The sequence below is a fragment of the Cibotium barometz genome, chromosome 28 (genome assembly GCF_041138505.1).
Source record: "Cibotium barometz isolate CiBa-2024 chromosome 28, ASM4113850v1, whole genome shotgun sequence".
In the NCBI taxonomy this organism is placed as follows: domain Eukaryota; kingdom Viridiplantae; phylum Streptophyta; class Polypodiopsida; order Cyatheales; family Cibotiaceae; genus Cibotium; species Cibotium barometz.
In genome coordinates this window covers 23,089,673-23,161,761 of record NC_141073.1, presented here as the reverse complement: position 1 = coordinate 23,161,761, position 72,089 = coordinate 23,089,673, and the positions used below count along the sequence as shown (strand labels likewise).

Genomic DNA, 72,089 nt, shown 5'->3' with positions numbered 1-72,089 from the left:
ACATTCACATTCACATCCATACATCCACATCTACATGCATACATCCATTTTTACATGCACATCCCATATCCACATTCATACATACACATCTATATCCACATCCACATCCACATTCACATCCATACATCCACATTTACATGCTTACCTCCATTTTCACATCCTCATTTATACATCCACATCCCATATCCACATTCATACATACACATCCATATCCACATCCATACATCCACATCCACATGCATACATCCCCACTATCACGTCCTCATTCATACATCCACATCCACATACATACATACATCCATATCCACATTCCCATTCACATCTATACGTCCACATCTACATCCACATACATACATACATACATCCACATCCACATTTCACATTCACATCTATACATTCACATCTACATCCACATTCACATACATCCACATCCACATTCTCATTCACATCTATACATCCACATCTACATCCACATACATACATACATCCACATCCACATTCCACATTCACATCTATACATCCATAACTACATCCACATTCACATACATCCACATCCACATTCCCATTCACATCTATACATCCACATCTACATCCACATTCACATCTATGCATACACATCTTCATGCATACATCCATTTTCACATTTATACATCCACACTCCCATCTCTACATCCACATATCCACATACATACATCCATTTCCACATTTCCATTCATATAGCCCCATATGCCTTCACATCTAATCTTTTACATCACATCCATTCTCGCCCTATCACAACCCATATACATCTTATCCTATCACATACACTTCTTACCTCATCCCATACACATCTTATCACATCTTAATTCATCTTATCACCTCCTAACTTATTTCATAAGCATCTTATCACCTCTTATCACATCTTATACACCTCTTATCACATCTTATTATATCTCATATCTATTTATAGAATACAAGAGAATTCTTATATTTGATATAAGATTTCTTTACACATTTATTTATGCATAAATTCTATTTAAGGAGATTAATACTTTTGAAGTAAAAATCAATCTTCTATGCATCTTCCTATGCATAAATTCATTTTAAATGAAAATGATAATTTGAATTAAATTTCAATCTTTTATGCATTTTCCTATGCATAAATTCAATTTAGATGAGAATGACACTTTTAAATTTAAAATCAATATTTTATGCATCTTCTTATGCATAAATTCAATTTGGTAGGAATTACACTTTTAGAATAAAAGAATTTCTCTTATGCATCTAAGTTATGCATAAAATCCATTTATGATAAAAATCACACTTTTAGTATAAAAAGAATATCTTTTATGCATACCTCTATGCATGAAATCCAATATGATAAAAGTAACACTTTTACAATAATCAACTTTTATGCATACCTCTATGCATGAAATTCAAATATGATAAAAGTAACACTTTTATAATAAAATAATCAACTTTTATGCATACCTCTATGCATGAAATCCAAATATGATAAAAGTAACACTTTTATAATAAAATAATCAACTTTTATGCATACCTCTATGCATGAAATCCAAATACGATAAAAGTAACACTTTTATAATAAAATAATCAACTTTTATGCATACCTCTATGCATGAAATCCAATTATAATAAAAGTAACACTTTTACAATAAAATAATCATCTTTTATGCATACCTCTATGCATGAAATCCAATTATGCTAAAAAAATAACACTTTTGTAATAAAATAATCATCTTTTATGCATACCTCTATGCATGAAATTCAATTATGCTAAAAGTAACACTTTTGTAATAAAATAATCATCTTTTATGCATACCTCTATGCATGAAATTCAAATATGATAAAAGTAACACTTTCACATTAAAATAATAATCTTTTATGCATACCTCTATGCATGAAATCTAATTATGATAAAAGTAACACTTTTATGTTAAAATAATAATCTTTTATGCATACCTTTATGCATGAAAATCAATTATGTATAATATAAAAATCAATTTCTCTATGATTACAATGAATATCTTTCAATTAATCTAGGATGATAATTCCTAGAATATGGTAGGAAGTCCTCTTTTCATGCTTTGAATGAAATTATTTTATGCGTAATTTTTATAAAAAATTTACCATAGCTCTGCTGTTATGACTGATAAATCTCAAATTTTCTAAGAGATAAAGCTTATCATTAAGAAAATAAATAGAATGATCTCTAATTGGATCATTAATCCATAATGGATTGAATCATCAATATTCATGAAATACATAAACTAAAAGCATAGAAAAAAGCCCTTAATTTGGCCTCAAAGCATAGATTAATCTTGGATTAAGGAAAAGCTTTATGAAAAGCTTCATTTGGATTGAGAATGGGTCATGAGTATGACCATTTATTGAGTGAGAGAGAGAAATTACATAAAAACCATTAGAATTAAGCATAAATGGAAATTTATGTAGTTCTTAACTATCATTAATCAATTAACTTCAATAGCATTCATCAAATTATGTAACTCTTCACTACCATTCATCAATTAACTTCAATAGCATTCAAAAACCATTCCAATTAAGCTTCTCAACCTTGAGAGGGGTTGACAAGAGAGAAACATTGAGAAATTATAGAAAATGATCAAAATTCACTAATTACCTTACAAATTTCTTGATTCTTTGTTCACGGTAGAGGCCCCCAACCAATCAATTGGTTAAGTATGTTGATGGAGCCACCAATGGGGATTGAAGAAAGAGGGAAGCTCCAATTTCTTCAATTTGGAGAGAATTTTAGAGAATAGTAGAAATTAGCATTATTTCAGTATAACTCTAGTATAGTAAAATTCTTCTATTTTTTTCAAAGGACTCATGTTCTATTTATAGGAGAGGGAAGCTCTAACCAAAGCTAACTGAATTCTAGAATTTTCCAAATTCAGTTTGGTTGAATTTGGACTAGATTTGCACCTAGTTTGGTTACTTTTTTATTCGGTTTGGTTCCATTTTGATTTGGTTTGGTTCAAGAGAGAGGAGAGATAAAAATATCACATTATTTTTGAGTTTAAAACTCATTCAAGCATGTGAAATATGCACCTCCTTTAATGGACTCCCCCTCCTTACATATGTGTCAAAATGGAATCATTATACCCAAAATATCTCATATTTTTAATATTGCTCATAGTTTTTTACTAATAAACCTTGTACATTTTCAACTCTTCATCTTATGTGATCATTTACTCATTTTTGGATACCCAAAATATCTCATATTTTTGATATTGCTCATAGTTTCTTACTATAATAAACCTTGTACATAGTCAACTCTTCATCTTCTGTGAGCATTTACTTATTTTTGGGTATCTTCTTTTACAAATTGGATTTATCTCCTCCCTACACATGGATTGATGCTATTGGCCCATAGGAACCTTAATTGGACCATAATCCAAAAATTTCTGAAAATCTAGACCCTTAGGCTAAGGTCCTTCATATCCATTTCCAATTAATTCTAATTGCACATTGGAAAGTTCTTTTTGAATTTCTATTTTAGGGGAACTTATTTTAATAAGATGAGTTATTTTTCTATCCAAAAATATTCATAATCTGAATATTCTCTCTCTAGAATATTTTCTCTCTCTATGTTAAAACAGGCAGAGACAAGATCTCTTATATTTATGAAGAGAGAATTGATTACAGGGAAATATGCTGGACATTTTAAGAGGTTGGGGAGGAATCTTACAGGGCTGATGGGAAATCTTTGAGCAAAGAGGAGGGGATGAAGGGAGGAAAAAGGGGGGTGGGGTAGGGGCAGGGGCAGGGCGGGGGGAGGGGGGCGGGGGGCAGGGGCGGCAGGCCGCAATAGGGGGGAGAAAGTGGTGCTAGAGAGTGATTAAAACTATCCATTTTGTGATTAAAACTATACACATATTGATAGAAACATCTATCATACAATTAAAAAATAGCGTATCCATTTTGGCTTGATTGTCCATCATTTTGTGTGCTTATGTATAATTGTAAATGTTTAAATTATGATTATAGCTACACATGTACCATTAAAACAATAGTCTGACATATGATTATAAACATATATACACTTTTTAGATCAGTTGTCTGACATACTTTTATAATTGTGTACGCATACAGGTTGGACTTGTATGACATGCCAATGAAAATGTCACGATTATTGAACTTGATTAAATGACTATCTTTCTCTTTTGTATAACGAGACTAGCAAAGGTGAAATTGAAATTTGAAGAAGTAGAGATCTTGGTTGCTTTGAAGAAACTAAAAATTAAGTGGATGAGGAGTTATTCCCCACTTTCCCCACCAAGAAAAAAGTACTTTTTATCAAAAAGGAACTCTATTGATTAGAGGCCCCTCTGAGTTGACTCATTTGGGTATTTTTTATATGCACTTGTGAAGTGGAAGAGTCTTAGTGGGCAGAAATGCACTAGATGTTATGCATTTAGATGTATGGGGTCCTACGAAGACCATATCTATCATAAAAATAGATTGAGATTTTATTTAAAAAGCCAAGAAATACCCCAAAAATTTCTAGAAAGTGAATAGGACGTGCTCGAACTTGATTTAAGCTTAAAATTAATAATTGACCTCATTAACCACCATGATTAATATATACCCGTCACCCATCCAACTGTTAAATTAGGCTTCTATTCGGTGTCTGCGAGATCAAGTTGATTAGCCTATGCAAACATTAGAAGTTGATAAGCCTATGCAAGCATTAGAAGTGATTAGCCTTGCCAAAACTTGTGGACTCCTTATTAACCACCATGATCATGGGGCCTCAACTGTAAATAACAAGCCATGTATCATTGTGAGGTCATCTGGCCCTTATTCTATCCAGGTGGGGAAACTTTTTTAGTCTAGCATCCAAAATCTATGTAACTATCATACTTTTAAAGATAAAAAAATAGGTGCAAATGCAGTCAGTTTGAGTGTAGGTTTGATATAAGGCAAGTCCATGTCACCAGCAGTGCGGTAGAGCAATTGGTGAAGCGTGTGTGTGTATGGGGTAAGGTCTCGTGATCAAGTCTTACTTCCAGCTCTCATCCATAATAAGGACACTGCTTGGTACAAATAAAAATCTCGCATCACCAAAAAAAAAAGTCCATGTACCCGTCATGCTATGTGTGAAGCCCCATCAGGATTTCTGCATGGGAGAGACCCTTTCTACAAAAACTAAGTCTCATATATGTGATCTGGCCTTGTTTAACATGTCTACTACATATAGATTGGTCCCAAATTTGGTACCACATCGAATTGCATGTAGATTCATAGTTGTAAAAATACATGTGGTCGTTTGACATCCCAACCTCTTTTCTAGAGCAGTTTTGTAAATTTTATTGCTAGGTACACTTTTTTCTAAGGCCAAGAAATCCATGCTTGCCTTTAGAAAAACACGTGGTTTGGGCACTCATCCATCTAGGGTAGACCCTGACGACTTGACTTATCAAAATTTGCCACCCGACCATCTAGGGTAGTAGACCCCGGCTAGACTTATCAGAATTGGCCAAGAGTTGAAAGGCATCAAGTACCAATGGAATATTTTTACTAACTTTCCAGATTTGAAAATAGGTTGATAGATCGAGATTTTACTAGGTGTGGAAACCTAGACACCCTGTAGCTTTGCTTATTTTTGTGGAGGTCGTAACTTGAGTTATGTAGCTTGGATAAGGACGTTTAAATAGTCAAAACTCATCTACGAAAAAAAAACTCTCATTATAGCATGGTTTGAAGTAATTCTAACAATCACACCAAAAGTTATTGCACTTCAGGTCAATTTATTGATTGTTTTCAATTTTCAAAATCCCAATTGCTAGGCATCCTTTGTCAGGAGGGTACTTTGGCTTGCTACCATTGTTTGATTGGCATAAGATTTGATATGCTTGAATTACATACTACTGACAACATGCATGCATAGCCTTGTATGGAGCTGAGATCATACGATTGTCCATTTTACCACGTGTGTAAAGCAAAAAGCTACCCTAACAATAATGGGGTGAAGAATGCATCCCAGCAGTGGGGACAACCCTAACTTGCAACTTTTGATTAATAATTTACAAAATTGGGCACTCCAGCAAAAGTTATTACACTTTAGATACTAGTGATAATGCATTAAACTACCAGAAGCAATTTTCATGGAATTATCAAGTCTAGAGTATCTAGTGCTTTTCTTTTCACTTTGCTTGTTTTTGTACTTTTATTCATGTTGGGAAGTAAATGAACACCAGTGTTGCGAATCCACACTTCTAGAGAGAACCAACTCACTTGGTAAGACTGGGTTTTTGAATCTTGGCAAGTTGAGATTTCTACAAATTGGATTACCAGAGGTCACCTAACACCTTAAGGTTTTGGGGTCTGGATGGCTAGACCAATTTGTGGAACACCTTAGTTAAGCGCGCTTGCACAGGACCACAACTGGGATGGGTGGCCTCCTAGGAAGTGGGAGGCATGTTTCCAACATGGTATCAGAGTCCAGGTTGTGATGTTGGACGCTAAGACCTCAACCAAAGTGTGGCTTGAGGGGGGGTGTTGGAGATGCAATCCACAATTCTAGAGAGAACCAACTCACGTAGTGAGACTGGGTTTGAATCTTGGCAAGTTGAGGTTTCTACAAATTGGATTACCAAAGGTCACCTAACACCTTAAGGTTTTGGGGTCTGGATGGCTAGACCAATTTGTGGAACACCTCAGTCAAGCGCGCTTGTGCAAGAACACAACTGGGATGGGTGACCTCCTGGGAAGTGGGAGGATCCATGTTTCCAACATGGTATTAGAGCCCATGTTGTGATGTTGGAAGCTAATACCTCAACCGAGGTGTGGCTTGAGGGGGGGTGTTGGAGATGCAATCCACACTTCTAGAGAGAACTCATGGTGATATTGGGTTTGAATCTTGGCAAGTTGAGGTTTCTACAAATTGGATTACCGGAGGTCACCTAACACCTTAAGGTTTTAGGGCCTAGATAGCTAGACTAATTTGTGGAACTCCTCAGTTAAGCGCGCTTGCACAGGAACACAACTGTGAAAAGATGCAGGGGAGAAGAGAGCTTGAGCTCTTGCAAGCACACACACACTCACAAAACCCTAAGAGAGAACACACAAGGTGAGAGGCTGAAAATCTTCTTCTTCTTCACACAACACTCAACACACCATATACAAAGATAAGAGTACACACTATATGAAAAGGTATTCAACCAAATACAATGGCTATCACATAGCCTGTCATCCCACTGGCCGCATATCACCCATGATCTCACCAACCATGCCAGTGGTGTAAGTGTGGGGCCTATCCCCCAGGCGGGTCATCAGTGTCCACCGCCTCACTAGATGAGCTCGATATCTCAACACTCCCCCTTGAGCTCAACTCTATCTCATGTACACCAAGCAAAGCCCTGAATCTGTGGAGCTTCTCTGTACCCAATGCTTTGGTGAAGATGTCAGCTACCTAATCCTATGTGCTGACATAAACAAAGTCAACGTCTCCTGCCACCCAAGACCTTCTCTCTGACAAAATGGTAGTGGACCTCTATATGCTTCATGCGAGCATGAAAAACTAGGTTCCAGGCCAACTGTATACTGCTAATGTTGTTACAAAAAATGACAACTTGTCTATCCACCACTGATAGACCCAAATCTGCAAGTAGCTTTCTCAACCAAGCTACCTCACTGCTGCCATAGCAACACCTCTGTACTCGACCAGGCTGCTTTTTGCTGCTCCAAGTTACAGTAGCACTAAGCCACTAGTAGATCTCCTGTCTGAGATACTACCATCCCAATCAGCATCTGTGTACCCATGTACAGATATCTCTGTCCCAGTTTCATAAAATAGTCCACAATGCAAAGAAGACCTCACATACCTCAGTATGCGTCTCAATGCATCCAAATGCGGTTTTCAAGGAACCTGCATAAACTGACTTACCAACCCAACAGCATAGCTCAAATCTGGCTTGGTGATCGTCATGTAGATCAAGCTTCCTACTATGCTCCTATACATAGTAGGATCCTCCAAAATCTCTCCTGAATCTGCACTCAACTTGCCATTTTGATCCAATGGCACTGAGATAGGCTTACAGTCTGTCATTACCTTACTTGGACAACATGTCCATAAAATCAATTTTAATGAGAATAACACTTTTGAAATAAAAATAAATCCTTTATGCATCTTTCTATGCATCAATGTAAACATTCTACCCATTGTGTTGCCTTTTACAACCAGCCTGCACTTATCTTTAAAGTCTTCTACATAACATCCATCAAGGTTAAATCGGACCTACAAACCCTGCTCAATCATCTGGCCAACTGAAACCAGATTCTTTGTAATGTTCAGAACATGAAGTACGTCTGCTTCACTTTACCATCCTGCATATAGACAATTGCACATCTCTAACATGGACAATCGGATAAGCAGTGTCATCCCTTGTTTCAACAAAACCTGGTCTTTCAAAACTCTTGATTTCCTTGAACCACTCACCACCCATGACTTGTCATGTGGTTTGAAACACCTGAATCAACATACCATACATCATCCTTACATGCTACTACATCATTTCCAGACACAATATTAACTACATGTTACATAACAAACCTCTCAGTATCCTCATTATTTTTGCTAGAGGATGCATAGTTGTTTTGCTGCATTTTTCCATTTCGTATGTTACTCTGCTTCTTATAGCAATCTGTCTACACATGTCCAAGATTACCACAATAAAAATAGCCTCGTGTATCATTATGTTGCCTTTACTAAATACCACGACCTCTTTGACTCCCCTTGCCTCTAAAGTGGCCTCTTCCACCTGTGTGTTGTTGTTGTGAATCCTAGGACTGTTGCTGTTGCTGACCATAATTTTCATTACCTGTTCGGCCACCACCTTGGCCATGTCCATGACCTCTACCTCGTCCTCTACCTGCACGTGTAGAAGGCCTGCTACTCTGAAATATTTTTGTTTTGTAAAGATTGTTGATCTTCACCCAAATTCTTCTCTTCAATAATCAGCATTGACACTAAATCTGTGAAGTTGAGAATGTTCTCTGGAGTCTGAATAGACATCTTGAACGCCTTGTATTGTGGCCCGAGACCACGTAGGATCATCAACAGAAACACCAATTGATGCAAGGGATTCCACAATGCCCTTGATCTTCAAGATATAACCATTCACATACATATTTTTCTTCTCCACATTATGAAACTCATTCTTCAACTGAATCTTTCATGCCTTGGTGTTGGTTTCATACAACTTCACCAAGGTATCCCATGCCTCCTTAGGTGACTTGGCATCCTGTATATGCCCAATCATGGTATCTTGTATACTAATAGAAAGCCAATACATGACTTTCCTTGCTTCTCGATTCCAATCCTTAAATTATTTTACATCTGCAGAAGCAGTTCGATTAATCTCCAGTATCTCCGGTGCCTCCTCATGTTCACCTTCAATGTAGTCCCAGTAACCTTTTCCCATTAGTAAATTTATCAATCTAAACGTCCAAGCATGGAAGTTGTTCTTGTCAAGCTTCTCTGCAACAAAATGGTTTATTCCATCATTGGACATCTTTTCTGCAACACAAATTTACCAAAAACAGCACTCTTGTTTGACCTGCACAAACTATTGTATTTTTTGCAAACGGGACTATCCTGCACCCAAACTGTCACAAACAGCACTCTTGTTTGACCTGCACAAACTATTGTATTTTCTACAAACGAGACTATACTGCACCCAAACCAGTGACCTCAATTTGCATACATACACCCAATGGCAACTTTGAGATCTCTTTTCAGTACTACACACACTGTCTGCATAACCAATCTCCCTTCCTACAGTTCCAAAAACAGAGTTCTACACAAAGAATCAAAACTTACTCTCGCAGTGCCTCCCCCCCGGTGTGAACACCTACGAACTAAAAAACGAAGGTCCAGATGCACCCGAAATGCATTTTCGGCCTGAAAATTATCGTCCAACAGACAAAATAGTTGCATGTAGCTCTACTCCCATGAAGAAATCTCCTCAATCGAAGTTCGTTTACCGATGCCTCCCGAAGAGCTCCTAACAAGGGAGTAGTAGCCAACACAAAGGGGAAAGAGTAGATGAAGCTCTTACCCTCGTACCGCTTCCTTTGCTTCTCTTGCTTGCTTCTCATCCCTTAGCACATGAACCAGGCTTTGATACCATGAAAAGATGTAGGGGAGAAGAGAGCTTGAGCTCTTGTAAGCGCACACACACTCATACAAACCCTAGAAGAGAACACACAAGGTGAAAGGCTAAAAATTCTTCTTCTTCTTTCACACAACAAAAGAGGCCTACAAAGAAGATAAAGTGGCTAACACTTATAATAGAGTATATACAAGCGGTCCATAATGTGAACACGCTAACTAGAGTGGGTAGGCGTGGACTAGTTGGTGTAGTCCAGCTGTAGAATCTCTAATGAAGATATATCGGTGTCAGCTATACCAAACTCGCCCCACCAATGATATAAATGTCGAATGGTCATGCAGGCGCCTCGTGAGTGTCATCTCATGTTGAGCTTGATATCTCAACATCACCCTCTCCATTGAACTTGTGCGTGGGCTTCGCGATTTGTGCAACCTTTCTAGAGCTACTCAATTTGTATCTCTCATGATTGGTCCTATACTTTGAGCCACTACTCTCCCTAATGTTTGCACAAAGGCTGTTGGATCAATTGGATGTGTTGTTGCTACTGGAAGTATTGGTAAATTAGGGTGTTTCATGTAAGCATAATGGCATGAATCCCAAAGAAGCAACATGAGTTCAATAGGTGGGGGTCGTATAGGAATTCCCATAGGTACCAATGACATATGAGCTAAGGGTGCCACTGGTCTAATCATTTATGAGGATGTCCCCCTTGCTCTAGGTTGTGTTGGCAAAGTAGAGGAATATGTGCAAGGAATCAAGGATGTTGGGTGAAGGTTCCTCCTTCTATGTCCCTAGTATGAATGTGTTAACTAGGCCTAGAGCCATTGTTGTAGGGACGACTGCGACTGTGGTTGCCATAGTCGTGATGACCGAGAGCATGAAAAATGGACAATGTTGCGTGGTTGATCACAAGTGGTGCCATTATGAGTAATGTAGTACCCAATACCACACAGAGTCTTGAATTGTGCTAACAACATCTTGAGTGGGTACCTCTCTATGGTCTCGAGATGTAAAGCTCGTGCTAGTAGACTCTTGGAGTCCTATGTAACCTTGAGGAATAATAGCAGTAGTCGAGGCTTGGACCATCGTGTAGCTAGGTGTCACCACATATGTGGAATCAATAGGGCTTATTGATGGTGTCTCCATATCACTCAAGGTAGGGCCTCAGGCATTGCTTGTCCCAACCTGTGTGCTAGAGGAAGCCATGTGGGCATGGTGATTCCCTATCTAAGCTTCTCTTGCTCTACAATAGCTTGAATATTCCACGACCATCTGAAGTCGCTCTTCCTCGTCTGTGGAAGTAAAGATGGCTTGCTTGATTTCCTCTCAACTAACAGTATAAATAAGGCTCGTAGCCAAGTCTGTCAAGGTTTCCTAGGTGGCATTGAACTCCCAGCTCTCAGTTTGCAGTAATGAGTCTAAGAATCTTACATCTAGATCTAGCTTTGATATAAATTTATGTGGTATGGCGCTCTCTAGGCTATCAGTCACTTGAGAAATCGATGAGGCTTGGGTGGTTTGCCCAATTGGTGCGGTTTGGGCCGCTAATCGTTGTTGGCCTTGGCATAAGGTCTCTTCCTCTTTCGCCCTAGCAACTTGGATTAGGGCTTCTACCTCTTACACCTCCTATTCTATCCTGCCATCTAGGCAGTAAGTTTTGGGCAAGATTTTTGGTCTATAGGCATTTTGCTAACCTCAACTCCCTCATCCCCAAATTGATATTTCGCTTGGTTAGGTGCAGAGGTTGCAGTCAAAGCCAAACCCCTAAAGTAAGTAGTCATGCGGCCTATCAAGCTAGTGGTAGCGAGATCTAGCATTTAATGTTTTAAGTGGGGATTTCTCCCCCATGGTCCGATATCCCTTCTATCAATTCTAGATCAGAGGAAGTGTCACTACTTGTTGAGAGTCTTAGGCTCTGTACCACACTGAATCTCATTCCTAAAGAGGGTCCTGAGATAAAGGTGTGTTGATAAGAGCCTACTTGGGTTAACATGGTTTCCTCAAAATCTGTCTCTAAAACGTGCCCAGATCGCAACTACATATTATTGCATGCTGTTTTATGGCTAGGGGGATGTTTCAATTTTCTTTTCTTTTTTTTGCACTAGAGAAACTTGTCCAAAATGGGTTTTAGAAAGTTCTAAACACTTTGGGAAGAGTTATGCATGCATTTTTTTCGGGCCACATATAGTTAAGATGAGTCCCTAAACTATAGGAAATTGTAATTTTTGGGTCTTATATCAAGTGCACCAAAATGACCGCAAACTTATGCGTGTGCTTTTCAAAACAATTCTACCTTTTTTGCCTGTTAACCTTTTCCCTTTTACCTTCTCTTTTATCACTTTTTTTTTCTTTTTACCAATTTTCGATTTGTGGTTTACGATTTTCAGTTTATGGTTTATGGTTTTCAATTCACAACTACCCAAAAAAAGGTGGGTCATGGTTTTTGGAGTTTTCCTAGATTCCATTCCCTTTTTGACTTGGGGCCTAAAGCCTGCACGCATTAAATGCGGCTAGCCAAAAGACGTACAACTTGTAGCCCAAATTATGCGTGGATTAAGTTAGGTTAATCTAAGTAATTTACACTAATGCAAAAAATGCAAAAAACTTTCAAAACACAAAAATAATTCTGGTTTGCAAATCCTATAATTCTGGTTTGCAAATCCTACCCCAAATCTATAAATGTTCACTTAAACTATGCCCATGGCTCATAAATAACCCCTTGCTTATACAATGCTTACTTTCATAATACAAACATGAAATACATTCACAAGAAAGTAAATTTATAGTTCACTATAAACTATGCCCAAGGCTCATAAATAACCCCTTGCTTATACAATGCTTACTTTCATAATACAAACATGAAATACATTCACAAGAAATCCATTCTAACTTATCACATGCCCTTGGAACAAAAATGCCATAAGTTTTTCATTGGATCATTCCCAAACGCCCATCCAAATTGTAAATTTGGACACTGTTGCTTTATAGAATGATCATGCATGCTTTTGATGTCTCTATCTATACTATTTAACATAACTATTGTGAAACTTGGGTTAATAAGAAAACATAAAACCATCAAAGCAAAGAGCTTATAACATGATGTTACAAGCTCATTAATGTAGGATTTATGTATAAGATCAAGCATAACTTTAAAAAAAAAGTATCGCTAAATTTGATTGTCTCAAAGAAATGAATGAAAAGCTTAGAGTATTGATCTACTCTAAAAATGTTAATGCCACCACATTTTGTGATCACTATCTACTCACATACACTAATCAATCACATATCGAAGAGTTACTATAAATAAAAAATTAAAAATTTTAAAAAAAAAGTAACTTCGTGCGTAGTCTCTCAAGCTACAACCAAGTTTTGATCAATCAATCTAATAGATCAACACAAGATAGCACTAGTTATAGAATCAAAAGTATACACTTATCATGTCATTTAACCAATGCCTCCACTTTTCAACAATATATATATATATAAGATAGTATATGAAAGATATCCACTTTCATGACATCTCGACAAAACGACTAAAATGTCCATTCTTTTGTATATATATATATATATATATATATTATATTATATTATATTAATAACTTACCAACAATTATGTACAAGACTAGAGTACATCACACCCTAAACTCCCACCATACCACTATTTGACAGCTTGGAAATCCACTAAAATGTCAATTCAAAGTCGAGCATAGAGTCATTTTGTAACAACTTCTCTTCAAGAATAGCATTTTCATTTATGAGAGCAAAATCAACTTGGGATGCCACGAAAAACGAAAAAATATCTTCTAATATAGTATATGCCAAATCATATAAAGTACCTCAAAAAATTATCAATTGTAAACCGTATATGCCAAATTTTTCTCTGCTAAATATCTTTGAATGAAGACAAAAAATGAATGCCAATGTACATATGAAAATGTTAAGAAAGCGTTAGCAAGCACTTCTTTCGATCCCCAATTAAACTCTAATCTTCTATATACACATTGACTAGAAAACATTTGCTATTAGAAGCTTGCTTGCTAACACAACCAAGAAAACATAGTATAGACTTCCTTGTAACCTTTATTAAATACACTTATTAAGAATAGAATTAACCCATGGAATACAATGTGTAGTAAAAACATTATCTCCTAACTAGCAAACTTAGTTTCGTTAGTGACCATATACTTGGTGAACAAGTAAGACAAAACACTAGAAGGTTGTTTGTTTCTTTCATTCCTTTGAACTTGGGTGTTTTCATCACAATGAAAAAGAATTGCTACAAGTACATCCCTACCGTCTTTCCATAATTCCAAACGGTGAACTTCCTCCAAGAGTAAAAGATTAACTTCTCTTTTTTTTTAATTTGTGCAACTAATTCCTAGTTGATGAGAGGACTCCTAAGGGCCCCACATGCCCTTTTACAAGATTTTCTTCTCAATGCTCCCTTGTGACATATTTATCATCATGAGAAAATGAAGCAATGTCATCATCAATTATATCACTAAATGGTCTTTCACAAACCCACCTCATCAAAAAGAACAAAGCTACGTTGCTTTATCAAGAGGACTACCCTCCTTTCAATCGATAATGGAATTACTTTAAAGGATTAAGCTTATTCCCAAGGATAGATATATTGCTGTTCTAGGATAAGCACATTTTACCATTTTCAACGACCTCTTCATAACCGACACTACAACTAGTAAGGTTTTCCACGCTAACCTATGGTGTTCAACTATCTTTGGCTTGACATGACCCAAAAGAGGGATTATATATTCTAACTTCAATAGCTATGAGCTAATGTATTGAGTTTTAAATAATTATGAGTAACCTTAATGCGAATAAATCATGGGATAGACGACAAAGGTTAAGACTTTAGGAGGTTGACTTGTGGCGCTTCTAGAAATATCTTAGCTTCCTCAACGGTGGGAATAAAATGCAAAGGAGAAATTATGTCGCCTTTTTTGAGGCTTTGGCCTCTGATGCGAGAGAGATTCACCAGTCTACAAGAGAGCACGACGATCAACAGTTGTTAGTCTAATACAAGAGAGCTTTTTTTTTCAATTCATTTGTCTTTATTTGACTACTATATTATTGTGTCTTCTATTAACACGAGGTACATTCTTTGAAGATAAAGCTTCCCTGTTGGAATGGCTGGGGTTTACTTTCCTATGTCACTACCAATCTGATAAGCCACCAAAGAACTGAAGACAGAGAGACAAGCCAAAAGGAGACGAATCAAAAGCAAAAGAGCTTACCACATTAAAAGAAACAAGAACAAAGACTGCTCCAAAGCTAACCACCATAGTCAGAAAGCCAAAAAGCATTTCAGGGGGGCTCTTTATTTTCCACATTACCCTCACAAAAGATCCCCATTCTATCCCCAGAATGTAGCCCAAATGGCAAAGTGGTGAATTGGTAAAGCGTTGAATCTGTAGGCAGGCGCCCAAATTCAAGCCTCCAGTAAGGTGCCCTCCATAACAACAAAACAAAGGATGTAATTCATGCTATGAATGAAAAGGAAATCCATACAATACCACAGACTCTGAAAGAGAGCCTTATGATGAACGATTTTAATTTAGTTTACTATTGAGCTGCCATGGGCAGGAGCCAGTCATCGAATCCAAGAGGATTATGGAACTTTGCCCTCGTGCGCTTCTGCAAAGGAAGCCCATTTGCTGCAGCCCCTGGCCCATAATCCTGAAAGACAATTACCATGATCAGAATGCTCTTGAGGACAGTACAAATCATATCCTGAACTGTGTGTCTGTGTGACTCATAGCAAAGAAGCCAGCTCAACCCCATAAATGCAATCAAAAGAGCTTCCAGGGAAGGATGCTATGTGTAGGGAAAGTAATCCAGCCTGACATCCAGGATGCTACTCTTCTACTAGTCTAGACAATACGGTGCTAAAAAACAAAATAAAAATAGCCATACCTGGAGACAAAGCCCATGCTTTAGATCACAGATAGGGTAGTCAGGTGGGCAGCAGGACTCATTGTCAGAACAGCAAACTGCAGACTGGTAGTCACAGCAGCCCCAGATCAGGCAGAAATCAACAAACTCGAAGATGCAGCAGCAGGTCTGATAAGGAGGACATGTGAAGAATGCATCACACGTCTCTTCAGGAGCAGGTGGAGGGAAAAAAGGTGGAGGTGGAGGCGGTGGAGGAGGTGGAGAAACAACTGGAGGTGGCTCCCCTCCTGGCTGTGGAGATGGGGTGGGGCCTGGACTGACATCTGGAGTCGGTGTCACTGACAGTTTAACGGGATATGATGGCTCACTGTTGATTCCACAAATACCCTCTCGGTCTCCTGTGTTGCGGATCATGTATATGTAGCCTTCGGACCCCCAATCTGTTCCCCATGAGTTTCTGACTATCCAATAGTCCAGCCCATCTGATGAACCCCAACCCACAATGACTACTGCATGGTCCAAATCATCTGGCTCTCCGGGGCATGTTCCATCAAAAACACCCTGAACAGACAGCAGAGACCAATCATTAAATCATGAGGGGCATGTTCCATCAAAAACACTCTGAACCAACAGCAGAGACCTATCATTAAATCATGAGTATACTTCACATGTTCCACCATAACGGTTTCAACTCAACAGTGGCAAATCAATGCCTAGGACATGGGAGGTAATATTATATGATTTGTTGCTTGTCATAAAGCTGTTTAAACCTAAGTTTCCTTAATAATCCAAATGATGGAATTGGATAGCATGAAAATCGCTGCAAATTGGGCACAACTTACCCCTGCATACAATTGGAAATCGTATGCTCCTCCATTGATGGCCACAATTACAGGCTGTTGAGAAGCAGCACACAGAAGGGCATCCTCATCGTAGGAACTGACATCCACATAGCTGTCAATGCTTACTGCCTTCTTGTTCACCTGGAAAGAAAAGGGACATGTCACGAGGATGGAGCTGCTGCAATAGATGCAAATTTTCCTAATTTAATTTCTTTGATTTCCCCAAAAATGAGTGCAAGGTGAAGAAGGAGATACAATATGTGAAACAATCCACAGATTATGGGTAGCAATGGCATACCAGATCGTAATCGCAAGACCCTGTCAGACCGTTGGAGCTGGTGTAAGGGTAATCAGATTCCGTGTCCACCCCACCGTTACCGAGAATCCACTCCATTGCAAGGTCCATATCTCCACCATCACAACCGTAGTTGGATCTATCACAACTGACTAATTCTTGCTCTGAAAGGCTCACAAGGTCTCCAGTTTCTATGGCATTGATTGACTCCACTGCTGAAATAGTAGCAAAGGCCCAACAACTCCCTGCAGAAATATTTCCACGGTTATTTTTCAAGGTGCAGAGCACACTCTGGCCAGCAGTTACCTGTAAGCAGCGCATTCTTAGATCAACAGATCCCTTCATGGATATGCAAAAGCTACATATTCTTGGTCGCACAAATTCAAACATTGAGTTATGCTCACCATATGGAAAAACAGAAATTGAATGAATTGCAGAAGACTCAAAATGAATTGAGAGTCAACTTAGAGCTCTTCAATCTAACACCACTCTTTCCACTTCCCTAGAATAGGTTATGGTCATGTAGGCAGAGATACAATATGGTACCATCAAAAGCAAGGATTAAAAGCCATAACAATCACTTTGCACCATCAATCTTACAAGTAAATGAAAGATAGAACCAATATCCGTATACAGGGTCAACAGATGCATCAGTGATATAATCTCTACAGGTTGACAGAGAAAATCAATGCATGCAGTCATGGAAGGTTACCATTGAGGGCTGAGGCATTGACAAGTCGTTAGGAAAAACAAAGAAAAAGGCACTTACCACAACTGCCTTGGTCCTTGATTGGCAGAACAACACCTTGCTCTCTCCAATCATAAGAAGAGACAAGCTGGCTCGAGCTGCAACTCTTCGCTGCTTGTTTCCCAAACTCTCTCCATAAATTTGATCTCAGGGGGCTTGAGCCACTAAGCCGCAGACCCAAAAACTTGGAAGCTTTGAACTCTTGGTTTGTGAGATCTGCAAATCGTGTCAACCCTAACCTGTAAGATGACCCTTTCTGGTTGTGCTGATGGATGTGGTGCAGGTTTTGCTTGAAGATGTCAAACCTTCTGTGTTTCTCCTCGTGTGCAGATGATGGGTAATGCTTGCCATGTCTGTGGTTCCATCGATCGAAAAGGGCAAGCAGGCGCGACTCTGAGTGGAGATCTTCAGGAGAATACTCTACAATGGATCGAGGGTTGGCCAAAGATATACGTGCTGTACAGCAGAGCAGTGCAAGGAGTAAAAAGCAGGAGGCCATGGGGCCTGTCATGGGGGAGGGAGAGCTATGCAGGGATAAGACAAGACTGTGTATATGCTAAACCTGCAGATTGAAATGGGCGAGAAAGCGGAGAAAGAAACACCGTGAGTCTGACGCATCACGGTCTCTGTCACCGCGGGAAGCCTTCAACGATCGATCAGAGAAGCTAATTTGAGAGGAGATGCTGCGTAGGGTTCAGCTACGGATGCGGTGCGAGGAGGAAGGCCGGATATGGTGAAAACAGCTTGAATGATGGTAAAAGACTGAGCAGTCGAACCCTAATTACGTGAGAAGCCCTAGCACGTTTCACTGGTAAACCTGGTTAGGGTTTCACTGCTTGTGCGATTCTAGTTAGGGTTTCAGAGCGTCTGTTAAGTACACCACCTGCGTAGTTGCATTAAATGCACACAAGACCAACGTCGCCTCGCGGGCCTCGTGGGAGAATTCAAAAAATCAAAAAAAAAACTTATTTTTTCCCGGTAAATTCTCGCCAGTGGAGGCTTGCCACGTGTTGAATATTTAAACGTGGTATGAGATCTTTTTTAATAATTTCCTATTGCACATGCTAAAATGTAGGTAACTTTAATAGTCCCACGTTCTTCCCCTCTCCCTCCCACGTTCATCACCTTGGGGGGTACCTTTGGAAAATCATAAAGATCAACCCTTAAAATTATGGCAATGCTTAGGTTTATCATGGATTTAGACTTGAAAATCACTAGGAACCATATAACGGATTTATAACGAAGATGTAGAAATTCCATCCCTTAAAATTAAAGACATCAAATTCTAGCCGGGATTTCTTAATTCCTAAGGCCTTCACACATTACCTCCGCACATCAAGCTTCACTAATTGGCACAGACATTTGGCCCCACACACACATGTGCATTCGGTTCCTCTCTCTCTTCCTAAGGCCTTCACACATTACCTCCGCACATCAAGCTTCACTAATTGGCACAGACATTTGGCCCCACACATGTGCATTCGGTTGCACACATGTATCTCGAGGTTTCACAATTGGGCCTGCAATCTTGAGGAGACATGGGATGAGTGGATGCTTAGTCAAGAGATCCCCAATTGAAAGATGATTGGCACTTGTTTGGCTGGATGTTTAGTTACTTAAGGTTTGAACCACCTTGCATTCTCTTGAATCCATGTCCATGAAGAGCTCGTGAGTTGAGCCTTTAATGTGAATATAGCCTTATCCTCATGCACCATGCACAAAAGGACACTCCCTAGTGATGCCCTACAGTTGGAAAGAGCACCTTCACGGTCATTATTAGGGTCATATTTTATTGATGCATACTCCTTGAGAAAATTAATTATGATAATGTAATACCTTCTATATTTTGTATAGAGACCTTTTTATTCTTTGTATAAATTATAAGGATCTCTTTTTTCAATAACTTTTTGTACCTTGATGTATTAATTAAAGGGAGGCATGAGAGTGATCTCCATGGCATTCATTCAAGAGTGCTCTTTTCCATTGAATGACAAATATCTAACTTGCATTCTAGGCCAATTGAGTTTGAACACATAATCACCAAGTGACTTGATAATTTAGCATTCTTTTAAAGTATCCCTTTGGTTACTTATGCAAGGCCTTAAGAACATTTTCTTACTATGGAATGAAAAACATAAATTCAAGAAGGCATTTTTAAAAGTACAAAAAATGATAATTTTCAATGGGAGAAGTTTCTTTTACATTTCATGCAGGGGAAGGTTTATAAATGTTGAAGAAGCCCACTATTAAACTGCATTTACTTTTAATACTTATATATTCTAAGTGGTAAAATAAAGTTGTGTGTTTCAAGGATATTAACAAGGAGAAGAGCATGTATACTAAAGTACATAAACTGATTTCTTCAAAAGGGGCTATCTTTCACCTTTAAAAAAGAGCACCATGAGTCCTAACTCCTTGCATTCATATTATGATTATTGATATGATAAAAATACCTACTTAACAAGTAGGAGAATAATATGATTGTTTGCAAAGATGAAGTTTATAGCCTATGGATTTTAAATGCCTAGATTGAATGTGTATAAATGTACCAATTAGATGTGTATGCTATTATGTTTCAAGAAGTGTACTTATGTTGTGATAAAATATTTGAGAACGAGTTTAAATGCTTATATATCTAAAGGTGACAAGAAGCATTGTAATAATTAAAATTTATAAGTATAATTGTAAATTCTCTTTTTAAAAAAGTACCCATATATATATATATATATATATATATATATGGCCATGATTTTTAATGAAATTTTTAATTAAATGATAATGATTAAATTTAGTAATTAATCTAACAAGTAAGGTGTACCAAGTGAATTGTTATGTTCATAGTTATAACAAAGGATTAAAAGATCAAGGCCACTAGTGGTGGTCTTATAAGGCATGTTGGTTCACGAGGAGTTGGATGGCATGGGATAAAGGGGATCCCAAGGATGTTTAGGTATGGTGGAAAAGTTATCACGATCACGTTGGTTCACCAGGTGTTGGATAGGCTAGGCATCAAGGATCTGAAGGATGGTTAGGTACTAGTTTGAAACCCTTAAAGAATAAGGTGCATTTACACCCATGGGATAGGGATGATTCATTTTGCCATTACTTTCACTTGAAACTTTTTTCCTTTGGAAACCTTATCTTCACCCCCTCTTTCTAGATGTGAGGTAGTGACTACAAGAAGTTGTCCACTACATTTGGTATGAAAGAGAAATGTCACCTCTCTTTTCTAGACAGGAGCTTTAATCCCCATTTTTCTCCGAGCATGACTTCTTCACAATTATTCTCTTGATAGGTGGTTATCTAATCCTTGTCAATAATCTTATGATCATAGCCTTATGGAATTCATTCTCCTTAACAATAAAAGTGGAAAGCATTGCCTGAATTGAGCTCTCTTAGGTTGGAGACCTCTTCATGAAATTATGAATTCTCAAACTTTATGATTTTGTACAATATAAGTCAAGTTATCTACATTCTAATCAACTTTACATGTGTTAATCATAACCTCTATGGGAATGCCCTTTTTTTAGTTGGGATATTTTATTTGGATGTGCCTTTTATTTATATCATTTACCAGGATTAATGTGTTTAATCAAGCTATGTACGCACTAGTATGACATAGTCAGGATTAATGTGTTTAATCAACTATGTGCACTGGCTAATATTATTTTGGATGTAGGCAATGAATGAGTGGTGAATTGTGTGTTAATCACAAGTGGAACATGTGTTGGATCACTATGATATCTTTTGGAAGTCATGTGAATACCTTTTATGGTTTCATATTTAGGCATTAATATTTTCATAAGGCTAAGACCTCATACCTTTGTACATACCAAATAGTATTTATTTTATACTTTGGTAGGCCCAAGACTTTATATTAATGCTTGCTATATTTTTGTAGAGTTGCTCATAAACTCAAAAGCACTTATGCTTTGTTTTTGGAATTATCTTTTTGGAAAGCAAGCACTTTTTCTAATATATATAAATATGGGTGAGTGGTACAAGGGCTACACTCATCCCAGGAGAATTATCTTTTTAGAAAGCAAGCACTTTTTCTAATATATATAAATATGGGTGAGTGGTACAAGGGCTACACTCATCCCAGGGGAAATTCAACCCACTCTTGTGTCGATGGTGACCTTTACTCTATTCCCCATCTCTCTCTTATTTATTTTATTTATTTATTAAGGTGTATGCTTTTAATTTGTGCAAGTATACGTTATGTTCTAATTTTTGTGTTGAGAAATTAAAGTTTTCTTCTCGAAGTGTCTTAAGGTTCTAACAGTGATGTCAAAGCTTTGGGAACCACTCAAGGAGAAGGATTTTTGAAGAAAATTTCAAAAATCAAGGTTTACGCAAAAATCAAGGCCAAACGTTTAATTTTTGAGAATTGTTAAAACTTCAACAAATCAAAGGAGAAATATCATAGGAAAAAGAAAGGCCTACAGCAAGGATACAAGAGCTTAAACAAAGAGAGGAACTCACTAAAAATCCAAAGAGTAAAGACAAGAAGGACATAAAAACCTTTGGCAAAGATGGCATGGTTTATGGGAATTTTATGGGCCATTGGATGAAGAATAAGATCAAGGGCTAGAGTTCAATATCACCTTTTTCAAAAACCACATATGTTCAAACCAAAACCACCCATCTTCTTGAAAAACCACCTTCCTCAATTTTCTACCTCTCAAAGATCAAGCCGTATAGATGTAATCAATAGACAAGAGCTTTAATTCCCTAATCTCTAAATTGCTAAACCCATCACACTCAGAAATTCCATATCCAAGGGTTACAAATCTCGCATGAAATTTTGGAAAAAAAATAACATATATTTTTTTACTCTCCTGCACGCTGCCGATTTCTCTCTAAAATCTTATGCTTCTTATTTGTTCCGGCCGCCGCCAATTGTTCTTTCTCTCTCTTCTACTTCACGCAACTGTCGATCGTCTCCGTTCTCTCTCTTCTCTCCTTGCGTAAATCAGTTGTCACCCATTGCTTCTTTTGGTTGTGCGTTGGGTGCTGTCATTAAGAAGCGTTGAATCAGATTTTAACATTAGACGTACCATCAAAGAAACTTTTCATGAACAAGAGAAGCAAAAGGAAAGAAAATCAATCGTAAACCATATTTCAAAAATTTGATAGTAAAAAGGATGTAAAAAAAGTGTTGTCATGGAATAGTTAACTCGATGATGATTTTTTGGGGAAAGAATTTTATGAGAAAGATAAGGTCAAGTGTGCTGCAAATCATTTGGTTGAAACTACATCACTATGGTGAAATGCAATCAAGTAAGGACTTGAAAGATCAAGGACTTGGAAAGAATTTCAAAAGCTCATCAAAAAGAATTTTGAAAGATCAAGGACTTGGAAAGAATTTTGAAAGCTCATCAAAAAGAATTTCTTGACCCCTCAATATAAAGCAAGAGCACGTCAACAATGGGATACACTTCGTTAACTTGACAAAGAAACTGTACAACTATATGTGGACAAATTTTGGCAAGTTCTCATTCAACTCCAAGCTATTGAGAACGAGTGAGAACAAAGGAGAAAAAACGTAAATTCATTGTTGGATTAAAGCCTACTCTTGGAGTGGAGATCAATATGTTCCAAACTCATTCTCTCTCTATGGCAATCTCTTTGGCTTACAATTAAGAGCAAAAGAATGGAGTACCAAAAAGGATAACAAACCACCATATGATTCTCGGCTAACAAATTTAGAAAGTTTGTTCCTTTTCGTAAGTTTGATAGGTACACTAATGATACCAAGGGTGTTGCTTCAAACAACAATAACAATTGTGGTGCCAACAACAACAAGAACAATAAGAATGATGATGCAAAGAGGAAATAAGATATTTTACCTCAAATGGTGACATATTACAATTGTTGTCAAAAAGGACAAATTGCACCCGATTGTCGAAGAAGAAGAAGAAGTCAACAACCGCACATGTCAAGATGATTGATGGTGAAGAAGATGCAGAGGACAACGATTTCTCTCCCAAGCAAGAGGGTAATTCCGAAAACAAAGATCTCTCAGATGATCCAGGTATGCGTAAACCTATTGAAAAGTAAGTTTCACCTCATATGCTTTTAAAAACAAAAGGATAAATTGAGGGCAAGGAAGTAAATATATTTCATGATGATGGTAGTACTCATGACTTTATTTTTGAAAAGCTTATGCATGCTCTTAAATTGAATGCTACTCCTTCAAAGTATAAACTCAAAATTGTTTTCCAAGGAACAAAGTGTAATTGCACAAAGGAAGTGAAAGATATTATTTTGTCCATTACATATAGTCAACCCCACACTTTTGTAGTTGCACCTTTGCATTCATATGATGTTATTCAGGAATGCCATGGAGACATGAGCATAACCATCACATTGATTATGATTCTCATGTCATATCTTTTATATTCAATGGTGAGAATGCATGCTTAAAAGGATTACGGGAATCTAGTGAATGTGCACTCCTTAACCATACCCAAGCTAAGCGAGCCATGAGAAAAAAGGAAAAGACTTATTTAGTCATGTCTAATGAGGTTTCTGTCTCTAAACCAATTTCCAAGGACACCTTGCACTTACCATTCATTTCACAATTTTTGGATTGTTTTATGAATGAGTTACCTCCTGGATTACCTAAGTCTAGACCAAAAGACCATAGGATAGACATTATCCCTGGTAGTATTCCTCCTTATAGGGCTCCTTATAGAGTAAATTTTATAGAGCAAAAAGATATCCAATCTCAAATTGATGACCTAATTGATAAGAATCTTATTAGGGCTAGTAGTTCACCATATGGAGCACCTCTTCTTCTCGTTGAAGAATGGAACATTTCACATGTGTATTGACTACCGAGCGTCAAATAAGAATACTGTCAAGAATAGATATCCTATTCCACATGTGGATGATCTCTTAGATAAGCTGAGAGGACCCAAAGTATCAAGATTGACCTTAAGTCAAGCTATCATCAGGTTAGAATGGCTGAAGAAGATGTTTTATAAGACTGTTTTTTGCACGCAAACGGTTATAAGTTTTTAGTAATACCTTTTGGGCTTACTAATGCACCGGCGGCGGCTACATTTAGTCACATGATGAACCGTTTATTCCTGAAGCACCAAAATTTTACAGTTGTTTTCTTTGATGACATCTTGGTTTTTAGCAAAGACAAAGATGAGCATAAGAAACATCTTGGTTTTTAGTATTCAATCTTTTGAAAGAAAATAAACTCTATGTCAACCCAGACAAGAGTGAAATCTTTCAAAAAGAGATTGAATACCATAGACACATTGTGTCTGTAGAAGGAATTTGTGTCGATCCTAAAAAGATAGAGACTATTAGATCATGGCCTAGACCAAAGGATAATCATGAGTTGAGATCTTTTCTTGGTTTATGTTCCTACTATATAAGATTTATGATTTTTTTTCTTACAAACCACATCACTTGATTGAATTATTGAAAAAGACTTAAGTTTTTCTTTAGACTGACATGCATGGAAAATCTTTTAATGCACTTACGCACGCACTTACCCATGCACCTGTATAACACTACCTGATTTTCTTAGACCATTCTTTGTGGTAGTAACTGATGCTAGTGGGCATGGTATTGATGCTATGCTTATGCAAGATAATCACCTAATTACTTTTGAAATTAGAAAAAACCATCTGAACTCAAGTATAGTACTTATGATAAAGAATTTATTTTTGTTGTTTATGCATTAAAAATTTAGAAACATTATCTTACGGGCTTTGAGTTTATCATTAAAACTGATCAACAAAGTATTAAACATTTCCACTTGCATAGGTTTCCCTGATTTTTGATTTAGGACTAATTTACATAGATATCCTGGGGAAATAAAAGAACGAGTACTGCCTGAATCAATTAAAAGCTTGAATTGCTTACCCTGGTACTCTGCTGGAGTCTGGAGAACTGAGAATTGATGGTTATTCCCTTGATGCTCTATTGCTGCATAGATTTGTCCTTTCTCTTTCTCCACTTCTTCAACAATAGTGACAGCTCTTGCTGCATAGATTTGTCCTTTCTCTTCCTCCACTTCTTCAACAATAGTGACAGCTCTTGTTGTTGCAGTCTAAGGCAAAACTTGCTCTTTGGTTATTCCAATTTTGGGAGGGAGTTCAGAGATTGCTTTGCATGGAGGCTGCAGGCTGAGCTAGCACTATTCTGGGGTTACCCTGATTTTGGCATGGGGGACCCTGATTGGATTGATACGAAGGAGTCTGTCTTTGAATTCTGGGACCCTAGCTTCCTTGGCCCACAGAAGGAGATGGGCAATGCTTGAGCTATGCCCAAATCCCTGACATGCAAAGCATTTGTTCTCACTTCAAGCTCTTCCCTTTGCATTCTTGAGAATGTACTTTGAGGGGGAAAGGTCTTCCTTCATTCCTGAAGCTTCCTGTCTCCACATTCTGGTTGGGACCTTGGTGTCTCTTTGGAGGCGAAAAGTTGGAAGAACTCCCCAGTGTCTAAAATCTTTTGAAGGATGAGGGAGCTGGCTTTGGCGAGACTTTCACAATGAAGGCTTTGGCAAAGTCTTTCGCCATCCTGACAGCTTCTGCCATGGACATTGGCTTGGCATTCTTGACCAGTGTGTCTAAGGGTTCGTTCATTCCTCGAATGAACCTCGCCATGAGTTGCTCTTCATCACTCAAGAGGTGGTGAATACTTGAGTAGAAGAGCGAATGCCTCGTGATATTCTTCGATGGTTTTGCTCCCCTGTTTTAGTTCTAAAAATTCATTCATTTTGGTTTCTAAAAACCCGGGGGGACAAAATCTCTTCCTCAAATAGGTTTTAAGGTCATTCCAGGACTGAGTATTTCTGTCCAGATGGTTGGTGTCACAATGGTTCCTCCATGCCACCCTGGCTGTTTCCATAATTTTTAGGTAGCAAGAGCCATTTTGCTCCGCTCATTGTAGCCTGTGACGTCAAAATATTCTTCCATAGCTTCCACCCATTTCTCCACAACCTCGCCCAGGTTCTCCCCTTCTCCTTTGAAGGGTCCTGGTTGAGTTCTGTGAAGAGCCTTACGGATGTCGGGGTCAAGCTCTTCATCTTCAGAGAGAGGGTCTGGTTGACGGCCACAGTTTCCTCGTCTCATGATTCTGCCAAAAATGATATATTTTTAAATTTTTATTTTGATATCGTCACGAGATCCTAAGACTTAAGAGGTTCGAAAAACAATTTAGAGAGAGGAGATGGGATTGTTGGATCGATGAGCTAGGAGGCAAGGACACTTGGATATTGTGCCCATGGTGGATAAGGGAGAGTTTCCTAGAGAGGATGAGCAGTTTTAGAGTAAGTTTCATTGTGTAGGGTAGCACGTTTGTATGAACTAAGAAGTTCATTTTTAGGGAGTTTAAAGTTGCTATGTAGGTTGGATGGCAGGAGGAGCGAAGAAGGGCAAGAAGCCTCTAACCGAGTAGCAATTAGCCACCGAGGAGAAGAAGGGCAAGAAATCAGCGACCCAAGTAAAAGGGCAAGAAGCTAAATGAACACGCACCTCCATCATCCATGACCGTGACAATAACACCCAAAAATAGGTCACAAAGCCAGAGTGAGAAGGGGTTGATGATGATGAACATGATGAGGATAGTGGCCCTAAGGATGATAAGCATGAGTCCCACACAAAGAGTGATGAGTAGATGAGCCCTAGTGGTGAAGCATGAGTCCCAGACGCAAAGGGTGATGAGCAGATGAGCCCGAGTGGTGAGATTGAAGAGCATGGGTTGGAGAGTCCAAAAGAAGATGACATAGACCTATTGGGATTTAGTAAGTGAACTTAATATGTTTGTATTTTATCATAAGTTTATTATTTGAACAACAGGAATAACATGTGATTGGTCTTGTCAAAATGAAGACTTCAATTCACAATTGGTGGACCCTCTCCACTTAGGTCTCAACTCCAACATTGATCACCTCCATCTCACATTTTTTGGAAAGCGAAGACATATGTATGATCTTTTACCCATGCCAGCCACTTTCTCCATTCGTTGTGGTTATATAATTAGCAATCCACTTATATGTTGAAAAGATGTAGGGGAGAAGAGAGCTTGAGCTCTTGCAAGCACACACACACTCACAAAACCCTAAAAGAGAACACACAAAGTGAGAGGCTGAAAATCTTCTTCTTCTTCACACAACACCCTAAAAGAGAACACACAAGGTGAGAGACTGAAAATCTTCTTCTTCTTCACACAACACTCAACACACCATATACAAAGATAAGAGTACACCATATGAAAAGGTACTCAACCAAATACATACTAGGGTTCTCTATAGTGTGAACCCAACTAAAATGAGCTGGCGCTATAACTATGCCAGTCTCTAGAATGGCTGTCACACAGCCTGTCATCCCACTGGTCGCATATCACCCATGATCTCACCAACCATGCCAGTGGTGTAAGTGTGGGGCCTATCCCCCAGGCGGGTCATCAGTGTCCACCGCCTCACTAGATGAGCAACTGTGGGGCCTATCCCCTAGGCGGGTCATCATTGTCCACCGCCTTACTAGATGAGCTCGATATCTCAACACTCCCCCTCCTCGAGCTCAACTCCATCTCATGTACACCAAGCGAAGCGACCTGATCTTGTGTGCTGACATAAACAAGGTCAACGTCTCCTGCCAAAACCTTCTCTCTGACAAAATGGTAGTGGACCTCTATATGCTTTGTGCGAGCATGAAAAACTGGGTTCATGGCCAATTGTATACTGCTAATGTTGTCACAGAAGATGACAACTTGTCTATCCACTGATACACCCAAATCTGCAACAAGTAGCTTTCTCAACCAAGCTACCTCACATGGTGCCATAGCAGCACCTCTGTACTCGATAGAGCAACCGTAGGCTTCTTCTTGCTGCTCCAAGCCACAATAGCACTCCCCAAAGAAAACATGAAGCCACTAGTAGATCTTCTATCTGAGATACTGCCAGCCCAATGAGCATCTATGTACCCATGTACACATATCTCTGTCCCAGTTTCATAAAATAGTCCACAATGCAAAGTAGACCTCACATACCTCAGTATGCATCTCAATGCATCCAAATGCGGCTTCCGAGGAACCTGCATAAACAGACTCACCAACGCAACAGCATAGCTCAAATCTGGCCTGGTGATCGTCATGTAGATCAAGCTTCCTACTATGCGTCTATACATAGTAGGATCCTCCAAAATCTCTCATGAATCTGCACTCAACTTGCCATTCTAATCCAATGGCACTGAGATAGGCTTATAGCCTGTCATACCATACTTGGACAACATGTCCAAGCCATACTGTCTCTGCAGTAATCCAATACCATGTGGGGACCCAATCACCTCAATGCCCAAGAAATATCTGAGCTCCCCCAGATCCTTCATCTCAAACTTCTGTCTAAGCAAGATCTTTATATCAAAGATCTCTGCATCATGGTCCCCCGTAATGATCAGGTCATCTACATAGATGACAACAAGCACAACCCCTCTATCATTGTGTCTCACATACAGCGAGAAATATGCATTGGCTACATGAAAGCCAATACTGACAAGATATTCAGAAATCTTGTCAGACCATGCTCTTGGTGCTTGTTTTAAGCCATACAAGGCTTTCTTCAACCTGCAAACATGCTCGGGGTGACTCACATCCTCATAACCAGGTGGCTGCAACATATACACCTCTTCCTGTGCAAATCCCCATGCAAGAATGCATTCTTTACATCCATCTGATGTAAAGACCATTGCATTGACGTAGTCACTGCTATCACAACTCTCACTGTTGCCATCTTGGCAGCTGGGTTGAAAGTTTCCTCATAATCAATGCCATATGTCTGTGCATATCCTTGGCTACTAATCTAGCCTTGTACCTGCTTATGCTTCCATCACTGTTATGTTTTACTTTGTACACCCACTTGTATCCAATGGCTTTCTTGCCTTTAGGCAATTGCACTAAATCCTAAGTCTCATTTCCATACAATGCATCCATCTCCTCATCCATAGCTTTCTCCCAACACACATTTCCAATAGCCTCATCAATGGCATTCAGAGATAATTTAAATGTAGATATACTCCACAGAAAAATGGAGTTGCTGAGCAAAAAAATAGGCACATTACAAAGATAGCACGAGCATTGATGGTAGAGAAGAACATGCCGCATAGCTATTGGGCTGAGGCTATGTCTACAACAGTTTATATCATGAACATGACTCCTACTGCAACCATACATGATGTAACGAAGAGATTATTGACATGACGAAAGATTCAGCTTAGTCACCTACTATAACGAAACAGGTTTCCACATATTGGTGGGTGGACAAAAAGTAATTGAGGTATCCCATGTATCTTGGGTACACATATGGCTTTTGGGCTCAAAAAAATTGAACGCATAACTTGTTAGACCAAGATGAATGGAGTCCTAAAGCCGTATAATCATCACAACACCAAGCTTGTAAATTAGCCCCCAATAGAAAGAGAGTTATAACTAAAAATAGTAACTCTCAGGGTGCTCTAGGAAATGCTTACTAGAGGCAAAAACCAGCTTATCAATGGGTTCCTACTACCAAAAGAAAAAGTGAAATCACATGAAATTCCACTCAATCTGATCTACAGGCACAAATCCCATCCCACAACAATGGAACAACTCAACACTGAAGCTGAATGTTCAAAAATGGATTCTCAAAGGTAGATGTAATGCAATGGCAGAGGATACTCCTTCAAACAATAAGCGGATAGGTAACAAGACACAACTGAAAAGGAGGTAAAGAAGTCTTGGACACGAGACTATCGCCATAGATGATTTGTAGATCATAGATGAGCTAATAAGGGCTTTACCATCATCGAGGCTAAGACCTGCTTCTGGTTGTTGGAAACATGGATCCTCCCACTTCCCGAGAGGTCACCCATCCCAATTTGTTGAGATATCGAGCTCATCTAGTGAGGTGGTGGACACTGATGACCCGCCTGGGGGATAGGCCCCACACTTACACTACTAGTAAGGTTGGTGAGATCATGGGTGATATGTGGCTAGTGGGATGATAGGCTGTGTGACAGCCATTATAGAGACTGGCATAGTTATAGCGCTAGCTCATTTAGTTGGGTTCACACTATAGAGAACCCTAGTATGTATTTGGTTGAGTACCTTTTCATATAGTGTGTACTCTTATCTTCGTATATGGTGTGTTGAGCGTTGTGTGAAGAAGAAGTATTTTTAGCCTCTCACCTTGTGTGTTCTCTCTTAGGGTTTTCTGAGTGTGTGTGTGCTTGCAAGCTGAAGCTCTCTTCTCCCCTCTGCATCTTTTCATGGTATCAGAGCCTGGTTCATGCTAAGGGCTGAGCTACAAGCAAGAGAAGCACAGGAAGCGGTACGAGGGTAAGAGCTTCAACTACTCTTTCCTATTTGTGTTGGCGACTACACCCTTGTCGTCGGGAGCTCTACGGGAGGCACCGACAAACAATCTCTGATTGAGGAGCTTTCTTCGCGCGCGGGAATAAAGCTATAGGGCAACTATACTGTCCTATCGGACATTCCTATCGAACAACATTTTTCAGGCCGAAAAGCGTTTCGGGCGCGTTACGACCTCCGTTTTTTAGAAAGCAGGCGATTTCGAGCACTGCGGGCCGGGTAAGTCATCGATTCTCTGCAGAACTCTGTTTTAAGAACTACAGGAAGATAGATTGGCTGTGTAGACATTGTGTGTGCTGCAAGGAGATCAACAGTTGCCATTGGGTGTATGTATGCACATTGAGGTCACTGGTTGTGACATTTGAGTGTACTATAGTACCGCTGCAGGAAAAAAGCAGTTTGTACACAGGACACAAACTAGAGTGCTATTTCTGGTAAATTTGTGTGTCTGGCAAAATGTCAAATGATGGCATAAACCAGATTGTTGCTGAGAAGCTTGATAAGAATAACTTCTATGCTTGGAGGTTCAGGTTGACGAATTTCCTGATGGGAAAGGGTTATTGGGACTACATAGAAGGTGAGCATGAAGAGGCACCGGAGATACCGAAGATCAATCCGACTGCTGCAGATGTGAAAGAGTTCAAGGATTGGAACCAAGGAGCCAGAAAAGTTATGTATTGGCTCTTTATTAGTATATAGGATACCCATGATTGGGCACATTCAGGATGCCAAGTCCCCCAAGGAGGCGTGGGACACCTTGGTAAAACTCTATGAAACGAATACCAAGGCACGAAAGATACAGTTGAAGAATGAAATTCATACTGTGGAGAAAAAGAGTATGTCTGTGAATGACTATGCATTGAAGATCAAGTGTATTGTGGAATCCCTTGCATCTATTAGTGTTTCAGATGATGTGATAACAAGGTGGAAGTCTCTCTACGTCGTCTTGGGCCACAATACAAGGCGTTTAAGACGTCTATTCAGACTCGGAAAAACATTCCCAATTTCAAAGATTTGGTGTCTATGTTGATTATAGAAGAGAAGAGCTTGGGTGAAGACCAATAGTCTTCACAAAACAAAAATAGCTCAGAGCAACAGGCCTTCTACACAAGTTCAGGAAGAGGACGAGGTAGAGAAGGCCGTGGATGCGGTCAAGGAGGTGGCCGAACAGGTAATCCGAATTATGGCCGCCAGTAGTAGCAGAGCAACAACAATAGTCCTAGAATTCACAACAACAACACGCAGGTGGAAGAGGCCAATTTAGAGGCAGGGGGAGTCAAAGAGGTCGTGAAAATTGGCAAAGGTAGTATAATGATACACGTGGATGCTTTTATTGTGTGGTAAGCCTGGACATGTGCAGGCAGATTATTATAAGAAGTAGGCTGACATGCAAAATGGAAAATTGCAGCAAAATAACTATGCATCCTCGAGTAGAAATAATGAGGATAATTAAAGGTTGTTTGTTATGCAGCATGTCGTTAATGCCATGTCTGAAAATGTTGAAGCAGCACATAAAGATGATGTATGGTACGTTGATTCAGGTGCTTCGAACCACATGACAAGTCATGGGGAGGAGTGGTTCAAGGCGATGAAAAACCTTGAAAGACTAGGTTTTGTGGAAATAGGGGATGACACTGCTCATCCAATTGCCCATGCTGGAGATGTGCCATTGTCTATGCCGGATGGCAAAGTGAAGTACCCGCAGATGTACTTCATGTTCCAAACATAACAAAGAATCTGGTTTCAGTTGGCCAGATGATTGAGCAGGGTTTGCAGGTTCGGTTTAACCCTGATGGTTGTTATGTTGAAGACTTTAAAGACAAGTGCAGGTTGGTTGCAAAAGGCAACAAAGTGGGCAGAATGTTTACATTGAATGTAAACATGCCTAAAGTGAGTGTTGCGATGTTTGCAAATGGTTCAGGAATTGTTGCAGAGATAGACATTTGGCATAAAAGAATTGGACATGTGAATGTGCAGAGAATGAAGTCTATGCAGACTAAAGGAATTGTGACAGGGCTGCCAAAGTTTAAAGTTAAAGGTATGCAGAAAATATGTAAAGCATGTCAATTTGGAAAGCAAACAAAGCATGTATTTCCACGTAACAGAAATGTGAGCAGAAAAGCACTAGATGTTGTGCATTCAGATGTATGGGGTCCTACAAAGACCATGCCTATGGGAGGCTGCAAGTACTATGTGACATTTATTAATGACTAGACAAGGAAGGTGTGGGTATACTTCATGAGGGAGAAGGGTGAGGTGTTCACTCATTTTTAGAATTTTAGAGTTATGGTTGAAAACCAAAAAGGGAAATATGTAAAGTGCCTAAGGTCAGATAGAGGGGGAGAGTACTTCTCCAATGAGTTCTTTGAATTTTTGAAGAATAATGGTATTCGGAGACAGTTTACATGCAGATACACTCCGCAGCAAAATGGAGTTGCTGAGCGAAAAAACAGGCACATTGCTGAGATTGCGCGAGTATTGATGAAAGAGAAGAATATGCTGCATAGCTATTGGGCTGAGGCTACTTCTACAGCAGTTTACATCATGAACATGACTCCAACTGTAGCCATACATGATGTAACTCCAGAAAAGAGGTTTACTGGCAAAAAACCTGATTTGTCTTATCTAAAAGTCTTTGGATACATTGCATATGTGCATGTGCCAGATGAGATGAGAACTAAGCTAGATCCAAAAGCTGAAAAATGTGTGTTTATTGGATATTCCCTTGAGCAAAAGGGATAGAGGTGTTATAACCCTGCTACACGTGAGTTGAGGGTAAGCAAGGATGTTGTTTTTTATGAGATGAGCAGCTGGTATGCTGTTGAAAAAGAAGCTGTTGGGGCTGATGTGAGTGGAAATGTGGTTGCACAAAATGCAAGTCAGTAATCACAGTCTTTGAGTGGACCAGGAGAGTCCTCATCTAGTGGTTCAGTTGATAGACCATGGAGTGGTAGGCTGCATCATAATACCAGTCCTGCAAATGTGATTAGTACATCACATAAAGGCAAAGAGAAAGTGGTTGAGCCCCTTAGTATGCCTGACATTTCTATAGGGCATTCTCATGTTGATGGAGAGTCTAGTGGCTCAAAGATGAGCCTTGATGAGGAGCTTGGGATACCAGCTAAAACTATGAGAACACCTGGTGTAAAGAAGGGTATGGAAGCCATGAATGCAAAGCTGCGAGAAGATCTGGGAGAGTGAAGAATCCTGTGCAAAGGTTTACCTATGATGGTTATGTGGCACATCACTATGCATACATGGCAAAAGTTGTGTAGGTTGTAGAGCCCACATGCATTGATGAGGCTATTGGAAATGTGTGTTGGGAGAAAGCTATGGATGAGGAGATGGATGCACTATATGGAAATGAGACTTGGGATTTAGTGCAATTGCCTGAAGGCAAGAAAGCCATTGGATGCAAGTGGGTGTACAAAGTAAAACATAACAGTGATGGAAGCATAAGCATGTACAAGGCTAGATTGGTAGCCAAAGGATATGTGCAGACATATGGCATTGATTATGAGGAAACTTTCAGCCCAGTTGCCAAGATGGCAACAGTGAGAGTTGTGATAGCAGTGGCTGCGTCAAAGCAATGGTCTTTACATCAGATGGATGTAAAGAATGCATTCTTACATGGGGATTTGTAGGAAGAGGTGTATATGTTGCAACCACCTGGTTATGAGAATGTGAGTTACCCCGTGCATGTTTGAAGGTTGAAGAAAGCCTTGTTTGGCTTGAAACAAGCACCAAGAGCATGGTTTGACAAGATTTCTGAATATCTTGTTACTATTGGCTTTCATGTAGCCAATGCAAATTTCTCGCTGTATGTGAGACAGAGTGATAGAGGGGTTGTGCTTGTTGTCATCTATGTAGATGACTTGATTGTTACGGGGGACCAGGACGCAGAGATCTTTGATGTAAAGATCTTGCTTCGACAGAAGTTTGAGATGAAGGATATGGGGGAGCTCAGATATTTCTTGGGCATTGAGGTGATTAGGTCACCACATGGTATTGGATTACTGCAGAGACAGTATGGCTTGGACATGTTGTCCAAGTAAGGTATGACAGGCTGTAAGCCTATCTCAGTGCCATTGGATCAAAATGGCAAGTTGAGTGCAGATTCAGGAGAGATTTTGGAGGATCCTACTATGTATAGGCGCATAGTAGGAAGCTTGATCTACATGACGATCACTAGGCCAGATTTGAGCTATGCTGTTGGGTTGGTAAGTCAGTTTATGCAGGTTCCTTGAAAACCGCATTTGGATGCATTGAGACCCATACTGAGGTATGTGAGGTCTACTTTGCATTGTGGACTATTTTATGAAACTGGGACAGAGATATGTGTACATGGGTACACAGATGCTGATTGGGATGGTAGTATCTCAGATAGGAGATCTACTAGTGGCTTAGTGCTACTGTAACTTGGAGCAGCAAAAAGCAGCCTACGGTTGCTCTATCCAGTACAGAGGTCGAGTACAGAGGTGTCGCTATGGCAGCATGTGAGGTAGCTTGGTTGAGAAAGCTACTTGCAGATTTGGGTCTATCAGTGGTGGATAGACAAGTTGTCATTTTTTGTGACAACATTAGCAGTATACAGTTGGCCAGGAACCCAGTTTTTCATGCTCGCACGAAGCATATAGAGGTCCACTACCATTTTGTTAGAGAGAAGGTCTTGGGTGGTAGGAGATTTGACTTTGTTTATGTCAGCACACAAGATTAGGTAGCTGACATCTTCACCAAAGCATTGGGTACAGAGAAGCTTCGCAGATTCAGGGCTTCGCTTGGTGTACATGAGATGGAGTTGAGCTCGAGGGGGAGTGTTGAGATATCGAGCTCATCTAGTGAGGCGGTGACACTGATGACCCGCCTAGGGGATAGGCCCCACACTTACACCACTGGCATGGTTGGTGAGATCATGGGTGATATGCGGCCAGTGGGATGACAGGCTGTGTGACAGCCATTCTAGATACTGGCATAGTTATAGCGCCAGCTCATTTAGTTTGGTTCACACTATAGAGAACCCTAGTATGTATTTGGTTGAATACCTTTTCATATAGTGTGTACTCTTATCTTTGTATATGGTGTGTTGAGCGTTGTGTGAAGAAGAAGAAGATTTTCATCCTCTTACCTTGTGTGTTATCTCTTAGGGTTTTGTGAGTGTGTGTGTGCTTGCAAGAGCTCAAGCTCTCTTCTCCTCTGTATCTTTTCACAGTTGTGTTCCTGCGCAAGCGCGCTTAACTAAGGTGTTCCACAAATTAGTCTAGCTATCTAGGCCCCAAAACCTTAAGGTGTTAGGTGACCTCCGATAATCCAATTTGTAGAAACCTCAACTTGCCAAGATTCAAACCCAATATCACCATGAGTTCTCTCTAGAAGTGTGGATTGCATCTCCAACACCCCCCCTCAAGCCACACTTCGGTTGAGGTATTAGCTTCCAACATCACAACATGGGCTCTGATACCATGTTGGAAACATGGATCCTCCCACTTCCCAGGAGGTCACCCATCCCAGTTGTGTTCTTGCACAAGCGCGCTTAACTGAGGTGTTCCACAAATTGGTCTAGCCATCTAGACCCCAAAACCTTATGGTGTTAGGTGACCTCTGGTAATCCAATTTGTAGAAACCTCAACTTGCCAAGATTCAAACCCAGTCACCACGTGAGTTGGTTCTCTCTAGAATTGTGGATTGCATCTCCAACACCCCCCTCAAGCCACACTTTGGTTGAGGTCTTAGCGTCCAACATCACAACCTAGACTCTGATACCATGTTGGAAACATGCCTCCCACTTCCCAGGAGGCCCATCCCAGTTGTGGTCCTGTGCAAGCGCGCTTAACTGAGGTGTTCCACAAATTGGTCTAGCCATCCAGACCCCAAAACCTTAAGGTATTAGGTGACCTCTGGTAATCCAATTTCTAGGAATCTCAACTTGCCAAGATTCAAAAACCCAATCTTACCAAGTGAGTTGGTTCTCTCTAGAAGTGTGGATTCCATCTCCAACACTGGTGTTCATTTACTTCCCAACATGAATAAAAGTACAAAAACAAGCAAAGTGACAAAAGAAAAGCACTAGATACTCTAGACTTGATAATTCCATGAAAATTGCTTCTGGTAGTTTAATGCATTATCACTAGTATCTAAAGTGTAATAACTTTTGCTGGAGTGCCCAATTTTGTAAATTGTTAATCAAAAGTTGCAAGTTAGGGTTGTCCACTGCTGGGATGCATTCTTCACCCCATTATTGTTAGGGTAGCTTTTTGCTTTACACACGTGGTAAAATGGACAATCGTATGATCTCAGCTCCATACAAGGCTATGCATGCATGTTGTCAGTAGTATGTAATTCAAGCATATCAAATCTTATGCCAATCAAACAATGGTAGCAAGCCAAAGTACCCTCCTGACAAAGGATGCCTAGCAATTGGGATTTTGAAAATTGAAAACAATCAATAAATTGACCTGAAGTGCAATAACTTTTGGTGTGATTGTTAGAATTACTTCAAACCATGCTATAATGAGAGCTTTTTTTTCGTAGATGAGTTTTGACTATTTAAACGTCCTTATCCAAGCTACATAACTCAAGTTACGACCTCCACAAAAATAAGCAAAGCTACAGGGTGTCTAGGTTTCCACACCTAGTAAAATCTCTTGATCTATCAACCTATTTTCAAATCTGGAAAGTTAGTAAAAATATTCCATTGGTACTTGATGCCTTTCAACTCTTGGCCAATTCTGATAAGTCTAGCCGGGGTCTACTTGATGCCTTTCAACTCTTGGCCAATTCTGATAAGTCAAGTCGTCAGGGTCTACCCTAGATGGATGAGTGCCCAAACCACGTGTTTTTCTAAAGGCAAGCCTGGATCTCTTGACCTTAGAAAAAAGTGTACCTAGCAATAAAATTTACAAAACTGCTCTAGAAAAGAGGTTGGGATGTCAAACGGCCACATGTATTTTTACAACTATGAATCTACATGCAATTCGATGCGGTACCAAATTTGGGACCAATCTATATGTAGTAGACATGTTAAACAAGGCCAAATCACATATATGAGACTTAGTTTTTGTAGAAAGGGTCTCTCCCATGCAGAAATCCTGATGGGGCTTCACACATAGCATGACGGGTACATGGACTTTTTTTTTTGGTAATGCGAGATTTTTATTTGTACCAGGCAGTGTCATTATGGATGAGAGCTGGAAGTAAGACTTGATCACGAGACCTTACCCCATATACACACACGCTTCACCAATTGCTTTACCGCACTGCTGGTGACATGGACTTGCCTTATATCAAACCTACACTCAAACTGACTGCATTTGCACTTATTTTTTATCTTTAAAAGTATGATAGTTACATAGATTTTGGATGCTAGACTAAAAAATTTTCCCCACCTGGATAGAATAAGGGCCAGATGACCTCATAATGATACATGGCTTGTTATTTACAGTTGAGGCCCCATGATCATGGTGGTTAATAAGGAGTCCACAAGTTTTGGCAAGGCTAATCACTTCTAATGCTTGCATAGGCTTATCAACTTCTAATGTTTGCATAGGCTAATCAACTTTTGATCTCGCAGACACCAAACAGAAGCCTAATTTAACAGTTGGATGGGTGACGGGTATATATTAATCATGGTTAATGAAGTCGACTATTAATTTTAAGCTTAAATCAAGTTCGAGCACGTCCTATTCACTTTCTAGAAATTTTTGGGGTATTTCTTGGCTTTTTTTAATAAAATCTCAATCTATTTTTGAGATTTTTTGAGATTTTTATAAGCCTTTTTAGAAATTGAGTTTGCTTCTGTGGGCTAGCATCGGATCTAATTTTTCATCTTTTTTGCATTAACACACTCCAATTTTGGTCCATGTGTGCCAAAAAACTGATTTTGTATGCTTTTTTGGCTTAAACATGGATTAATTAATTCTTAATTACATTGATTCATTATTAAAAATTCATCCATAATATTTCCTATTACAAGCCTCAATATTGCATCCTAATTGATACATAGGCTAGGCATTTGATCGCTTTTAGGCCCAATCTTTTAGGCCCAATTTTTATCGCTTTTACGCCAAAATTTTAAATTTTTAGACCATAATTAAGCATTTAATTAATAAAAATCATCATTAAATTTTCTCAAAACTAAAAAATCCATAGTATTCCCCTTCCCCATAATTCTCTCTCTAATTGATACATAGGCTAGGCATTTGATCGCTTTTATGCCCAATTTTTATCACTTTTACGCCAAAGTTTTAAATTTTTAGACCACAATTAAGCATTTAATTAATAAAAATCATCATTAAATTTTCTCAAAACTAAAAATCCATAGTATTCCCTTCCCCATAATTATCTCTCATTGAAAAATATGGCCTACATTAGGCAGGGAGAGATTTTCAAAGTTCAGATTATCTGGCTTTGTCCTATTTTTCTTATTTTTTAATCCAAAATGCCTAAAATAGTGCCAAAATGGTATCAAATTTTTTATAAGTATAGCATGGCCTATTTCGTTGTCCTACTAGGTCTCACCTAATTTTGACAAGTTTAGCAGTGTTTTCGAGAAAAAGTAGGCCTTTGCTTGCTTTTTTAGCCTATAACACCAAAATTAGGCTATCTCGACCCATGAATAGAATTTGACCAAGACGTTTAGGCTAAATTTTTCTCTCATATGTGGAAATAAAAGGAAATCTCATCCTAAAACCCCTAGCATAGCCCACCCCTCACGATAGGCCAGCTCCCCCCACCACAATCCTATGAGCATCTCTGGGCATAGTAGTTTTTGGGATAGGTGATGACTAGCTAAAGAATTATGAATGCATTTTTATCCTTGTTTTTCCTCGTCCTTTTTATGTGTGAAGTCTCACTTCCTGGTCTTTCCATTTGCATACCTCTACACTAGGTACTGGGGCTAGAGAACATAAATTTAGGCTACCTTCAAAATGGACCAAATTCTAGAAACAATAATTTCTTACTACTATCTGTCCACTAGTTAACCACCCTTAAGTGCACACTCAATATAGCACTTTCAGGCACTTTGCACTCTTATATCACTTGCCAATGCCCTTCACGATATGAGGGGAATTCTGAGCCCAACCTAAGCATGGTATGTAGATAAATATAATGTACATAAGATGCTATATAGAGGATCCCAAGTGGCTAAAACGGCGTGGTAGCCAGTTGTATTGGTGTAGGTGCAAAAAAACAAAAAAGAAAATGCATGGGCAATCGAGGGGGGTGCAACGTTCTAGAAGAAAGCGAGGCGGAAATGAGGAGAAGAGGGTCAATTGGGAAGTTTTTGGGGGGACTCTCAATGAGCAGTGGTTAGAGCGACCACAAGAAGGTCAAGAAGATGAAGAGAGGTGGCCAAAGAGACCACCAAAGAGGGAGAGCGGCTGCAGTGGAGACCACCAAAGAGGGAGAGCGACTGCAGTGGAGACGAGACCTGCAGGGTCAACTTTCTTTGTGAAGTTTGCAGGCTAGAGTTCCTACAGTTTTTTTCAAATTTGCGAAAGAGAACGAGTCAGAGCAGAGGGAGTGCTGGAGACCAGAGAGTGAGCTAGGAGGTGTGACCCCTAGGATCTATGTGCAGCATCTCTATCAGAGACTTGACCTAGTTCAATTCTTGCTCAACTATAGATGTTATCTATCAGCTGAGTGTTGATTTGTATGAGTTTGGGAAAGACCTATTGTTCATGGCAGTGGATTTAGAGTTTGAAGTTATGTTGTTGAGGTCTACCTATGGAGGACCCAAATTTTTTTTAACATTTTCTTCTAATATGTTAAGAGCCCATGTCTCAGGGATGTTAAGACACTATTTTTTCTCTTTTTGTTGATGAGACAGAGAGTTTGGGTTGTATCAGTTGTGGGTGGATACGAAATGTTTATGTTTTAATGTTTTAGCTGTGGTAGATGTGTTGCTTTGATTGAGTTCATGATGATGGAGCATTTGTGGGTGTCAGTCGGATGTTTGTGGAGTTGCTCTACTGTTGAGTCCGTGTTGACTCAGTCAGCATTAGAGGAGAGGATATAGAGACATTTGTGTGTCTGTTGAGTATCAAGTAAAGTCAACTGAAGGTGTAGAGGGCTTGGTTTGGTTGTCTAGGAATGAGGGAAGTGTTTGTGAGTCAGAGTTGACTGTCAAAAATTTGTCAGCAGAGAAATCAACAGTCAGACTGGTTAGTGGGCTCAGTGGTGTTTCAGTGTCAACTGTGAGTTAGCTCTAGCTCTAGTCAGCTGAGAGTCCATTGTGATGGATCCTAGTGCGGTTTGAATGTTTTGAGGGTTTAAAAGTGTGAGCGAACACAGAGAAGAGAAAGTTTGAGTCAATTGAGTCGATTTGGTCAGAACAATCAGATTGGAGTCAGTTGTGTGGTGTCAGCTCTACATCAACACAAATTCTTAAATGTGATATGTGAGATCCCACTGCCCCCTCTGTGCACCGGATTCTCGGTTGCTAGCAGCGGAAGTAGATTCTTCTTGTGCAGGGCAGGGTTTCCCACTCGAGGCCTCGCCCTCGAATGTCCAAACACGAGACTAGATTGGTGGTCATTCTGAAAACCGAAACCGGGAAAATTTTCCTTGCCCGAAAAACGGGGACGATTCCACCTTTTTGATTTTCTTAACTAAATTATCCTTCACCTGATTAAACCAGATAGAAGGAAAACTATTACAGACTTAACTTGAAGAAATCAACGCTTTTTTCAATCAGGCACAACCGTTGATCTATTCATTTGAGAAGTCTTCAGGTTATTATTTAACTATTCGAGTTCTAAGCGTATTCCTATTATTCAATTTCATTAAACTTTACTGATTCTAGCCATCCGGTCCATGGGTTAGCCACTGCCCAACCACTGGAATTGGTAGAACCAGACAATTACTCACCCACCCATAATTGAAATGCCTTTCTTAACTTTTTCTTTCGAATACAGATACGCACACACTCCTCTTTGAACTTTAACTTAAAAAAAACAATCCATTGACAAATAGTTATTGATTACAGATGTCATAACTGAAAATTTCCATCCAATCCTTATTTCTAAAAAAAGAACAGTATCACTCTGGACTCTCCGTTGAGACCAGCTGGTCAGCAAACGAGATCCAGTAACAGATTACAATATTCATTGGTCCATCATACAATATCTTTCATGACATACGCATGGGTGTCCTAGGCACCGCGAGCCCATGCATCGCGTGGTCAAAACCCTCTAGGATCCTCCTTAGGTGTCCTGGCACTTCACTCAGGGGGACCACTTTGTTAGCCCTCGTCCATCGTACCGAAAGCGCACCATTTTACCCATACTGAGGCTGGTCGACCTGGGCAGGACTTTGCCGCGTGAGCTATCCTTTGAACACTCCCCGCCAGCTGTTTTGCAACCAAACTTCCCTAAGAAAAACATATATACCGAATGCTCCCTCCAGTATTCTGGCGTAAGACAGTCCTTCAAGAAAACAGGGTTTCTATGCAAGTTTTCAGTTTGATTTTCTTTTGAATACAATGAGTATATCTTAAATCACTATTCCCAAAACTTCTGATCATAATTTTGAATTCCATAACAAAATTTCTCGAATTTTTGTGACAACATTAGCAGTATACAGTTGGCCAGGAACCCAGTTTTTCATGCTCGCACGAAGCATATAGAGGTCCACTACCATTTTGTCAGAGAGAAGGTCTTGGGTGGCAGGAGACGTTGACTTTGTTTATGTTAGCACACAGGATTAGGTAGTTGACATCTTCACCAAAGCATTGGGTACAGAGAAGCTCTGCAGATTCAGGGCTTCGCTTGGTGTACATGAGATGGAGTTGAGCTTGAGGGGGAGTGTTGAGATATCGAGCTCATCTAGTGAGGCGGTGGACACACTGATGACCCACCTGGGGGATAGGCCCCACACGTACACCACTAGCATGGTTGGTGAGATCATGGGTGATATGCGGCCAGTGGGATGACAGGCTGTGTGATAGCCATTCTAGAGACTGGCATAGTTATAACGCCAGCTCATTTAGTTGGGTTCACACTATAGAGAACCCTAGTATGTATTTGGTTGAGTACCTTTCATATGGTGTGTACTCTTATCTTTGTATATGGTGTGTTGAGTGTTGAGTGAAGAAGAAGAAGATTTTCAGCCTCTCACCTTGTGTGTTCTCTATTAGGGTTTTGTGAGTGTGTGTGTGCTTGCAAGAGCTCAAGCTCTCTTCTCCCGTGCATCTTTTCATGGTATCAGAGCCTGGTTCATGCTAAGGACTGAGCTGCAAGCAAGAGAAGCACAGGAAGCGGTACGAGGGTAAGAGCTTCAACTACTCCTCCCTATTTGTGTTGGCGACTACACCCTTGTCGGGAGCTCTACGGGAGGACCCGACAAACGATCTTTGATTGAGGAGCTTTCTTCATGGGAGTAAAGCTATAGGGCAACTATATTGTCCTATTGGACTGAAATTTTCGGGCCAAAAATGAGTTTCGAGCGCGGTAGGACCTCCGTTTTTCAAAAAGCAGGCGATTTCGAGCACTGGGCGGGTAAGTCATCGATTCTCTATAGAACTTTGTTTTAAGAACTGCAAGAGGATAGATTGGTTGTGCAGACACTTTGTGCGCTGCAAGGAGGTCAACAGTTGTTGCCATTGGGTGTATGTATGCACATTGATGTCATTGGTTATGACATTCAAGTGTACTATAGTACCACTGCAGAAAATACAGCAGTTTGTGCAAGACAAACCAGAGTGCTGTTTCTGGTAAATTTGTGTGTTTGGCAAGATGTCAAATGATGGCATAAACCAGATTGTTGCTGAGAAGCTTGATAAGAACAACTTCCATGCTTGGAGGTTCAGGTTGATAAATTTTCAGATGGGAAAGGGTTACTGGGACTACATAGAAGGTGAGCATGAAGAGGCACCGGAGATACCGGAGATACCGGAGATACCAGAGATACCGGAGGCACCGGAGATACCGGGAGATCAATCCGACTGCTCTGCAGAGGTGAAAAAGTTCAAGGAATGGAACCAAGGAGCAAGAAAAGTTATGTGCTGGCTCTCTATCAGTATACAGGACACCATGATTGGGCACATACAGGATGCCAAGTCCCCCAAGGAGGCGTGATTGTGGAATCCCTTGCATCTATTGGTGTTTCAGTAGATGATGATGACAAGGTAGAAGTCTGTCTACGTGGTCTCGGGCCACAATACAAGGCATTCAAATGTCTATTTTAGACTCGGGAAAACATTCCCAATTTCACAGATTTGGTGTCTATGCTGATTATAGAAGAGAAGAGCTTGGGCGAAGACCAACAGTTTTCACAAAACAAAAACAGCTCAGAGCAACAGGCCTTCTACACAAGTTCAAGAAGAGGATGAGGTAGAGGAGGCCGTGGACGTGGTCAAGGAGGTGGCCAAACAGGTAATCAGAATTATAGCCAGCAGGCAGCAACAACAATAGTCCCAGAATTCACAAAAACAACAACAACAACACGTAGGTGGAAGAGGCCAATTCAGAGGCAGGGGGAGTCAAAGAGGTTGTGGAAATTGGCAAAGGCAATATAATGATACACATGGATGCTTTTATTGTGGTAAGCCTGGACATGTGCAGGCAGATTGTTATAAGAAGTAGGCTGACATGCAAAATGGGAAATTGCAGCAAAACAACTATGCATCCTCGAGCAGAAATAATGAGGATAATGAAAGGTTGTTTGTTATGCAGGAGGCTGACATGCAAAATGGAAAATTGCAGCAAAACAACTATGCATCCTCGAGCAGAAACAATGAGGATAATGAAAGGTTGTTTGTTATGGAGCATGTCGGTAATGCCATGTCTGAAAATGTAGAAGCAGCACATAAAGATGATGTATGGTATGTTGATTCAGGTGCTTCGAACCACATGACAAGTCATGGGGAGTGGTTTAAGGAGATGAACCTTGAAAGACCAGGTTTTGTGTGAAAACAGGGGATGACACTGCTCATCCACCAATGGCCCATGTTGGATATGTGCCATTGTCCATGCAGGATGGCAAAGTGAAGTACCTTGCAGATGTACTTCATGTTCCGAACATAACAAAGAATCTGGTATCTGTTGGCCAGATGATTGAGGAGGGTTTGCAGGTTCGGTCTAACCCTGATGGTTGTTATGTTGAAGATTTTAAAGACAAGTGTAGGTTGGTTGCAAAAGGCAATAGAGTGGGCAGAATGTTTACGTTGAATGTAAACATGCCTGAAGTGAGTACTGTGATGTTTGCAAATGGTTCAGGAATTGTTGCAGACACAGATATTTGGCATAAAAGAATTGGACATGTGAATATGTAGAGAATGAAGTCTATGTAGACTAAAGGAATTTGACAGGGCTTCCAAAATTTAAAGTTGAAGGTATGCAGAGAATATGTGAAGCCTATGCCAATTTGGAAAGCAAACAAAGCATGTATTTCCATGTAACAGATATGTGAGCAGAAATGCACTAGATGTTGTGCATTCAGATGTATGGGGTCCTACGAAGACCATGTCTATGGGAGGCTGCAGGTATTATGTGACATTTATTGATGACCACACAAGGAAAGTGTGGGTATACTTCATGAAGGAGAAGGGTGAGGCGTTCACTCACTTTTATAATTTTTGAGTTATGGTTGAAAAGCAAACAGGGAAATATGTAAAGTGCCTAAGGTCAGATGGAGGGGGAGAGTACTTCTCCAATGAGCTCTCTGAATTTTTGAAGAAGAATGGTATTCGGAGACAGTTTACATGCAGATACACTCCGCAGCAGCAGGAGAGTGAAGAACCCTGTGCAGAGGTTTACCTATGATGGTTATGTGGCACATCACTATGCATACATGACAAAGGTTGTGCAGGTTGTAGAGCCCACATGCATTGATGAGGCTGTTGGAAATGTGTGTTGGGAGAAAGCTATGGATGAGGAGATGGATACACTATATGGAAATGAGACATGGGATTTAGTGCAATTGCTTGAAGGCAAGAAAGCCATTGGATGCAAGTGGGTGTACAAAGTAAAACATAACAGTGATGGAAGCATAAGTAGGTACAAGGCTAGATTGGTAGCCAAAGGATATGCGCAGACATATGGCATTGATTATGAGGAAACTTTCAGTCCAGTTTGCCAAGATGGCAACAGTGAGAGTTGTGATAGCAGTGCCTGTGTCAAAGAAATGGTCTTTACATCACATGGATGTAAAGAATGCATTCTTGCATGGGGATTTGCAAGAAGAGGTGTATATGTTGCAGCCATCTGGTTATGAGGATGTGAGTCACCCCAAGCATGTTTGCAGGTTGAAGAAAGCCTTGTATGGCTTAAAACAAGCACCAAGAGCATGGTCTGACAAGATTTCTGAATATCTTGTCACTATTGGCTTTCATGTAGCGAATGCAGATTTCTCACTATATATGAGACACGGTGATAGAGGGGTTATGCTTGTTGTTATCTATGTAGATGAATTGATCATTACGGGAGGACCATGGTGCAGAGATCTTTGATGTAAAGATCTTGCTTAGACAAAAGTTTGAGATGAAGGATTTGGGGGAGCTCAGATATTTCTTGGGCATTGAGGTGATCAGGTCACCACAAGATTATGCGTAGAGACAGTATGGCCTGGACATGTTGTCCAAGTATGATATGACAGGCTGTAAGCCTATCTCAGTGCCATTGGATCAGAATGGCAAGTTGAGTGCAGATTCAGGAGAGATTTTGGAGGATCCTACTATGTATAGGTGCATAGTAGGAAGCTTGATCTACATGACGATCACCAGGCCAAATTTGAGCTATGCTATTGGGTTGGTGAGTCAGTTTATGTAGGTTTCTCAGAAGCCGCATTTGGATGCATTGAGATGCATACTGAGGTATGTGAGGTCTACTTTGCATTGTGGACTATTTTATGAAACTGGGATAGAGATATGTGAACATGGATACACAGATGCTGATTGGGCTGGTAATATCTCACATAGAAGATCTACTACTAGTGGCTTCATGTTTTCTTTGGTGAGTGCTGCTGTGACTTAGAGCAGCAAGAAACAGCCTACGGTTGCTCTATCCAGTACAAAGGCCGAGTACAGAGGTGCTTCTATGGTAGCATGTGAGGTAGCTTGGTTGAGAAAGCTACTTGCAGATTTGGGTCTATCAGTGGATAGAAAGTTGTCATTTTCTGTGACAAAATTAGCAGTATACAGTTGGCCAGGAACCTAGTTTTTCATGCTTGCACGAAGCATATAGAGGTCCACTACCATTTTGTCAGAGAGAAGGTCTTGGCAGGAGACCTTGACCTTGTTTATGTCAGCACATAGGATCAGGTAGCTGACATCTTCACCAAAGCATTGGGTACAGAGAAGCTCCGCAGATTCAGGGCTTCACTTGGTGTACATGAGATGGAGTTGAGCTCGAGGGGGAGTGTTGAGATATCGAGCTTATCTAGTGAGGCGGTGGACACTGATGACCCGCCTGGGAGATAGGCCCCACACTTACACCACTAGTATGGTTGATGAGATCATGGGTGATATGCGGCCAGTGGGATGACATGTTGTGTGACAGCCATTCTAGAGACTTGGCATAGTTATAGCGCCAGCTCATTTAGTTGGGTTCACACTATAGAGAACCCTAGTATGTATTTGGTTGAGTACCTTTCATATGGTCTTTCATATGGTGTGTACTCTTATCTTTGTATATGGTGTGTTGAGTGTTGAGTGAAGAAGGAGAAGATTTTTAGTCTCTCACCGTGTGTTTCTCTATTAGGGTTTTGTGAGTGTGTGTGTGTGCTTGCAAGAGCTCAAGCTCTCTTCTCCCCTGCATCTTTTCAGCCCGGAGGACAGAACCTCTTTATGAGGTAAGCTTTAAGATCTGACTAGGTCTGGGTATTTCAGTCGAGACGGGTTGTCTTGCAATGGTTTCTCCATGCGACCTTGGCCGTTTCCATAATTTTTAATATGGCAAGAGCCATCTTGCTCCTCCGATTATAACCGGTTACATCAAAGTACTCTTCCATTGCCTCAATCCATTTTTTCACTGTTTCTCCTAACTGTTCCCCCTTCACCCTTAAATGGACCAGGTTGGGATTGGTGCAGGGCTTTACGAACATCCGGATCTTACTCTTCATCATCGGGTAAGAGGATCCGGTTGCCTAGCACGGGCCGTGCGCCTCATGATTCTGACAAAACGAGATTTTTGTCAACTTAACTTCGTCATCCGATTTATGACTATTTAATTTTTGAGATTTATTTCTTAAACAATTAAATATTCCATCATAATTTTGAAAACAAGATTCACTCGGATAATTTTGCTAATCAATATTCACAACCACAAAATCAATTTGGAATCTTTTGCAAAACGTCATTTATTTTATCAAAAGTTTTTGATATATACATAGAGCGTCTCAGCTCCAAAAGTCATTGCCTCAATCGCGTACGCATAAAAAGGTGATACTGCGATGGAGACATGCTATGATATACACGATCCATCACTGATAAGGGTGCTGTAATTCTACTTCTAGGAATAAAGCAACTTAGAAGTCTAAAAATTTGAAAAGAATTTCTAAAATTCCGAGGCGAATGATTAAAGAGTTGGACATAATGAACGACTCCTAGCCTTATCAAGATCATGGCTAGAGAGATATTCTCCCTAAGTCTTTGAAGCTGATTGGTATTGATGTTAATACATTGCCCTCCAGAGAACCACATGTGCTAACGTCGCTCTACTGGATCAGGGAAGTATAGATCCTCAAAGTGACGAGTGAGCATCACTCTGCTTTCTTGGGTTGGCAGAGTTGACGAGATGTTCGAAGGCAAAGATGATCATATCCTAACTCTGGGAAAGTCCAGGAATGCTAGACAAATTTGGGGTATCTCTCTAAAAATCCAGTTTAATTTATGAGTTTTCAATTTATGAATTCATTTCAAACATAATCTTAGCAAGTGAAAACATTTTTTTTGTAGATTTACTTTAAAATTTTAGGCAATTTCTGCTGTTGTTTCATAATATTGAGGTTATAAGGTTCTTAAACCTTTGATTGCTAAAAATAATAATATTATTGTAAAGTATATGTTTTCTTAAAAACTTTGCTTTTGGCATTTTTGAGAAGAAAAGCGAATCGTTTTCTTTATAAGGGTGGCCGAGCAGGCAGAGGAAGGTATGTGTGGTTTACAACAGCGCTCTGATACCAGCTGCCCTGTGAGATCCCACTGCCCCCTCTCTATGCACCGGTCTCGGTTGCTAGCAGAGCGGAAGTAGATTTTTCTTGCACAGGGCAGGGTTTCCCACTCGGGCCCTTGCCCTTGAATGTCCGGACATGTCCGGACACGAGACTAGATTGGTGGTCATTCTAAAAATCAAAACTGGGAAAATTTCCCTTGCCTGAAAAATGGGGATGATTCCACCTTTTTGATTTTCTTAACGAATCTTCTAACGGGGTCATGAGACTAAACTATCCTTCACCTGATTAAACCAGATAGAAGGAAAACTATTACAGACTTAACTTGAAGAAATCAACGCTTTTTTCCTAATTGAATCAGACACAGCCGTTGATCTATTCATTTGACAAGTCTTCAGGTTATTATTTAACTATTCGAGTTCTAAGCATATTCTTATTATTCAATTTCATTATTAAAACTCTACTGATTCCAGCCTATGGGTTAGCCATCGCCCACCAACCACTAGAATTGCTAGAACTAGACAATTACGCACCCACCCATAATTGAAATGCCTTTCTTAACTTTTACTTTTGAATACAGATACGCACACACTCCTCTTTAAACTTTAACTAAAAAAAAAACAATCCATTGACAAACAGTTATTGATTTTCAGATGCCATAACTCAAAATTTCCATCCAATCCTTGTTTCTCAAAAAAGAACAGTATCAACTCTGGACTCTCCGTTGAGACCAGCGGGTCAACAAACGAGATCCAGTGTAACAGATTACAATAATCATTGGTCCATCATACAATATCTTCCACGACATACGCATGGGTGTCTCTAGGCACCGCGAGCCCGTGTATCGCCTGGTCAGAATCCTCCAGGATCCTCCTTAGGTGTCCTGGCACTTCACTCAAGGACCGCTTTGTCAGCCCTCGTCCATCATACCGAAAGTGCACCATTTTAACCGTACCGAGACTGGTCAAGACCTGGAATTCTAGATCATCGACGGTATAAAGGAAAAGAATAAGAAAGACGGTTTGGCTTGTATGAAATTGATTCATGTATAAACTTTTTAAATCTTGTCTCTTGACATTATTGTATTGTGTAAAAAGGCTGTTTTAACAAATCTTGTGAAAAAGGGCCTTAATTAAGGAATATGTTTTTTTTCATATCAAACAGTGTGGTAGGATTAATTAGAAAACAAATTGACGCATGAGTAGGGTGGAAAGTGGGAGGATGGAATGCCCCAATGGCACCATCCTACGGACGGGTGGACCCGATTAGTCAGGTAGCTTTCCAACATATTAAGTGAAAGCTCTACGTTAGATAAATTGGTTCTTGAGCAATTCTATTCTAGAAGACTAGGCCAACGGTTGTGGCTTGCATGGATGAGGAAAAAAGCGTTGTCTCTAGGGATCAAGACTAGTAGTTGCCCAAATTATGATCAATTACCCTATGGGTGATTTGATTTTTAGAAGACCACGCTCCCCCTGCGGGATAGAACTACGTCTTACCTATGAATCATATCCTTGAATCTCTACATGGTCAAGGTGTCGATGAGTAGGAAATTTTCTCTAAGATAAGACTTAGTGGACTATCTTAAGTGTTTCCCCTATTTTTGGAAGGGGGAAACCTTACAAGTGGTATCAGAGCCGATCTTAGTTCCTAGGATTTATTTTTCAAAGGTTAACTATCATTGGATTAAAACAAGTGATTGTTTATCATATGAGGACGAATCAATTATCTCTACTAGCCATAGAAGTGATTTGAATATCCTCACATGTTGAGACAATCATCCTATGAAATTGTGCTTGTATCTTGGGGGTGCACATGCAAGATATTTGTACAATAAATTTGAGAAATAAGATTGGGGAGAAAACCTTTTCTGAGGAAAAATATAGGGTGATCAAATTAAGAAACTAGTGAGAGACTGAATGACTAGAAGGATAGACCGAAACTTGTTTAGAGAAATTTTCAGGATATATATCATTAACTTGCATATTATAAATTATTAAGATTGTAACTCCATTAAGATTTGAATAGTTGACGTGTAAATGCCATCCATTCGATACTTTACACTAGGACGATCATCCAAGATCTTGAATCCATCTCAGACAAATATGGCTAACTTCGGATCTGTAATTTCCAGAGGATCATGCTCTTAGATGTGTCAATCCCAAGGCACGAGATGTGTCAGTTCTCAAAGGATCATGCTCTTAGATGTGTCAATCCCAAGGCACGAGATGTGTAATTCTCAAAAAATGAAGATCTCAAATATATTAATCCAGAGTGCCTTTAGATGTGGCACTATAATAAGTATTTGATAGTTTTGAACTTTTCATGGATACAATGAAAAAAGCAAGTTCACCCTTGCTGGTCTGAAATGCTGAATTAGTTGGAAGCATTGTTGTCAATCTAACCACTGGAACTAGAATCAGTTATGGGATGCCATGAAAGGAAGACCCTAAAAGAATACCACCAAACTTTTGTTGAACTTCTCTAATTTGCTCCAGAGATGGATGAGGTAACTCTTCTCCATCGATTCATTTGGAAGCTTAATCTACCTTTGAATAACCTCATCAAGAATGTAAAACCATCCTCTATTTTAGAAGCTATAATTATAACCAGAGACTATAATAAAGTTTTTTTTATATAGAAAGTGTCGAGAAGGACGAGTCCTTCCATGTTAATCAAGAAGAGGTCTCCTAATTCAAGAGGAACGTCAAGCCCACCCCTGACTACAAGGAATCATGAGCTAGAGTAAAAATTAGGTCAAGAAATAGGGATAGCAAGGTTAAAGATAATCGAATTCAACAAGTATTTCTATGAGTAAATAGAAGAGGATTGGTGCAAGATTCATGTGAAGTAATGTGCATGATGAATAGAGCTATTCTACAAGACGATACTAAGATTATGAAATTGCTATCATAGGTTAGATTGTATAAAGGATTGATTCCCTTACGTTTTTCCATGACAATTACCATATTACATGGGGGTATAGAATAAGGAATTCGAAGGTTCATAGCATATGAGAGGTATATGGATGTATGAACTTAGGATAATAAGGCCAATTAACTTTAGAATAATAGACCTTTTGGAGGCACAAGAAAACAAGCCAAACACATGAAATAAGGGACTCTTTAAGAACAATGCTTAGATAAAAGAAGATTTCTACATAGTGGGGACACCACTTTGGATGAGACAGGAGGATTTACTTAGATACTATCCTAGCTCGCGAGATGAGGACATCTCGAATCTTTTAAGTGGGGGAGATTGTAAGGTCCCTCCCAAGCCACGTATGTATGTGTCTCTTTTAATATAGATTTCAAGAAGGAAAGAGAGTGCACTTAGAGAAGAGTAAGACAATAAAGCTAGAAACATTAGGAAAGTATTAGAATAAAAAAAATTAGCTCCAAAAATCCTAAAAGAAATAAGAAGATAAGAATAGTTCTATTAAGAGATAAGTATCTCCAAAAATAGAAATCTTAGATGTGGCACTATGATAAGTATTTTGATAGTTTTGAACTTTTCATGGATACAATGAAAAAAGCAAGTTCACCCTTGCTCGTCTGAAATGCCGAATTAGTTGGAAGCACTGTTGTCAATCTAACCACTGGAACTAGAATCAGTTATGGGATGCCATGAAAGGAAGACCCTAAAAGAATACCACCAAACTTTTGTTGAACTTCTCTGATTTGCTCCAGAGATGGATGAGGTAACTCTTCTCCATCGATTCATTTGGAAGCTTAATCTACCTTTGAATAACCTCATCAAGAATGTAAAACCATCCTCTATTTTAGAAGCTATAATTATAACCAGAGACTATGATAAAGTTTTTATATATAGAAAGTGTCAAGAAGGACATGAGTCCTTCCATGTTAATCAAGAAGAGGTCTCCTAATTCAAGAGGAATGTCAAGCCCACCACCCCTGGCTACAAGGAATCATGAGCTAGAGTAAAAATTAGGTCAAGAAATAGTAGGGATAGCAGGGTTAAAGATAATCGAATTCAACAAGTATTTCTATGAGTAAATAGAAGAGGATTGGTGCAAGATTCATGTGAAGTAATGTGCATGATGAATAGAGCTATTCTACAAGACGATACTAAGATTATGAAATTGCTATCGTAGGTTAGATTGCATAAAGGATTGATTCCCTTACATTTTTCCATGACAATTACCATATTACATGGGGGTATAGAATAAGGAATTCGAAGGTTCATAGCATATGAGAGGTATATGGATGCATGAACTTAGGATAATAAGGCCAATTAACTTTAGAATAATAGACCTTTTGGAGGCACAACAAAGCGAGCCAAACACATGAAATAAGGGACTCTTTAAGAACAATGCTTAGATAAAAGAAGATTTCTACATAGTGGGGACACCACTTTGGATGAGACAGGAGGATTTACTTAGATACTATCCTAGCTCGCGAGATGAGGACATCTCGAATCTTTTAAGTGGGGGAGATTGTAAGGTCCCTCCCAAGCCACGTATGTATGTGTCTCTTTTAATATAGATTTCATAAGAATAGTTCTATTAAGAGATAAGTATCTCCAAAAATAGAAATTCAAATTTAGGTGATAGGAGGTCTTATTTAGAGTACTTTTACATATTTAGAGTCTATGCATACTAAAAATGTGAAAAAACAACACGTTTCTAAAGATGGCACGCTTGTGGCTATTTAGAGACGTTTTTACCTATTCTACCCGCGTTGGCTTGTAGACTAGATGCCTTTCGGATCTTTTAACTAGTTATATGACCATATTCTGAGTTTTTATCAGAGAGTTATGGCCGAAACAATTTGCTGATTCTATAAGGGTCTCTACACAGGGGAAACTGTAAGAAGGCAACAAGTAGCCTTAAGGTAATCCTAGAGCTTGAGATGTATATATCCCTTCATTCTTATCTAATATCTTAGAAAAGAAGCTTATATTTCTATGGTCTTTCGGGGGAAGAGACCAAAACTCCATAGCTTTTCTTTTAGAGAAAGAATAGTATACCGAAGCCCTGTAAGAGAAGGCTATTTTGCCATAGACCTTAGAAAGAGAGAAGAGTCACAGTACAAGTAAGAGGAGACAAAGCTTGGGGATGATTGGATGATCTCAATCGTAAGAGAAGGTATTAGAAGACTCTATTCTCATATGTCAAGTTCTAAAGCTCGTGTTAACGAGCAAAGGCAACGATAAACGATAAATTTCTATAAGGTATATACATATTTTGTTTTTCAATTATATATCATTCTTAGGGGTTGAGGTATGGCCCCGGCTTCTCTATTAATTGTTAATTAGTGATCTATTTGATTGATTTACTATTTAAAGTTTGTATTCTTTTAAACAATAGCATATGCCTTAAATAAAGAATGTCTTATCTCGCAATCTCAAGTTGAAATGCAAAAATCTTTGTGAAAAGGATTCTTTTCTTAAGAAGGTAACATGGATTCTAGTCCTATGGTTTAGTTGAGTAAATGGATTGTTATCTTGGTTAAATTAAGGTACAGGTACAACTTCTCCCTGCCTTGACATTGCGTCGTTCTTGTGCTTGTGTAGTCGGACGACGGAGACGTTAGTAAGGCCCGGAGTTGACCCATGGTATCCCTCATACCATTGGGAGAATGAGGTTCGCCGATTGAGGCGAGTGATTGAGGCGAGTGATTGTGATGCTGCCTAGTTTTGAGGGCCCAGGCTAGTGCGGTGAATTAGCCCCCCCTAGTGCGCTGACATCCCTCTGAGGGGCGGGAGGATAAAGCGATGGAGCCTGAGAGGGCGACAGGCCACCGGCTTGAGTCCTCGTCAGCCCGCCGACGATGAGGTGTATGGTCCCGTAGGATTTTGCCCAGCATGTAGAGGCTGTAAGGCCGAATTCTAGATCATCGCCGGTATAAAGGAAAAGAATAAGAAAGACGGTTTGGCTTGTATGAAATTGATTCATGTATAAACTTTTTAAATCTTGTTTTGACATTATTGTATTGTGTAAAAAGGGTGTTTTAACAAATCTTGTGAAAAAGGGTCTTAATTAAGGAACATGTTTTTTTTATGTCAAACAGTGTGGTAGGATTAATTAGAAAACAAATTGACACGTGAGTAGGGTGGAAAGTGGGAGGATGGAATGTCCCAACGGCACCATCCAACGGACGGGTGGACCCGATTAGTCGGGTAGCTTTCCAACATATTAAGTGAAAGCCCTACATTAGATAAATAGGTTCTCGAGCAATTCTATTCTAGAAGACTAGGCCAACGGCTGTGCCTTGCATGGATGAGGAAAAAAACGTTGTCTCTAGGGATCAAGACTAGTAGTTTCCCAAATTATGATCAATTACCCTATGGGTGATTTGATTTTTAGAAGACCACGCTCTTGTCTTACTCTTCTCTAAGTGCACTCTCTTTCCTTCTTGAAATCTATATTAAAAGAGACATATACATACGTGGCTTGGGAGGGACCTTATAATCTCCCCCACTTAAAAGATTCGAGATGTCCTCATCTCGTGAGCTAGGGTAGTATCTAAGTAAATCTTCCTGTCTCATCCAAAGTGGTGTCCCCACTAGGTAGAAATCTTCTTTTATCTAAGCATTGTTCTTAAAGAGTCCCTTATTTCATGTGTTTGGCTCGTTTTGTTGTGCCTCCAAAAGGTCTATTATTCTAAAGTTAATTGGTGTGAGATCCCTGTTCTCACCGCGCAACGGAATCAGGGTACTAGCAGCGGAAGTAGCACTTCTTGCGCGGGGTAGAGTCCCACACTCGGGGCCTCATCCACGGATATCCGGACAAGAGACTAATCCGTCGGTTTTTCCAAAACCGAACTCGGAAAAACTTCCTTTATCCGGAAAGCACGGACGACTCCACCAGGATAACTTTTTACTCTAACGTAGTCAAGAACATTACTGATCAAACTGATCCGACTGCACCTATAAAGATACTCGGTCAGATCAAGGAAGAAACTTGCACTTGGATCATTGGGATCAACGCTTTTTTTCCCATCAAGAGGCACAGCCGTTGATTCCTATCCATAGAACAATTACTATCCGAGATTTACTTCACCTATCGTAATAACAGAAATTGAGTCGTGATTTACGGATCCATCAATCCATAACTCCATCCAGTCCCATGGGTTAGCCAACCGCCCAACCAGTGTAGTGATGGGATCCAATTAGGAATTTGGTTAGGTTTTGTCCCGGGTACCAGGGAAAAGAGTTCCTGTTGAAATTTGAGCATAATGATGAGCTAGGGTGGATCATACACTAGAATCAACATGATTAACAAAGTGATTAAGAAATGATTAAGATGTAATTAGTGAATAATTAGTAGATAGATTAATGTAGGCATGGATACTCAAAAACCAGCAAATTCTCATTAGGGCTATGCCTCAATTTATAGAGTTTACATCAAGCATCAAATCCCATTGATTTCTCCATGATTCACTCCCTGAATATCTCCACCTTTTGCCTGATTCTCTCCACCTCTTCTCTTTTCCCTGAATATCTCCCAGAATATCTCCACACTCCTAAATTCCCTCATGCTACCCATTATTCTCTCCCAGTAGATTCTCCTAACCTTTTCACAGGTTCTTTCACAATTACATCTCCTCTTTTACAGCCTCTATCCAAGAGCTTGTTCCCACACACACCCTATTCACTTGTATATTTCAACACCTCCCCTCAAGTGAATAATCCTAGTACACCTAGACCCTATACCAAGTTTGCCACCCTTTACTTGGCAGTCCGCGACCAGTGTCTATTCCTCCCCTCAAGTTATCTCAGCACACCTGGACCCTGTATCAAGTTTCTTTCTTACTTGACAGTCCGCGACCAGTGCCTCAAGTCCCTAAACTCCATAGTCCTTGACACTCTCTCTCTCTATGTGTCCAAGGCTACTATAAGTGCCCGCGACCTTGACTAAAGCGCTCACACATACATCTACCACGTGGCCTACATCATCGGTGGCTCAGAGGTGGTTTTACTTTATTGGGGCAGGTTACATTGGGTTGTGGGGTCTCTCTCTCTCTCTCTCTCTCAGAGATTTTCACATGGCTCCTCACTCTTTGGAGCCTCACATCTTCTCTTGTCTTCAGTCTTCTTGTCGTGGCAGCATCTCTCCACGTGTCCGTCTCTTCTTTCAGTCTTCTCGGGGCAGCTTCTCTTCTTGTGGCAGCTTCTCTTCTCGTGTCCATGTCTTCCTTCAGCTTTTCTTCTTGGTGTGGATCCTCTTCTTGGGAAGAGATATTCTTCTTCTTTCATGGCTGGGGCCATGAGCTCGTCCGTCAGGTCATTTTGCTCCATGTGAGCAACATGTTTCAATGTTTTGCTGACAATTCCTTTGGGCTTTTTATGTTTATCTTGTATCATTATGCAATGCAAACCCAATTTTATGCGGGAGGTCTTACCTCTTGCCTTAATCTGGACAAGGGCAGTGTCTGTTCCCATTTTTACACTGATGCAATGTGCCCAATACATAATGCGTATAGCATCCATTCTCATGCACATTCCAAATGCAACTCTGGCTGTGAATAATCTTGAATTTGAGTGAGATTTACAGGCATTAACCAAGGGTTAAATGCAAAATGATGATTTTCACAATTTTATCAGCACAATTTTCCCAGAAATTACATTAAATCAAGGGTAACCAATTTGTACGGGATGGTTGGAGTATCAAACCAACTCCGATTTGAAATCTGAAGTTATAGGGATCTGTATCAGATACCTAATGGTTAATTTGAACCCTCAATTGCACCAAAATACAGTGATTAGCATTGATTAATCACTGATTAGCAAATTAATGCCCTGTTTTGTGTGCAGAAAACAGAGTATGCGGGGAGCTCAGATCTGGTGCCTCCACTTCAAATGAGCTCAAATGCTTTCAAAGGCATCAATAGCAATGAGTCTAGTAGAGGATTAAGCCAAGAAACACAAGATTTGACCAAATAATGAAAGCTTAATCTCTGTTTTACCAAAGTCACCTGTTGCAGATTTGATGAAGAGCTTGGATCTCTCTGTAGACTTGATGAAATTGATTTCTGTCTTCACCAGCTTGTAGAGCATGCTTGATTACCCTTTGTGCTAAGACGAATTAGAAACATTTGAACTGTGCTTGAAGAAATCTCTATTTTGCTTCATAAAAACGACGCCTGTAGAAACGACAAATTCTCCCAAACGCGCTGGCGGTTTGCTACGTTTTTTGCATAGGCTTGAAGAGCTTAGGGTTGGCTATTATGTGCTAGAAGGGCTTGCCCTAATTTTGAGTGTGCTAGATGCTAGAGACCCTCCACTGGCTGGGGGTGAAGGGGAAGATGAAAAACTCACTAAAAACTGATTTTTTTGCTAATTACCTACTAATCCTGATTAATTCACTAATGGGCTCATAAATCTGGTTGATTCTAGGCATGGCTCTGATACCATGTTGAAATTTGAGCATAATGATGAGCTAGGGTGGATCATACACTAGAATCAACATGATTAACAAAGTGATTAAGAAATGATTAACACGTAATTAGTGAATAATTAGCAGATAGATTAATGTAGGCATGGATACTCAAAAACCAGCAAATTCTCATTAGGGCTATGCCTCAATTTATAGAGTTTACATCAAGCATCAAATCCCATTGATTTCTCCATGATTCACTCCCTGAATATCTCCACCTTTTGCCTGATTCTCTCCACCTCTTCTCTTTTCCCTGAATATCTCCCAGAATATCTCCACACTCCTAAATTCCCTCATGCTACCCATTATTCTCTCCCAGTAGATTCTCCTAACCTTTTCACAGGTTCTTTCACAATTACATCTCCTCTTTTACAGCCTCTATCCAAGAGCTTGTTCCCACACACACCCTATTCACTTGTATATTTCAACAGTTCCCAGGCTCCCTAGCCGGAAGTTCATGCAAACATAAAACTAGTCACACCACTTACACACCCAATATGAAATTGCCTTTTTCTCAGCATCAGCTAACTTTAAAAAAATCCTTTAATGAAACCATTATGTCACTGATGACAATCCTCAAAGTCTCTGTTGAATCCTTATTTCCAGTCATTCATTCATCGGTGTACTTATGGCATCATTGGCAACCAGAACGCTCACCACCTGTTCACTCAGGGGCCTTTTCCATAGTTCCTAGCTCATAGTAACCGGCAATATATTCATATAACAGAATGGAATCTCCGTGGAAGATCAGCAAGATCAACCCACAGATCCATATAAAAGAGCCATGGACTCATCCGTTGTTGAGGACCAGCAAGGTCAATCAACTAGATCCATGCCCGGTTTCAGAAAACAACTCTTATTCCTTGCTCCAATATCTTCCACGACGCACATGTGGGTATCTTCGGCGACCCAGAGCCCGAGCACCGTATGGTCAGCACCCTCTAGGATCCTTCGCAGGTGACCTAGCGCTTCACTCATAGGCCGCTTCCTTGGTCCCTCATCCACCGTACCGGAAGCTCACCATTTAAATCGCCGAACCGAGGCTGGTCAAGACCTCGGCCGACCTTGCTACGCGAGACGTCCTCCATTGACTCACCGTCATCAGTTGCAACTTTAACAGTTAGGTCTCCATGACCTTAATCCACAAGACGGTCAAAATGCTTCCCCAACATTCTTGACATAAAACAGTCATTTACAAATAGGTCATAAAATACAGTTTCTATATCGACTCTCGTCTTTCCACATTATCCCTCCTCAGTCCACATTACTTATTCCATTTTGCATTCATATGTGTACTCATTCTCATCCATTCACACATATCGACAAAATATTTCACAATACTCATTCACATTTAGTATTACATACACCTCCATGTTCGTACATCCACATCATACCTCCAATCCCACATCCACATACATACATCCACATCATACCTCCAATCCCACATCCACATACATACATCCACATCCGTATTCACACATCTACATCTACATGCATACATCCACATCTCCATGCATACATCCACATCTGCATTCACATTCACATCCATGCATTCACATCCACATCCACATCTCATCCATACATTCACATCTCCATGCATACATCCATATCCACATTCACATTCACATCCATACATCTACATCTACATGCATACATCCACATCCACATTCACATTCACATCCATACATCTACATCTACATCTACATGCATACATCCACATCTCCATGTATACATCCACATCTACATTCTCATTCACATCCACATCTCCATGTATACATCCACATCCACATCTCCATGTATACATCCACATCTACATTCTCATTCACATCCATACATCTACATCTACATGCATACATCCACATCTCCATGTATACATCCACATCTACATCTACATGCATACAACCACATCTCCGTGTATACATCCACATCTACATTCTCATTCACATCCATACATCTACATCTACATGCATATATCCACATCTCCATGTATACATCCACATCCACATTCACATTCACATCCATACATCTACATCTACATGCATACATCCACATCTCCATGTATACATCCACATCTACATTCTCATTCACATCTATACATCTACATCTACATGCATACATCCAATTTCACATTCATACATCCACACTCCCATTTCCACATCCACACATCCACATACATACATCCATTTCCACATTCCTATTCATATAACCCCATACGTCTTCACATCTAATCTTTTACATCACATCCATTCTCGTCCTATCACAACCCATATACATCTTATCCCATCACATACACTTCTTACCTCATCCCATACACATCTTATCACATCTTAACTCATCTTATCACATCCTAACTCATCTCATATGCATCTTATCACATCTTATCACATCTCATACACCTCTTATCACATCCTATCACATCTCATACACATCTTATCACATCCTATCACATCTCATATGCATCTTATCACATCCTAACTCATTCCATATGCATCTTATCACATCCTAACTCATCTTATTACATCCTAACTCATCCCACATGCATCTTATCACACCTTAATATCTATTTATAGAATACAAGAGAATTCTTATATTTGATATAAGATTTCTTTATGCATCTATTTATGCATAAATTCTAATTTAAGGAGACTAACACTTTCGAAATAAAAATCAATCTTTTATGCATCTTCCTATGCATAAATTCATTTTAAATGAGAATGACACTTTTGGATTAAAATAAATTCTTTATGCATCTTTCTATGCATAAATCCAATTTAGTAGGAATTTCACTTTTAGAATAAAAGAATTTCTCTTATGCATCTAATTTATGCATAAAATCCATTTATAAGAAAAATATCTTTTATGCATCTATTTATGCATAAAAATAAAAAATGATAAAAGTAACACTTTTATAATTAAAATAATAATCTTTTATGCATACCTCTATGCATGAAATCCAAATATGATAAAAGTAACACTTTTACATTAAAATAATAATCTTTTATGCATACCTCTATGCACGAAATCCAAATATGATAAAAGTAACGCTTTTACATTAAAATAATAATCTTTTATGCATACCTCTATGCATGAAATCCAAATATGATAAAAGTAACGCTTTTACATTAAAATAATAATCTTTTATGCATACCTCTATGCATGAAATCCAAATATGATAAAAGTAACGCTTTTACAATAAAATAATAATCTTTTATGCATACCTCTATGCATGAAATCCAAATATGATAAAAGTAACGCTTTTACATTAAAATAATAATCTTTTATGCATACCTCTATGCATGAAATCCAAATATGATAAAAGTAACGCTTTTACATTAAAATAATAATCTTTTATGCATACCTCTATGCATGAAATCCAAATATGATAAAAGTAACGCTTTTACATTAAAATAATAATCTTTTATGCATACCTCTATGCATGAAATTCAAATATGATAAAAGTAAAGCTTTTACATTAAAATAGTAATCTTTTATGCATACCTCTATGCATGAAATCCAAATATGATAAAAGTAATACTTTTATATTAAAATAATAATCTTTTATGCATACCTCTATGCATGAAAATCAATTATGCATAATATGAAAATTAATTTCTCCATGATTACAATGAAATTATTTCAATTAATCTAGGATGATAATTCTTAGAATATGGTAGGAAGTCCTCTTTTCATGCTTTGAATGAAATTATTTTATGTGTAATTTTTGTAAAAATTTTGCCATAGCTCCGCTGCTTTGACTGATAAATCTTAAATTTTTTTTAAAAAAAAGATAAAGCTTATCATTAAAGGAATGATTAGAATGATCCCTAATTGGATCATTAACCCATTGGAATGAATCACCAATATTCATAAAATACATAAACTAAGAGCATAGAAAAAAGCCATTAATTTGGCCTCAAGCATAGATTAATCTTGGATTAAGGAAAAGCTTTATGAAAAGCTTCATTTGGATTGAGAATGGGCCAAGAGTATGACCATTTCTTGAGTGAGAGAGAGAAATTACATAAAAACCATTAGAATTAAGCATAAATGAAAATTTATGTAATTCTTTATTATCATTCATCAATTAACTTCAATAGCATTCATCAATTTATGTAATTCTTTACTACCATTCATCAATTAACTTCCCTAGCATTCAAAAACCATTCCAATTAAGCTTCTCAAGCTTGAGAGGGGTTGAGAAGAGAGAAACATTGAGAAATTATAGAAAAGATCAAAATTCACCATTTACCTTATAAATTGCTTGATTCTTTGTTCACGATAGAGACCCCCAACTAATTAGTTGGTTTAGTATGTTGATGGAGCCACCAATGGGGATTGAAGAAAGAGGGAAGCTCCAATTTCTCCAATTTGGAGAGAATTTTAGAGAATAGTAAAAATTAGCATTATTTCAGCATAATTCTAATATAGTAAAATTCTCCTATTTTTTCAAAGGATTCATGTTCTATTTATAGGAGAGGGAAGCTCTAACAAAAGCTAACTGATTTCTAGAATTTTCTAGATTTCAGTTTGGTTGAATTTGGACTATTTTTGGACCTAGTTTGGTTACTTTTTGATTCGGTTTGGTTCCATTTTGATTTGGTTTGGTTCAAGAGAGAGGAGAGATAAAAATATCACATTATTTTTGAGTTTAAAACTTATTCAAGCATGTGAAGTATGCATCTCATTAAAGGGACTCCCCTTCCTTACATATGTGTCAAAATGGAATCATTATACCCAAAATATCTCATATTTTTGATATTACTCATAGTTTCTTACTAATAAACCTTGTACATAGTCAACTCTTCATCTTATGTGAGCATTTACTCATTTTTGGGTATCTTCTTTTACAAATTGGATTTATCTCCTCCCCACACATGGATTGATCCTATTGGCCCACAGGAACCTTAATTGGACCATAATCCAAAAATTTCTGAAAATCTAGACCCTTAGGCTAAGGTCCTTTATACCCATTTTCAATTAATTCCAATTGCACATTGGAAAGTTCTTTCTGAATTTTTGTTTTAGGGAAACTCATTTTAATAATATGAGAAATTTTTCTATCTAAAAATATTCAAAATGTGAATATTCTCTTTCTAGGATATTTTCTCTCTCTATGCCAGGCAGAGACAAGATCTTTTATATTTCTGAAGAGGGGATTGATTACAGGGGAAGATGCTGGACATCTTGAGAGGCTAGGGAGGAATCTTACATTCTCTCCCACTTGAAAAACGCGAGATGTCCTCATCTCGCAAACTGGGGTAATTTCGCAAGATGCACGAATATGAACTGAGAGAAAATTTAATTAAGATTAACCACCAAGAAAAGTCTCAAAGAGAGCAAGACTCAAGACAAGAACAAAGATTTCAACTTTATTCACTCTTGGAACATATACAGTAAAGATAGAAGAAATTTTTATAATTCCATAAGCCCGTCCATCATATGGTCACAAAAGCAGCACTCACAAGCTGCACACGTATAAGGTAACTCATCTATGGGAATAATTTGGCTGGTTATTGCAGCACCTACCTCAGTGGTATGAGGTGATCTAACAAAAGGACCTCTAAGAGGCAAGCCGAAAACGGGATAAAGGCAAATCTTCTGGTGAGGAAGAAAGCACGCTAGTAAGAAGACCCGCTCAGAAAATCCACCATGCCTTGATCTCATCACACAGTAGTATCGGGGACCCAAACCCAAAGCTTCAATAACCATAGCCAAGCAGACATTGTTACGGAAGTGTTGTCGCCCCCACGGTGTTACCCTAGTTATATCTCGACAGGTCTGCCATTTGGTATGAGCTACAGAAGTTCCCAAGTGAGGGAAAAGTGAGCGCTCATACAGTTCTATAAAATCCTTCTTCACAGACTCACTTGCATCTTGAAGGTGAGAAATCATCATGGATAAAACCAAGTCTTGTTGCCAAGCCATAAGAGAGATTAAGAAAGAAAGGAGATCGATGGAAGTAAGATTACTGCGAGCGACAAGTAAGAGTTACGACTTATATAAAAGAAGAAACTAGCATAACCTAGAAGCCAACGGGGTATCTTGCCACTGAAGTTTTACCGACTTTCCAAAAGTCGGGCAGTCTTTTAACTGATGACCAAAACCTTGGCATCCAAAACACCGGTTCTCACTTCTGAACTCATCAATCTGAATCCTTAAAACAGGTGGGGCTCCTGAGAAGTATTCTGGGGAAAGGGTCTTCCCTTTTTAAACAGAATCTTTCTTTAATTTTAGAGAGGGGATAATTATAAGATCAGAAAGGGAGGTTCTTACTCCTGCATACTTCGAAGGTTGGGGGGAATCTTACATTCTATCCCACTTAAAAAAGTGCGAGATGTCCTCATCTCGCAACAAGTAGAGGACAACTCTTTTTCTTAAGATCCAATTTATTCTGGGGTTCCTTATATTCTGGTCAACCCAACAGAATACTGGGATAATATCCCTTATATAACAATTCATTCAGATCATATCATTCATATCTTTAACACGATAAATGGTCCATTAGACCGAACAAATTTCTTTCTGAACATTCCTCCACGGGAATTTCAGTCAAGCAAGTTCTCAATTTGTTATCCCTTAACTTGATCTACCGTGACAAGAGTTAACAGTAGCAATTTGACACCATAATCCACTAATCTCATAGTGATTTGTTGAAATCATTATCATCATTCTATTTATGAATATCATCACAGGGACTCGTCCCATTCATCCTCATTGTGGTTTCGCTCAGCTTATTACATTTCAACCAATTTTCAGGGATCATCATTTTCCAATTCAGAATCCAAATCAACTCATCAGTTCTCAAACAGAATTAAAAATCATATCAACCACATTCGAATTCATCAACTGGATAGCATTAATGCTTATAATTTCAAGTCTTAGATTTACTCGTATATACTGTCGGTAAAGAGCTGTAGTTATACCCTCGGTATATACGGGTAGTCATGATACTTGGAACTATAAGGTAAATACCATCATGTCTAGGCCTCAAGCAAGTCAGGGTTCCATACAATTACGGTACTTCCATTTGAAGACCTAATTACTAGATTACGAATTTTCAGTTTGAATATCAAATTGTATGAATTTAATCACACAATTACAACCTTTTTGTGATTCTTGATAAATTTTGACATATTTGGCTTCTCGGTTGATCTTCATTAACCAAATTTGCTCTGATACCAACTGTGAGATCCCTGTTCCCACCGCGCAATGGAATCGGGGTACTAGTAGCGAAAGTAGCACTTCTTGCGCGGGGTAGAGTCCCACACTCGGGGCCTCATCCACGGATATCCGGACAAGAGACTAATCTGTCGGTTTTTCCAAAACCGAACCCGGAAAAACTTCCTTTATCCGGAAAGCACGGACGATTCCACTAGGATAACTTTTTACTCTAACGTAGTCAAGAACATTACTGATCAAACTGATCCGATTGCACCTATAAAGGTACTCGGTCAGATCAAGGAAGAAACTTGCACTTGGATCATTGGGATCAACGCTTTTTTCCCCATCAAGAGGCACAGCCGTTGATTCCTATCCATAGAACAATTACTATCCGGGATTTATTCATCTATCGTAATAACAGAAATTGAGTCGTGATTTACGGATCCATCAGTCCAGCCTAACCCCATCCAGTCCCATGGGTTAGCCAACCACCCAACCACTGTAGTGATGGGATCCAATTAGAAATTTGGTTAGGTTTTGTCCTGGGTACCAGGGAAAAGAGTTCCCAGGTCCCCTAGCTGGAAGTTCATGCAAACATAAAACTAGTCACACCACTTACACACCCAATATGAAATTGCCTTTTTCTCAGCATTAGCTAACTTTAAAACAATCCTTTAATGAAACCATTATGTCACTGATGACAATCCTCAAAGTCTCTGTTGAATCCTTATTTCCAGTCATTCATTCATCGGTGTACTTATGGCATCATTGGCAACCAGAACGCTCACCACCTGTTCACTCTCAGGGGCCTTTTCCATAGTTCCTAGCTCATAGTAACCGGCAATATATTCATATAACAGAATGGAATCTCCGTGGAAGATCAGCAAGATCAACCCACAGATCCATATAAAAGAGCCATGGACTCATCCGTTGAGGACCAGCAAGGTCAATCAACCAGATCCATGCCTGGTTTCAGAAAACAACTCTTATTCCTTGCTCCAATATCTTCCACGACGTACATGTGGGTATCTTCGGCGACCCAGAGCCCGAGCACCGTATGGTCAGCACCCTCTAGGATCCTTCGCAGGTGACCTAGCGCTTCACTCATAGGCCGCTTCCTTGGTCCGTCATCCACCGTACCGGAAGCTTACCATTTAAATCGAACCGATGCTGGTCAAGACCTCGGCCGACCTTGCTATGCGAGACGTCCTCCATTGACTCACCGTCAGTAGTTGCAACTTTAACAGTTAGGTCTCCATGACCTTAATCCACAAGACGGTCAAAATGCTTCCCCAGCATTCTTGACATAAAACAGTCATTTACAAACAGGTCATAAAATACAGTTTCTATATCGACTCTCGTCTTTCCACATTATCCCTCCTCAATCCACAGTATCCCTCCTCAATCCACATTATCGACTCTCGTCTTTCCACATTATCCCTCCTCAATCCACATTACTTATTCCATTTTCCATTCATATGTGTACTCATTCTCATCCATTCACACATATCGACAACACAATATTTCACAATACTCATTCACATTTAGTATTACATACACCTCCATGTTCGTACATCCACATCATACCTCCAATCCCACATCCACATACATACATCCACATCCATATTCACACATCTACATCTACATGCATACATCCACATCTCCATGCATACATCCACATCTGCATTTACATTCACATCCATGCATTCACATCCACATCCACATCTCAACCATACATTCACATCTCCATGCATACATCCATATCCACATTCACATTCACATCCATACATCTACATCTACATGCATACATCCACATCCACATTCACATTCACATCCATACATCTACATCTACATGCATACATCCACATCTCCATGTATACATCCACATCTACATTCTCATTCACATCCATACATCTACATCTACATGCATACATCCACATCTCCATGTATACATCCACATCTACATTCTCATTCACATCCATACATCTACATCTACATGCATACATCCACATCTCCATGTATACATGCACATCCACATTCACATTCACATCTACATTCTCATTCACATCCATACATCTACATCTACATGCATACATCCACATCTCCATGTATACATGCACATCCACATTCACATTCACATTCACATCCATACACCTACATCTACATGCATACATCCACATCTCCATGTATACATCCACATCTACATTCTCATTCACATCTATACATCTACATCTACATGCATACATCCATTTTCACATTCATACATCCACACTCCCATTTTCACATCCACATATCCACATACATACATCCATTTCCACATTCCTATTCATATAACCCCATACGCCTTCACATCTAATCTTTTAATTCACATCCATTCTCGCCCTATCACAACCCATATACATCTTATCCCATCACATACACTTCTTACCTCATCCCATATACATCTTATCATATCTTAACTCATCTTATCACATCCTAACTCATCTCATATGCATCTTATCACATCTTATCACATCTCATACACCTCTTATCACATCCTATCACATCTCATACACATCTTATCACATCCTATCACATCTCATATGCATCTTATCACATCCTAACTCATCTTATCACATCCTAACTCACATCCTAACTCATCTTATCACATCCTAACTCATCCCATATGCATCTTATCACACCCTAATATCTATTTATAGAATACAAGAGAATTCTTATATTTGATATAAGATTTCTTTATGCATCTATTTATGCATAAATTCTAATTTAGGGAGAAGTCTAACACTTTCGAAATAAAAATCAATCTTTTATGCATCTTCCTATGCATAAATTCATTTTAAATGAGAATGACACTTTTGGATTAAAATAAATTCTTTATGCATCTTTCCATGCATAAATCCAATTTAGTAGGAATTTCACTTTTAGAATAAAAGAATTTCTCTTATGCATCTAATTTATGCATAAAATCCATTTATGAGAAAAATATCTTTTATGCATCTATTTATGCATAAAAATAAAAAATGATAAAAGTAACACTTTTATAATTAAAATAATAATCTTTTATGCATACCTCTATGCATGAAATCCAAATATGATAAAAGTAACGCTTTTACATTAAAATAATAATCTTTTATGCATACCTCTATGCATGAAATCCAAATATGATAAAAGTAACGCTTTTACATTAAAATAATAATCTTTTATGCATACCTCTATGCATGAAATCCAAATATGATAAAAGTAACGCTTTTACATTAAAATAATAATCTTTTATGCATACCTCTATGCATGAAATCCAAATATGATAAAAGTAACGCTTTTATATTAAAATAATAATCTTTTATTCATACCTCTATGTATGAAATCCAAATATGATAAAAGTAACGCTTTTACATTAAAATAATAATCTTTTATGCATACCTCTATGCATGAAATCCAAATATGATAAAAATAATGCTTTTACATTAAAATAATAATCTTTCATGCATACCTCTATGCATGAAATCCAATATGATAAAAGTAACGCTTTTATATTAAAATAATAATCTTTTATGCATACCTCTATGCATGAAATCCAAATATGATAAAAGTAACGCTTTTACATTAAAATAATAATCTTTTATGCATACCTCTATGCATGAAATCCAAATATGATGAAAGTAACGCTTTTACATTAAAATAATAATCTTTTATGCATACCTCTATGCATGAAATCCAAATATGATAAAAGTAACGCTTTTATATTAAAATAATAATCTTTTATGCATACCTCTATGCATGAAATCCAAATATGATAAAAGTAACGCTTTTACATTAAAATAATAATCTTTTATGCATACCTCTATGCATGAAATCCAAATATGATAAAAGTAACGCTTTTACATTAAAATAATAATCTTTTATGCATACCTCTATGCATGAAATCCAAATATGATAAAAGTAACGCTTTTACATTAAAATAATAATCTTTTATGCATACCTCTATGCATGAAATCCAAATATGATAAAAGTAACACTTTTATATTAAAATAATAATCTTTTATGCATACCTCTATGCATGAAAATCAATTATGCATAATATGAAAATCAATTTCTCCATGATTACAATGAAATTCTTTCAATTAATCTAGGATGATAATTCTTAGAATATGGTAGGAAGTCCTCTTTTCATGCTTTGAATGAAATTATTTTATGTGTAATTTTTGTAAAAATTTTACCCTAGCTCCGCTGCTATGACTGATAAATCTTAATTTTTTTAAAAAAAGATAAAGCTTATCATTAAAGGAATGATTAGAATGATCCCTAATTGGATCATTAACCCATTGGAATGAATCACCAATATTCATAAAATACATAAACTAAGAGCATAGAAAAAGCCATTAATTTGGTCTCAAGCATAGATTAATCTTGGATTAAGGAAAAGCTTTATGAAAAGCTTCATTTGGATTGAGAATGGGCCAAGAGTATGACCATTTCTTGAGTGAGAGAGAGAAATTACATAAAAATCATTAGAATTAAGCATAAATGAAAATTTATGTAATTCTTTATTATCATTCATCAATTAACTTCAATAGCATTCATCAATTTATGTAATTCTTTACTACCATTCATCAATTAACTTCAATAGCATTCAAAAACCATTCCAATGAAGCTTCTCAAGCTTGAGAGGGGTTGAGAAGAGAGAAACATTGAGAAATTATAGAAAAGATCAAAATTCACCATTTACCTTACAAATTGCTTGATTCTTTGTTCACGGTAGAGGCCCCCAACCAATCAATTGGTTTAGTATGTTGATGGAGCCACCAATGGGGATTGAAGAAAGAGGGAAGCTCCAATTTCTCCAATTTGGAGAGAATTTTAGAGAATAGTAAAAATTAGCATTATTTCAGCATAATTCTAATATAGTAAAATTCTCCTATTTTTTTTCAAAGGATTCATGTTCTATTTATAGGACAGGGAAGCTCTAACCAAAGCTAACTGATTTCTAGAATTTTCTAGATTTCAGTTTGGTTGAATTTGGACTATTTTTGGACCTAGTTTGGTTACTTTTTGATTCAGTTTGGTTCCATTTTGATTTGGTTTGGTTCAAGAGAGAGGAGAGATAAAAATATCACATTATTTTTTAGTTTAAAACTCATTCAAGCATGTGAAGTATGCACCTCATCAAAGGGACTCCCCTTCCTTACATATGTGTCAAAATGGAATCATTATACCCAAAATATCTCATATTTTTGATATTACTCATAGTTTCTTACTAATAAACCTTGTACATAGTCAACTCTTCATCTTATGTGAGCATTTACTCATTTTTGGGTATCTTCTTTTACAAATTGGATTTATCTCCTCCCCACACATGGATTGATCCTATTGGCCCACAAGAACCTTAATTGGACCATAATCCACAAATTTCTGAAAATCTAGACCCTTAGGCTAAGGTCCTTTATACCCATTTCCAATTAATTCCAATTGCACATTGGAAAATTCTTTCTGAATTTTTGTTTCAAGGGAACTCATTTTAATAATATGAGAAATTTTTCTATTTAAAAATATTCAAAATCTGAATATTCTCTCTCTAGGATATTTTCTCTCTCTATGCCAAAACAGGCAGAGACAAGATCTTTTATATTTTTGAAGAGGGGATTGATTACAGGGGAAGATGCTGGAAATCTTGAGAGGCTAGGGAGGAATCTTACAATTGGCCTTATTATCCTAAGTTCATGCATCCATATACCTCTCATATGCTATGAACCTTCGAATTCCTTATTCTATACCCCCATGTAATATGGTAATTGTCATGGAAAAACGTAAGGGAATCAATCCTTTATGCAATCTAACCTATGATAGCAATTTCATAATCTTAGTATCGTCTTGTAGAATACCTCTATTCATCATGCACATTACTTCACATGAATCTTGCACCAATCCTCTTCTATTTACTCATAGAAATACTTGTTGAATTCGATTATCTTTAACCCTGCTATCCCTATTTCTTGACCTAATTTTTGCTCTAGCTCATGATTCCTTATAGCCAGGGGTGGGCTTGATGTTCCTCTTGAATTAGGAGACCTCTTCTTGATTAACATGGAAGGACTCATGTCCTTCTCGACAC

At 38.8% G+C, this 72,089-nt stretch overlaps 1 protein-coding gene across 1 annotated transcript; it reads right to left on the bottom strand.

Annotated features, from left to right (window-relative positions):
- Positions 1-15,447: 15,447 nt before the first annotated feature.
- On the bottom strand, positions 15,448-18,888 carry LOC147622657 (cysteine proteinase mucunain-like). Its single transcript, XM_086822208.1, has 5 exons — positions 17,959-18,888; positions 17,193-17,434; positions 16,895-17,035; positions 16,074-16,613; positions 15,448-15,836 (listed from the first exon to the last, which is right to left on the bottom strand). Exons 1-5 carry the CDS (start codon positions 18,446-18,448, stop codon positions 15,723-15,725), a joined length of 1,527 nt encoding a protein of 508 aa, XP_086678334.1. The 5' UTR covers positions 18,449-18,888; the 3' UTR covers positions 15,448-15,722.
- Positions 18,889-72,089: the final 53,201 nt, after the last annotated feature.

Bases quoted from the DNA above. Each gene is read 5' to 3' on its own strand.
- LOC147622657 (XM_086822208.1), bottom strand. From the start codon at position 18,448: ATGACAGGCCCCATGGCCTCCTGCTTTTTACTCCTTGCACTGCTCTGC. The intron at 17,435-17,958 runs GTAAGTGCCTTT...ATATTTCTGCAG, and splicing joins CAAGGACCAAGGCAGTTGTG to GGAGTTGTTGGGCCTTTGCT. The intron at 16,614-16,894 runs GTAAGTTGTGCC...CTGTCTGTTCAG, and splicing joins ATTTCCAATTGTATGCAGGG to GGTGTTTTTGATGGAACATG.